Raw genomic sequence first — 72,089 nt, forward strand, 5'->3', positions numbered from 1 at the left:
CTTTGAGTTTATTAGCAACTATCACTACATTACTGTTAGCATCATTTTGAATTCATGAGCAATTCTTCCTACATCACTGTCGCATCATTTTGAGATCATGAGCAATTCTTCTGACATCACTGTAGCATTAAATTGAGTTCATTAGCAACTCTTACTACATGACTGTCAGCATCACTTTTAAGTTGTTCGAAACACTTACTACATTACTGTAAGCATCACTGAGATTATTAGCAACTATCACTACATAACTGTTAGCATCATTTTGAGTTCATTAGCAATTCTTCTGACATCACTGTCGCAGTTCTTGGAGTTTCGTAGCAACTCTTACTACATTAATGTTGCATTATTTTTAGGTTAGTATCAACTCTTACTTGACTGTCAGCATCATTTTGAGGTTGTTCGAAACACTGACTACATGACTGTCAGCATCACTTTGAGTTTATTCGCAACTATCACTACATTACTGTTCGCATCATTTTGAGTTCATTAGCAATTCTTCTGACATCACTGTCGAATTATTTTGAGGTTCGTTGCAACTCTTCCTACTTTACTGTTGCATTATTTTAAGGTTCGTAGCAACTCTTACGACATGACTGTCAGCATTACTTTGAGTTTATTAGCAACTATCACTACATGACTGTTAGCATCATTTTGAATTCATGAGCAATTCTTCCTACATCACTGTCGCATCATTTTGAGATCATGAGCAATCCTTCTGACATCACTGTTGCATTATTTTGAGATCATGAGCAATCCTTCTGACATCACTGTCGCATTATTTTGAGGTTCGTAGCAATTCTTACTACATGACTGTCAGCATCACTTTGAGGTTGTTCGAAACACTTCCTACATTACTGTTGCATTATTTAAAGGTTGGTAGCAACTCGAACTACATTACTGTTAGCATCACTTTGAGTTTATTTGCAAATATCACTACATTACTTTTAGCCTCATTTTGAGTCCATTAGCAATTCTTACGACATCACTGTCCCATCAGTTTGAGATCATGAACAATTCTTTTGACATAACTGTTGCATTATTTTAAGGTTCGTAGCAACTCTTACTACATGACTGTCAGCATCACTTTGAGTTTATTAGCAACTATCACTACATTACTGTTAGCATCATTTTGAGTTTATTAGCAACACTTACGACATCACTGTAGCATTAAATTGAGGTTAGTAGCAACTCTTGCTACATGATTGTCAGCATTACTTTGAGGTTATCCGAAACTTTCACTCTATTACTGTTAGCATCATTTTGAGTTCATTAACAATTCTTACTACATCACTGTCGGATCATTTTGAGATCATAAGCTATTCTTCCGACATCACTGTCGCATTTTATTTGAGGTTCGTAGCAACTCTTACGACATGACTTTCAGCATCACTTTGAGGTTATTGGAAACATTCACTCCATTACTTTAAGCATCATTTTGAGTTCATTAGCAATTCTTACTTAATCACTGTCGCATTATTTTGAGATCTTTAGCAATTCTTCTGACATCACTGTCGCATCATTTAGAGGTTCGTAGCAACTCTTACTACATTACTGTAAGCATCACTGAGATTATTAGCAACTAGCACTACATGACTGTTAGCATCATTTTGAATTCATGAGCAATTCTTCTGACATCACTGTCGCAGTTCTTGGAGTTTCGTAGCAAATCTTACTCCATTAATGTTGCATTATTTTTAGGTTTGTATCAACTCTTACTTGTCTGTCAGCATCATTTTGAGGTTGTTCGAAACACTTACTACATGACTGTAAGCATCACTTTGAGGTTATTAGCAACTATCACTACATTACTGTAAGCATCACTGAGTTGATTAGCAACTATCACTACATTACTGTTAGCATCATTTTGAGTTCATCAGCAATTCTTCCGACATCACTGTCGCAATATTTTGAGGGTTTTAGCAACTTTTACTACATGACTGTCGCATTATTTTGAGGTTCGTAGCAACTCTTACTACATGACTGTCAGCATCACTTTGAGTTTATTAGCAACTAGCACTACATGACTGTTAGCATAATTTTGAGTTTATTAGCAATACTTACGACATCACTGTAGCATTAAAATGAGGTTAGTAGCAACTCTTACTACATGATTGTCAGCATCACTTTGAGGTTATTCGAAACGTTCTCTCCATTACTGTTAGCATCATTTTGAGTTCATTAGCAATTTTTACTACATCATTGTCGCATCATTTTGAGATCATGAGCAATTCTTCTGACATCACTGTAGCATTAAATTGAGTTCATTAGCAACTCTTACTACATGACTGTCAGCATCACTTTTAAGTTGTTCGAAACACTTACTACATTACTGTAAGCATCACTGAGATTATTAGCAACTAGCACTACATAACTGTTAGCATCATTTTGAGTTCATTAGCAATTCTTCTGACATCACTGTCGCAGTCCTTGGAGTTTCGTAGCAAATCTTACTACATTAATGTTGCATTATTTTTAGGTTAGTATCAACTCTTACTTGTCTGTCAGCATCATTTTGAGGTTGTTCGAAACACTTACTACATGACTGTCAGCATCACTTTGAGTTTATTCGCAACTATCACTACGTTACTGTTAGCATCGTTTTGTTTTCAATAGCAGTTCTTACGACATCACTGTCAGCATCATTTTTAATTTACTCGCAACTCAAACCACATGACTGTCAGCATCACTTTGAGGTTATTCGAGACTTTCACTCCATTACTGTTAGCATCATTTTGAATTCATGAGCAATTCTTCCTACATCACTGCCGCATCATTTTGAGATCATTAGCAATTCTTCTGACATCACTGTAGCATTAAATTGAGTTCATTAGCAACTCTTACTACATGACTGTCAGCATCACTTTTAAGTTGTTCGAAACACTTACTACATTACTGTAAGCATCACTGAGATTATTAGCAACTAGCACTACATAACTGTTCGCATCATTTTGAGTTCATTAGCAATTCTTCTGACATCACTGTCGCAGTTCTCGGAGTTTCGTAGCAACTCTTACTACATTAATGTTGCATTATTTTTAGGTTAGTATCAACTCTTACTTGACTGTCAGCATCATTTTGAGGTTGTTCGAAACACTTACTACATGACTGTCAGCATCACTTTGAGTTTATTCGCAACTATCACTACAATACTGTTAGCATCATTTTGAGTTCATTAGCAATTCTTCTGACATCACTTTTGAATTATTTTGAGGTTCGTTGCAACTCTTCCTACTTTACTGTTGCATTATTTTAAGGTTCGTAGCAACCCTTACTACATGACTGTCATAATCACTTTGAGGTTGTTCGAAACACTTACTACATTACTGTCAGCATCACTAAGTTTATTAGCAACTATCACTACGTTACTGTTAGCATCGTTTTGTTTTCAATAGCAGTTCTTACGACATCACTGTCAGCATCATTTTTAATTTACTCGCAACTCAAACCACATGACTGTCAGCATCACTTTGAGGTTATTCGAAACTTTCACTCCATTACTGTTAGCATCATTTTGAATTCATGAGCAATTCTTCCTACATCACTGTCGCATCATTTTGAGATCATTAGCAATTCTTCTGACATCACTGTCGCATTATTTTGAGGTTCGAAGCAACTCTTACTACATTACTGTTGCATTATTTAAAGGTTCGTAGCAACTCTTACTACATGACTGTCAGCATTACTTTGAGTTTATTACCAACTATCACTACATTACTGTTAGCATCATTTTGAATTCATGAGCAATTCTTCCTACATCACTGTCGCATCATTTTGAGATCATGAGCAATTCTTCTGACATCACTGTAGCATTAAATTGAGTTCATTAGCAACTCTTACTACATGACTGTCAGCATCACTTTTAAGTTGTTCGAAACACTTACTACATTACTGTAAGCATCACTGAGATTATTAGCAACTAGCACTACATGACTGTTAGCATCATTTTGAATTCATGAGCAATTCTTCTGACATCACTGTCGCAGTTCTTGGAGTTTCGTAGCAACTCTTACTCCATTAATGTTGCATTATTTTTAGGTTAGTATCAACTCTTACTTGTCTGTCAGCATCATTTTGAGGTTGTTCGAAACACTTACTACATGACTGTAAGCATCACTTTGAGGTTATTAGCAACTATCACTACATTACTGTAAGCATCACTGAGTTGATTAGCAACTATCACTACATTTCTGTTAGCATCATTTTGAGTTCATCAGCAATTCTTCCGACATCACTGTCGCAATATTTTGAGGGTTTTAGCAACTTTTACTACATGACTGTCGCATTATTTTGAGGTTCGTAGCAACTCTTACTACATGACTGTCAGCATCACTTTGAGTTTATTAGCAACTAGCACTACATGACTGTTAGCATAATTTTGAGTTTATTAGCAATACTTACGACATCACTGTAGCATTAAAATGAGGTTAGTAGCAACTCTTACGACATGATTGTCAGCATCACTTTGAGGTTATTCGAAACGTTCTCTCCATTACTGTTAGCATCATTTTGAGTTCATTAGCAATTTTTACTACATCATTGTCGCATCATTTTGAGATCATGAGCAATTCTTCTGACATCACTGTAGCATTAAATTGAGTTCATTAGCAACTCTTACTACATGACTGTCAGCATCACTTTTAAGTTGTTCGAAACACTTACTACATTACTGTAAGCATCACTGAGATTATTAGCAACTATCACTACATAACTGTTCGCATCATTTTGAGTTCATTAGCAATTCTTCTGACATCACTGTCGCAGTTCTCGGAGTTTCGTAGGAACTCTTACTACATTAATGTTTCATTATTTAGAGGTTCGTAGCAACTCTTACTACATGACTGTCAGCATCATTTTGAGGTTGTTCGAAACACTTACTACATGACTGTCAGCATCACTTTGAGTTTATTCGCAACTATCACTACATTACTGTTAGCATCATTTTGTTTTCAATAGCAGTTCTTACGACATCACTGTCAGCATCATTTTTAATTTACTCGCAACTCAAACCACATGACTGTCAGCATCACTTTGAGGTTATTCGAAACTTTCACTCCATTACTGTTAGCATCATTTTAAATTCATGAGCAATTCTTCCTACATCACTGTCGCATCATTTTGAGATCATGAGCAATTCTTCTGACATCACTGTCGCATTATTTTGAGGTTCGTAGCAACTCTTACTACATTACTGTTGCATTATTTTAAGGTTCGTAGCAACCCTTACTACATGACTGTCATAATCACTTTGAGGTTGTTCGAAACACTTACTACATTACTGTCAGCATCACTAAGTTTATTAGCAACTATCACTACGTTACTGTTAGCATCGTTTTGTTTTCAATAGCAGTTCTTACGACATCACTGTCAGCATCATTTTTAATTTACTCGCAACTCAAACCACATGACTGTCAGCATCACTTTGAGGTTATTCGAAACTTTCACTCCATTACTGTTAGCATCATTTTGAATTCATGAGCAATTCTTCCTACATCACTGTCGCATCATTTTGAGATCATGAGCAATTCTTCTGACATCACTGTAGCATTAAATTGAGTTCATTAGCAACCCTTACTACATGACTCTCAGCATCACTTTTAAGTTGTTCGAAACACTTACTACATTACTGTAAGCATCACTGAGATTATTAGCAACTAGCACTACATAACTGTTAGCATCATTTTGAGTTCATTAGCAATTCTTCTGACATCACTGTCGCAGTTCTCGGAGTTTCGTAGCAACTCTTACTACATTAATGTTGCATTATTTTTAGGTTAGTATCAACTCTTACTTGACTGTCAGCATCATTTTGAGGTTGTTCGAAACACTTACTACATGACTGTCAGCATCACTTTGAGTTTATTCGCAACTATCACTACAATACTGTTCGCATCATTTTGAGTTCATTAGCAATTCTTCTGACATCACTGTCGAATTATTTTGAGGTTCGTTGCAACTCTTCCTACTTTACTGTTGCATTATTTTAAGGTTCGTAGCAACTCTTACGACATGACTGTCAGCATTACTTTGAGTTTATTAGCAACTAGCACTACATGACTGTTAGCATCATTTTGAATTCATGAGCAATTCTTCCTACATCACTGTCGCATCATTTTGAGATCATGAGCAATCCTTCTGACATCACTGTTGCATTATTTTGAGATCATGAGCAATCCTTCTGACATCACTGTCGCATTATTTTGAGGTTCGTAGCAATTCTTACTACATGACTGTCAGCATCACTTTGAGGTTGTTCGAAACACTTCCTACATTACTGTTGCATTATTTAAAGGTTGGTAGCAACTCGAACTACATTACTGTTAGCATCACTTTGAGTTTATTGGCAAATATCACTACATTACTTTTAGCATCATTTTGAGTCCATTAGCAATTCTTACGACATCACTGTCCCATCAGTTTGAGATCATTAACAATTCTTTTGACATAATTGTTGCATTATTTTAAGGTTCGTAGCAACTCTTACTACATGACTGTCAGCATCACTTTGAGTTTATTAGCAACTATCACTACATTACTGTTAGCATCATTTTGAGTTTATTAGCAACACATACGACATCACTGTAGCATTAAATTGAGGTTAGTAGCCACTCTTGCTACATGATTGTCAGCATTACTTTGAGGTTATCCGAAACTTTCACTCTATTACTGTTAGCATCATTTTGAGTTAATTAGCAATTCTTCCGACATCACTGTCGCATTATTTTGAGGTTCGTATCAACTATTACTACATTATTCTTGCATTATTTTGAGGTTCGTAGCAACTCTTACTACATGACTGTCAGCATCACTTTGAGTTTATTAGCAACGATCACTACATTACTGTTAGCATCATTTTGAGTTCATTAGCAATTCTTCCGACATCACTGTCGCAATATTTTGAGGTTCGTAGCAACTTTTACTACATTACTGTCGCATTATTTTTAGGTTCGTTGCAACCCTTACTACATGACTGTCAGAATCACTTTGAGGTTGTTCGAAACACTTACTACATTACTGTCAGCATCACTAAGTTTATTAGCAACTATCACTACGTTACTGTTAGCATCGTTTTGTTTTCAATAGCAGTTCTTACGACATCACTGTCAGCATCATTTTTCATTTACTCGCAACTCAAACCACATGACTGTCAGCATCACTTTGAGGTTATTCGAAACTTTCACTCCATTACTGTTAGCATCATTTTGAATTCATGAGCAATTCTTCCTACATCACAGTCGCATCATTTTGAGATCATGAGCAATTCTTCTGACATCACTGTAGCATTAAATTGAGTTCATTAGCAACTCTTACTACATGACTGTCAGCATCACTTTTAAGTTGTTCGAAACACTTACTACATTACTGTAAGCATCACTGAGATTATTAGCAACTAGCACTACATAACTGTTCGCATCATTTTGAGTTCATTAGCAATTCTTCTGACATCACTGTCGCAGTTCTCGGATTTTCGTAGCAACTCTTACTACATTAATGTTGCATTATTTTTAGGTTAGTATCAACTCTTACTTGACTGTCAGCTTCATTTTGAGGTTGTTCGAAACACTTACTACATGACTGTCAGCATCACTTTGAGTTTATTCGCAACTATCACTACAATACTGTTAGCATCATTTTGAGTTCATTAGCAATTCTTCTGACATCACTGTTGAATTATTTTGAGGTTCATTGCAACTCTTCCTACTTTACTGTTGCATTATTTTAAGGTTCGTAGCAACCCTTACTACATGACTGTCATAATCACTTTGAGGTTGTTCGAAACACTTACTACATTACTGTCAGCATCACTAAGTTTATTAGCAACTATCACTACGTTACTGTTAGCATCGTTTTGTTTTCAATAGCAGTTCTTACGACATCACTGTCAGCATCATTTTTAATTTACTCGCAACTCAAACCACATGACTGTCAACATCACTTTGAGGTTATTCGAGACTTTCACTCCATTACTGTTAGCATCATTTTGAATTCATGAGCAATTCTTCCTACATCACTGTCGCATCATTTTGAGATCATTAGCAATTCTTCTGACATCACTGTAGCATTAAATTGAGTTCATTAGCAACTCTTACTACATGACTGTCAGCATCACTTTTAAGTTGTTCGAAACACTTACTACATTACTGTAAGCATCACTGAGATTATTAGCAACTAGCACTACATAACTGTTAGCATCATTTTGAGTTCATTAGCAATTCTTCTGACATCACTGTCGCAGTTCTCGGAGTTTCGTAGCAACTCTTACTACATTAATGTTGCATTATTTTTAGGTTAGTATCAACTCTTACTTGACTGTCAGCATCATTTTGAGGTTGTTCGAAACACTTACTACATGACTGTCAGCATCACTTTGAGTTTATTCGCAACTATCACTACAATACTGTTCGCATCATTTTGAGTTCATTAGCAATTCTTCTGACATCACTGTTGAATTATTTTGAGGTTCGTTGCAACTCTTCCTACTTTACTGTTGCATTATTTTAAGGTTCGTAGCAACCCTTACTACATGACTGTCATAATCACTTTGAGGTTGTTCGAAACACTTACTACATTACTGTCAGCATCACTAAGTTTATTAGCAACTATCACTACGTTACTGTTAGCATCGTTTTGTTTTCAATAGCAGTTCTTACGACATCACTGTCAGCATCATTTTTAATTTACTCGCAACTCAAACCACATGACTGTCAGCATCACTTTGAGGTTATTCGAAACTTTCACTCCATTACTGTTAGCATCATTTTGAATTCATGAGCAATTCTTCCTACATCACTGTCGCATCATTTTGAGATCATGAGCAATTCTTCTGACATCACTGTAGCATTAAATTGAGTTCATTAGCAACCCTTACTACATGACTCTCAGCATCACTTTTAAGTTGTTCGAAACACTTACTACATTACTGTAAGCATCACTGAGATTATTAGCAACTAGCACTACATAACTGTTAGCATCATTTTGAGTTCATTAGCAATTCTTCTGACATCACTGTCACAGTTCTCGGAGTTTCGTAGCAACTCTTACTACATTAATGTTGCATTATTTTTAGGTTAGTATCAACTCTTACTTGACTGTCAGCATCAGTTTGAGGTTGTTCGAAACACTTACTACATGACTGTCAGCATCACTTTGAGTTTATTCGCAACTATCACTACAATACTGTTCGCATCATTTTGAGTTCATTAGCAATTCTTCTGACATCACTGTCGAATTATTTTGAGGTTCGTTGCAACTCTTCCTACTTTACTGTTGCATTATTTTAAGGTTCGTAGCAACTCTTACGACATGACTGTCAGCATTACTTTGAGTTTATTAGCAACTAGCACTACATGACTGTTAGCATCATTTTGAATTCATGAGCAATTCTTCCTACATCACTGTCGCATCATTTTGAGATCATGAGCAATCCTTCTGACATCACTGTTGCATTATTTTGAGATCATGAGCAATCCTTCTGACATCACTGTCGCATTATTTTGAGGTTCGTAGCAATTCTTACTACATGACTGTCAGCATCACTTTGAGGTTGTTCGAAACACTTCCTACATTACTGTTGCATTATTTAAAGGTTGGTAGCAACTCGAACTACATTACTGTTAGCATCACTTTGAGTTTATTGGCAAATATCACTACATTACTTTTAGCATCATTTTGAGTCCATTAGCAATTCTTACGACATCACTGTCCCATCAGTTTGAGATCATTAACAATTCTTTTGACATAACTGTTGCATTATTTTAAGGTTCGTAGCAACTCTTACTACATGACTGTCAGCATCACTTTGAGTTTATTAGCAACTATCACTACATTACTGTTAGCATCATTTTGAGTTTATTAGCAACACATACGACATCACTGTAGCATTAAATTGAGGTTAGTAGCCACTCTTGCTACATGATTGTCAGCATTACTTTGAGGTTATCCGAAACTTTCACTCTATTACTGTTAGCATCATTTTGAGTTAATTAGCAATTCTTCCGACATCACTGTCGCATTATTTTGAGGTTCGTATCAACTATTACTACATTATTCTTGCATTATTTTGAGGTTCGTAGCAACTCTTACTACATGACTGTCAGCATCACTTTGAGTTTATTAGCAACGATCACTACATTACTGTTAGCATCATTTTGAGTTCATTAGCAATTCTTCCGACATCACTGTCGCAATATTTTGAGGTTCGTAGCAACTTTTACTACATTACTGTCGCATTATTTTTAGGTTCGTTGCAACCCTTACTACATGACTGTCAGAATCACTTTGAGGTTGTTCGAAACACTTACTACATTACTGTCAGCATCACTAAGTTTATTAGCAACTATCACTACGTTACTGTTAGCATCGTTTTGTTTTCAATAGCAGTTCTTACGACATCACTGTCAGCATCATTTTTAATTTACTCGCAACTCAAACCACATGACTGTCAGCATCACTTTGAGGTTATTCGAAACTTTCACTCCATTACTGTTAGCATCATTTTGAATTCATGAGCAATTCTTCCTACATCACTGTCGCATCATTTTGAGATCATTAGCAATTCTTCTGACATCACTGTCGCATTATTTTGAGGTTCGAAGCAACTCTTACTACATTACTGTTGCATTATTTAAAGGTTCGTAGCAACTCTTACTACATGACTGTCAGCATTACTTTGAGTTTATTAGCAACTATCACTACATTACTGTTAGCATCATTTTGAGTTCATTCGAAGTTCTTCTGACATCACTGTTGAGTTATTTTGAGGTTCGTTGCAACTCTTACTACTTTACTGTTGCATTATTTTAAGGTTCGTAGCAACCCTTACTACATGACTGTCATAATCACTTTGAGGTTGTTCGAAACACTTACTACATTACTGTCAGCATCACTAAGTTTATTAGCAACTATCACTACGTTACTGTTAGCATCGTTTTGTTTTCAATAGCAGTTCTTACGACATCACTGTCAGCATCATTTTTAATTTACTCGCAACTCAAACCACATGACTGTCAGCATCACTTTGAGGTTATTCGAAACTTTCACTCCATTACTGTTAGCATCATTTTGAATTCATGAGCAATTCTTCCTACATCACCGTCGCATCATTTTGAGATCATGAGCAATCCTTCTGACATCACTGTTGCATTATTTTGAGATCATGAGCAATCCTTCTGACATCACTGTCGCATTATTTTGAGGTTCGTAGCAATTCTTACTACATGACTGTCAGCATCACTTTGAGGTTGTTCGAAACACTTCCTACATTACTGTTGCATTATTTAAAGGTTGGTAGCAACTCGAAATACATTACTGTTAGCATCACTTTGAGTTTATTGGCAAATATCACTACATTACTTTTAGCATCATTTTGAGTCCATTAGCAATTCTTACGACATCACTGTCCCATCAGTTTGAGATCATTAACAATTCTTTTGACATAACTGTTGCATTATTTTAAGGTTCGTAGCAACCCTTACTACATGACTGTCAGAATCACTTTGAGGTTGTTCGAAACACTTACTACATTACTGTCAGCATCACTAAGTTTATTAGATACTATCACTACGTTACTGTTAGCATCGTTTTGTTTTCAATAGCAGTTCTTACGACATCACTGTCAGCATCATTTTTCATTTACTCGCAACTCAAACCACATGACTGTCAGCATCACTTTGAGGTTATTCGAAACTTTCACTCCATTACTGTTAGCATCATTTTGAATTCATGAGCAATTCTTCCTACATCACTGTCGCATCATTTTGAGGTTCGGAGCAACTCTTACTACATTACTGTTGCATTATTTAAAGGTTCGTAGCAACTCTTACGACATGACTGTCAGCATTACTTTGAGTTTATTAGCAACTATCACTACATTACTGTTAGCATCATTTTGAATTCATGAGCAATTCTTCCTACATCACTGTCGCATCATTTTGAGATCATGAGCAATTCTTCTGACATCACTGTAGCATTAAATTGAGTTCATTAGCAACTCTTACTACATGACTGTCAGCATCACTTTTAAGTTGTTCGAAACACTTACTACATTACTGTAAGCATCACTGAGATTATTAGCAACTAGCACTACATGACTGTTAGCATCATTTTGAATTCATGAGCAATTCTTCTGACATCACTGTCGCAGTTCTTGGAGTTTCGTAGCAACTCTTACTACATTAATGTTGCATTATTTTTAGGTTAGTATCAACTCTTACTTGACTGTCAGCATCATTTTGAGGTTGTTCGAAACACTTACTACATGACTGTAAGCATCACTTTGAGGTTATTAGCAACTATCACTACATTACTGTAAGCATCACTGAGTTGATTAGCAACTATCACTACATTACTGTTAGCATCATTTTGAGTTCATCAGGAATTCTTCCGACATCACTGTCGCAATATTTTGAGGTTTTTAGCAACTTTTACTACATGACTGTCGCATTATTTTGAGGTTCGTAGCAACTCTTACTACATGACTGTCAGCATCACTTTGAGTTTATTAGCAACTAGCACTACATGACTGTTAGCATAATTTTGAGTTTATTAGCAATACTTACGACATCACTGTAGCATTAAAATGAGGTTAGTAGCAACTCTTACGACATGATTGTCAGCATCACTTTGAGGTTATTCGAAACGTTCTCTCCATTACTGTTAGCATCATTTTGAGTTCATTAGCAATTTTTACTACATCATTGTCGCATCATTTTGAGATCATGAGCAATTCTTCTGACATCACTGTAGCATTAAATTGAGTTCATTAGCAACTCTTACTACATGACTGTCAGCATCACTTTTAAGTTGTTCGAAACACTTACTACATTACTGTAAGCATCACTGAGATTATTAGCAACTAGCACTACATAACTGTTAGCATCATTTTGAGTTCATTAGCAATTCTTCTGACATCACTGTCGCAGTCCTTGGAGTTTCGTAGCAAATCTTACTACATTAATGTTGCATTATTTTTAGGTTAGTATCAACTCTTACTTGACTGTCAGCATCATTTTGAGGTTGTTCGAAACACTTACTACATGACTGTCAGCATCACTTTGAGTTTATTCGCAACTATCACTACAATACTGTTAGCATCATTTTGAGTTCATTAGCAATTCTTCTGACATCACTGTTGAATTATTTTGAGGTTCGTTGCAACTCTTCCTACTTTACTGTTGCATTATTTTAAGGTTCGTAGCAACCCTTACTACATGACTGTCATAATCACTTTGAGGTTGTTCGAAACACTTACTACATTACTGTCAGCATCACTAAGTTTATTAGCATATATCACTACGTTACTGTTAGCATCGTTTTGTTTTCAATAGCAGTTCTTACGACATCACTGTCAGCATCATTTTTAATTTACTCGCAACTCAAACCACATGACTGTCAGCATCACTTTGAGGTTATTCGAAACTTTCACTCTATTACTGTTAGCATCATTTTGAGTTCATGAGCAATTCTTCCTACATCACTGTCGCATCATTTTGAGATCATGAGCAATTCTTCTGACATCACTGTAGCATTAAATTGAGTTCATTAGCAACTCTTACTACATGACTGTCAGCATCACTTTTAAGTTGTTCGAAACACTTACTACATTACTGTAAGCATCACTGAGATTATTAGCAACTAGCACTACATAACTGTTCGCATCATTTTGAGTTCATTAGCAATTCTTCTGACATCACTGTCGCAGTTCTCGGATTTTCGTAGCAACTCTTACTACATTAATGTTGCATTATTTTTAGGTTAGTATCAACTCTTACTTGACTGTCAGCTTCATTTTGAGGTTGTTCGAAACACTTACTACATGACTGTCAGCATCACTTTGAGTTTATTCGCAACTATCACTACAATACTGTTAGCATCATTTTGAGTTCATTAGCAATTCTTCTGACATCACTGTTGAATTATTTTGAGGTTCGTTGCAACTCTTCCTACTTTACTGTTGCATTATTTTAAGGTTCGTAGCAACCCTTACTACATGACTGTCATAATCACTTTGAGGTTGTTCGAAACACTTACTACATTACTGTCAGCATCACTAAGTTTATTAGCAACTATCACTACGTTACTGTTAGCATCGTTTTGTTTTCAATAGCAATTCTTCTGACATCACTGTCGCAGTTCTCGGAGTTTCGTAGCAACTCTTACTACATTAATGTTGCATTATTTTTAGGTTAGTATCAACTCTTACTTGACTGTCAGCATCATTTTGAGGTTGTTCGAAACACTTACTACATGACTGTCAGCATCACTTTGAGTTTATTCGCAACTATCACTACAATACTGTTCGCATCATTTTGAGTTCATTAGCAATTCTTCTGACATCACTGTCGAATTATTTTGAGGTTCGTTGCAACTCTTCCTACTTTACTGTTGCATTATTTTAAGGTTCGTAGCAACTCTTACGACATGACTGTCAGCATTACTTTGAGTTTATTAGCAACTAGCACTACATGACTGTTAGCATCATTTTGAATTCATGAGCAATTCTTCCTACATCACTGTCGCATCATTTTGAGATCATGAGCAATCCTTCTGACATCACTGTTGCATTATTTTGAGATCATGAGCAATCCTTCTGACATCACTGTCGCATTATTTTGAGGTTCGTAGCAATTCTTACTACATGACTGTCAGCATCACTTTGAGGTTGTTCGAAACACTTCCTACATTACTGTTGCATTATTTAAAGGTTGGTAGCAACTCGAACTACATTACTGTTAGCATCACTTTGAGTTTATTGGCAAATATCACTACATTACTTTTAGCATCATTTTGAGTCCATTAGCAATTCTTACGACATCACTGTCCCATCAGTTTGAGATCATTAACAATTCTTTTGACATAACTGTTGCATTATTTTAAGGTTCGTAGCAACTCTTACTACATGACTGTCAGCATCACTTTGAGTTTATTAGCAACTATCACTACATTACTGTTAGCATCATTTTGAGTTTATTAGCAACACATACGACATCACTGTAGCATTAAATTGAGGTTAGTAGCCATTCTTGCTACATGATTGTCAGCATTACTTTGAGGTTATCCGAAACTTTCACTCTATTACTGTTAGCATCATTTTGAGTTAATTAGCAATTCTTCCGACATCACTGTCGCATTATTTTGAGGTTCGTATCAACTATTACTACATTATTCTTGCATTATTTTGAGGTTCGTAGCAACTCTTACTACATGACTGTCAGCATCACTTTGAGTTTATTAGCAACGATCACTACATTACTGTTAACATCATTTTGAGTTCATTAGCAATTCTTCCAACATCACTGTCGCAATATTTTGAGGTTCGTAGCAACTTTTACTACATTACTGTCGCATTATTTTTAGGTTCGTTGCAACCCTTACTACATGACTGTCAGAATCACTTTGAGGTTGTTCGAAACACTTACTACATTACTGTCAGCATCACTAAGTTTATTAGCAACTATCACTACGTTACTGTTAGCATCGTTTTGTTTTCAATAGCAGTTCTTACGACATCACTGTCAGCATCATTTTTCATTTACTCGCAACTCAAACCACATGACTGTCAGCATCACTTTGAGGTTATTCGAAACTTTCACTCCATTACTGTTAGCATCATTTTGAGTTCATTAGCAATTCTTCTGACATCACTGTCGAATTATTTTGAGGTTCGTTGCAACTCTTCCTACTTTACTGTTGCATTATTTTAAGGTTCGTAGCAACTCTTACGACATGACTGTCAGCATTACTTTGAGTTTATTAGCAACTAGCACTACATGACTGTTAGCATCATTTTGAATTCATGAGCAATTCTTCCTACATCACTGTCGCATCATTTTGAGATCATGAGCAATCCTTCTGACATCACTGTTGCATTATTTTGAGATCATGAGCAATCCTTCTGACATCACTGTCGCATTATTTTGAGGTTCGTAGCAATTCTTACTACATGACTGTCAGCATCACTTTGAGGTTGTTCGAAACACTTCCTACATTACTGTTGCATTATTTAAAGGTTGGTAGCAACTCGAACTACATTACTGTTAGCATCACTTTGAGTTTATTGGCAAATATCACTACATTACTTTTAGCATCATTTTGAGTCCATTAGCAATTCTTACGACATCACTGTCCCATCAGTTTGAGATCATTAACAATTCTTTTGACATAACTGTTGCATTATTTTAAGGTTCGTAGCAACTCTTACTACATGACTGTCAGCATCACTTTGAGTTTATTAGCAACTATCACTACATTACTGTTAGCATCATTTTGAGTTTATTAGCAACACATACGACATCACTGTAGCATTAAATTGAGGTTAGTAGCCATTCTTGCTACATGATTGTCAGCATTACTTTGAGGTTATCCGAAACTTTCACTCTATTACTGTTAGCATCATTTTGAGTTAATTAGCAATTCTTCCGACATCACTGTCGCATTATTTTGAGGTTCGTATCAACTATTACTACATTATTCTTGCATTATTTTGAGGTTCGTAGCAACTCTTACTACATGACTGTCAGCATCACTTTGAGTTTATTAGCAACGATCACTACATTACTGTTAACATCATTTTGAGTTCATTAGCAATTCTTCCAACATCACTGTCGCAATATTTTGAGGTTCGTAGCAACTTTTACTACATTACTGTCGCATTATTTTTAGGTTCGTTGCAACCCTTACTACATGACTGTCAGAATCACTTTGAGGTTGTTCGAAACACTTACTACATTACTGTCAGCATCACTAAGTTTATTAGCAACTATCACTACGTTACTGTTAGCATCGTTTTGTTTTCAATAGCAGTTCTTACGACATCACTGTCAGCATCATTTTTCATTTACTCGCAACTCAAACCACATGACTGTCAGCATCACTTTGAGGTTATTCGAAACTTTCACTCCATTACTGTTAGCATCATTTTGAATTCATGAGCAATTCTTCCTACATCACTGTCGCATCATTTTGAGGTTCGGAGCAACTCTTACTACATTACTGTTGCATTATTTAAAGGTTCGTAGCAACTCTTACGACATGACTGTCAGCATTACTTTGAGTTTATTAGCAACTATCACTACATTACTGTTAGCATCATTTTGAATTCATGAGCAATTCTTCCTACATCACTGTCGCATCATTTTGAGATCATGAGCAATTCTTCTGACATCACTGTAGCATTAAATTGAGTTCATTAGCAACTCTTACTACATGACTGTCAGCATCACTTTTAAGTTGTTCGAAACACTTACTACATTACTGTAAGCATCACTGAGATTATTAGCAACTAGCACTACATGACTGTTAGCATCATTTTGAATTCATGAGCAATTCTTCTGACATCACTGTCGCAGTTCTCGGAGTTTCGTAGCAACTCTTACTACATTAATGTTGCATTATTTTTAGGTTAGTATCAACTCTTACTTGACTGTCAGCATCATTTTGAGGTTGTTCGAAACACTTACTACATGACTGTAAGCATCACTTTGAGGTTATTAGCAACTATCACTACATTACTGTAAGCATCACTGAGTTGATTAGCAACTATCACTACATTACTGTTAGCATCATTTTGAGTTCATCAGCAATTCTTCCGACATCACTGTCGCAATATTTTGAGGTTTTTAGCAACTTTTACTACATGACTGTCGCATTATTTTGAGGTTCGTAGCAACTCTTACTACATGACTGTCAGCATCACTTTGAGGTTCGTAGCAACTCTTACTACATGACTGTCAGCATCACTTTGAGTTTATTAGCAACTAGCACTACATGACTGTTAGCATAATTTTGAGTTTATTAGCAATACTTACGACATCACTGTAGCATTAAAATGAGGTTAGTAGCAACTCTTACGACATGATTGTCAGCATCACTTTGAGGTTATTCGAAACGTTCTCTCCATTACTGTTAGCATCATTTTGAGTTCATTAGCAATTTTTACTACATCATTGTCGCATCATTTTGAGATCATGAGCAATTCTTCTGACATCACTGTAGCATTAAATTGAGTTCATTAGCAACTCTTACTACATGACTGTCAGCATCACTTTTAAGTTGTTCGAAACACTTACTACATTACTGTAAGCATCACTGAGATTATTAGCAACTAGCACTACATAACTGTTAGCATCATTTTGAGTTCATTAGCAATTCTTCTGACATCACTGTCGCAGTCCTTGGAGTTTCGTAGCAAATCTTACTACATTAATGTTGCATTATTTTTAGGTTAGTATCAACTCTTACTTGACTGTCAGCATCATTTTGAGGTTGTTCGAAACACTTACTACATGACTGTCAGCATCACTTTGAGTTTATTCGCAACTATCACTACAATACTGTTAGCATCATTTTGAGTTCATTAGCAATTCTTCTGACATCACTGTTGAATTATTTTGAGGTTCGTTGCAACTCTTCCTACTTTACTGTTGCATTATTTTAAGGTTCGTAGCAACCCTTACTACATGACTGTCATAATCACTTTGAGGTTGTTCGAAACACTTACTACATTACTGTCAGCATCACTAAGTTTATTAGCAACTATCACTACGTTACTGTTAGCATCGTTTTGTTTTCAATAGCAGTTCTTACGACATCACTGTCAGCATCATTTTTAATTTACTCGCAACTCAAACCACATGACTGTCAGCATCACTTTGAGGTTATTCGAAACTTTCACTCTATTACTGTTAGCATCATTTTGAGTTCATGAGCAATTCTTCCTACATCACTGTCGCATCATTTTGAGATCATGAGCAATTCTTCTGACATCACTGTAGCATTAAATTGAGTTCATTAGCAACTCTTACTACATGACTGTCAGCATCACTTTTAAGTTGTTCGAAACACTTACTACATTACTGTAAGCATCACTGAGATTATTAGCAACTAGCACTACATAACTGTTCGCATCATTTTGAGTTCATTAGCAATTCTTCTGACATCACTGTCGCAGTTCTCGGATTTTCGTAGCAACTCTTACTACATTAATGTTGCATTATTTTTAGGTTAGTATCAACTCTTACTTGACTGTCAGCTTCATTTTGAGGTTGTTCGAAACACTTACTACATGACTGTCAGCATCACTTTGAGTTTATTCGCAACTATCACTACAATACTGTTAGCATCATTTTGAGTTCATTAGCAATTCTTCTGACATCACTGTTGAATTATTTTGAGGTTCGTTGCAACTCTTCCTACTTTACTGTTGCATTATTTTAAGGTTCGTAGCAACCCTTACTACATGACTGTCATAATCACTTTGAGGTTGTTCGAAACACTTACTACATTACTGTCAGCATCACTAAGTTTATTAGCAACTATCACTACGTTACTGTTAGCATCGTTTTGTTTTCAATAGCAGTTCTTACGACATCACTGTCAGCATCATTTTTAATTTACTCGCAACTCAAACCACATGACTGTCAACATCACTTTGAGGTTATTCGAGACTTTCACTCCATTACTGTTAGCATCATTTTGAATTCATGAGCAATTCTTCCTACATCACTGTCGCATCATTTTGAGATCATTAGCAATTCTTCTGACATCACTGTAGCATTAAATTGAGTTCATTAGCAACTCTTACTACATGACTGTCAGCATCACTTTTAAGTTGTTCGAAACACTTACTACATTACTGTAAGCATCACTGAGATTATTAGCAACTAGCACTACATAACTGTTAGCATCATTTTGAGTTCATTAGCAATTCTTCTGACATCACTGTCGCAGTTCTCGGAGTTTCGTAGCAACTCTTACTACATTAATGTTGCATTATTTTTAGGTTAGTATCAACTCTTACTTGACTGTCAGCATCATTTTGAGGTTGTTCGAAACACTTACTACATGACTGTCAGCATCACTTTGAGTTTATTCGCAACTATCACTACAATACTGTTCGCATCATTTTGAGTTCATTAGCAATTCTTCTGACATCACTGTTGAATTATTTTGAGGTTCGTTGCAACTCTTCCTACTTTACTGTTGCATTATTTTAAGGTTCGTAGCAACCCTTACTACATGACTGTCATAATCACTTTGAGGTTGTTCGAAACACTTACTACATTACTGTCAGCATCACTAAGTTTATTAGCAACTATCACTACGTTACTGTTAGCATCGTTTTGTTTTCAATAGCAGTTCTTACGACATCACTGTCAGCATCATTTTTAATTTACTCGCAACTCAAACCACATGACTGTCAGCATCACTTTGAGGTTATTCGAAACTTTCACTCCATTATTGTTAGCATCATTTTGAATTCATGAGCAATTCTTCCTACATCACTGTCGCATCATTTTGAGGTTCGGAGCAACTCTTACTACATTACTGTTGCATTATTTAAAGGTTCGTAGCAACTCTTACGACATGACTGTCAGCATTACTTTGAGTTTATTAGCAACTATCACTACATTACTGTTAGCATCATTTTGAATTCATGAGCAATTCTTCCTACATCACTGTCGCATCATTTTGAGATCATGAGCAATTCTTCTGACATCACTGTAGCATTAAATTGAGTTCATTAGCAACTCTTACTACATGACTGTCAGCATCACTTTTAAGTTGTTCGAAACACTTACTACATTACTGTAAGCATCACTGAGATTATTAGCAACTAGCACTACATGACTGTTAGCATCATTTTGAATTCATGAGCAATTCTTCTGACATCACTGTCGCAGTTCTTGGAGTTTCGTAGCAACTCTTACTACATTAATGTTGCATTATTTTTAGGTTAGTATCAACTCTTACTTGACTGTCAGCATCATTTTGAGGTTGTTCGAAACACTTACTACATGACTGTAAGCATCACTTTGAGGTTATTAGCAACTATCACTACATTACTGTAAGCATCACTGAGTTGATTAGCAACTATCACTACATTACTGTTAGCATCATTTTGAGTTCATCAGCAATTCTTCCGACATCACTGTCGCAATATTTTGAGGTTTTTAGCAACTTTTACTACATGACTGTCGCATTATTTTGAGGTTCGTAGCAACTCTTACTACATGACTGTCAGCATCACTTTGAGGTTCGTAGCAACTCTTACTACATGACTGTCAGCATCACTTTGAGTTTATTAGCAACTAGCACTACATGACTGTTAGCATAATTTTGAGTTTATTAGCAATACTTACGACATCACTGTAGCATTAAAATGAGGTTAGTAGCAACTCTTACGACATGATTGTCAGCATCACTTTGAGGTTATTCGAAACGTTCTCTCCATTACTGTTAGCATCATTTTGAGTTCATTAGCAATTTTTACTACATCATTGTCGCATCATTTTGAGATCATGAGCAATTCTTCTGACATCACTGTAGCATTAAATTGAGTTCATTAGCAACTCTTACTACATGACTGTCAGCATCACTTTTAAGTTGTTCGAAACACTTACTACATTACTGTAAGCATCACTGAGATTATTAGCAACTAGCACTACATAACTGTTAGCATCATTTTGAGTTCATTAGCAATTCTTCTGACATCACTGTCGCAGTCCTTGGAGTTTCGTAGCAAATCTTACTACATTAATGTTGCATTATTTTTAGGTTAGTATCAACTCTTACTTGACTGTCAGCATCATTTTGAGGTTGTTCGAAACACTTACTACATGACTGTCAGCATCACTTTGAGTTTATTCGCAACTATCACTACAATACTGTTAGCATCATTTTGAGTTCATTAGCAATTCTTCTGACATCACTGTTGAATTATTTTGAGGTTCGTTGCAACTCTTACTACTTTACTGTTGCATTATTTTAAGGTTCGTAGCAACCCTTACTACATGACTGTCATAATCACTTTGAGGTTGTTCGAAACACTTACTACATTACTGTCAGCATCACTAAGTTTATTAGCATATATCACTACGTTACTGTTAGCATCGTTTTGTTTTCAATAGCAGTTCTTACGACATCACTGTCAGCATCATTTTTAATTTACTCGCAACTCAAACCACATGACTGTCAGCATCACTTTGAGGTTATTCAAAACTTTCACTCTATTACTGTTAGCATCATTTTGAGTTCATGAGCAATTCTTCCTACATCACTGTCGCATCATTTTGAGATCATGAGCAATTCTTCTGACATCACTGTAGCATTAAATTGAGTTCATTAGCAACTCTTACTACATGACTGTCAGCATCACTTTTAAGTTGTTCGAAACACTTACTACATTACTGTAAGCATCACTGAGATTATTAGCAACTAGCACTACATAACTGTTCGCATCATTTTGAGTTCATTAGCAATTCTTCTGACATCACTGTCGCAGTTCTCGGATTTTCGTAGCAACTCTTACTACATTAATGTTGCATTATTTTTAGGTTAGTATCAACTCTTACTTGACTGTCAGCTTCATTTTGAGGTTGTTCGAAACACTTACTACATGACTGTCAGCATCACTTTGAGTTTATTCGCAACTATCACTACAATACTGTTAGCATCATTTTGAGTTCATTAGCAATTCTTCTGACATCACTGTTGAATTATTTTGAGGTTCGTTGCAACTCTTCCTACTTTACTGTTGCATTATTTTAAGGTTCGTAGCAACCCTTACTACATGACTGTCATAATCACTTTGAGGTTGTTCGAAACACTTACTACATTACTGTCAGCATCACTAAGTTTATTAGCAACTATCACTACGTTACTGTTAGCATCGTTTTGTTTTCAATAGCAGTTCTTACGACATCACTGTCAGCATCATTTTTAATTTACTCGCAACTCAAACCACATGACTGTCAACATCACTTTGAGGTTATTCGAGACTTTCACTCCATTACTGTTAGCATCATTTTGAATTCATGAGCAATTCTTCCTACATCACTGTCGCATCATTTTGAGATCATTAGCAATTCTTCTGACATCACTGTAGCATTAAATTGAGTTCATTAGCAACTCTTACTACATGACTGTCAGCATCACTTTTAAGTTGTTCGAAACACTTACTACATTACTGTAAGCATCACTGAGATTATTAGCAACTAGCACTACATAACTGTTAGCATCATTTTGAGTTCATTAGCAATTCTTCTGACATCACTGTCGCAGTTCTCGGAGTTTCGTAGCAACTCTTACTACATTAATGTTGCATTATTTTTAGGTTAGTATCAACTCTTACTTGACTGTCAGCATCATTTTGAGGTTGTTCGAAACACTTACTACATGACTGTCAGCATCACTTTGAGTTTATTCGCAACTATCACTACAATACTGTTCGCATCATTTTGAGTTCATTAGCAATTCTTCTGACATCACTGTCGAATTATTTTGAGGTTCGTTGCAACTCTTCCTACTTTACTGTTGCATTATTTTAAGGTTCGTAGCAACTCTTACGACATGACTGTCAGCATTACTTTGAGTTTATTAGCAACTAGCACTACATGACTGTTAGCATCATTTTGAATTCATGAGCAATTCTTCCTACATCACTGTCGCATCATTTTGAGATCATGAGCAATCCTTCTGACATCACTGTTGCATTATTTTGAGATCATGAGCAATCCTTCTGACATCACTGTCGCATTATTTTGAGGTTCGTAGCAATTCTTACTACATGACTGTCAGCATCACTTTGAGGTTGTTCGAAACACTTCCTACATTACTGTTGCATTATTTAAAGGTTGGTAGCAACTCGAACTACATTACTGTTAGCATCACTTTGAGTTTATTGGCAAATATCACTACATTACTTTTAGCATCATTTTGAGTCCATTAGCAATTCTTACGACATCACTGTCCCATCAGTTTGAGATCATTAACAATTCTTTTGACATAACTGTTGCATTATTTTAAGGTTCGTAGCAACTCTTACTACATGACTGTCAGCATCACTTTGAGTTTATTAGCAACTATCACTACATTACTGTTAGCATCATTTTGAGTTTATTAGCAACACATACGACATCACTGTAGCATTAAATTGAGGTTAGTAGCCACTCTTGCTACATGATTGTCAGCATTACTTTGAGGTTATCCGAAACTTTCACTCTATTACTGTTAGCATCATTTTGAGTTAATTAGCAATTCTTCCGACATCACTGTCGCATTATTTTGAGGTTCGTATCAACTATTACTACATTATTCTTGCATTATTTTGAGGTTCGTAGCAACTCTTACTACATGACTGTCAGCATCACTTTGAGTTTATTAGCAACGATCACTACATTACTGTTAGCATCATTTTGAGTTCATTAGCAATTCTTCCGACATCACTGTCGCAATATTTTGAGGTTCGTAGCAACTTTTACTACATTACTGTCGCATTATTTTTAGGTTCGTTGCAACCCTTACTACATGACTGTCAGAATCACTTTGAGGTTGTTCGAAACACTTACTACATTACTGTCAGCATCACTAAGTTTATTAGCAACTATCACTACGTTACTGTTAGCATCGTTTTGTTTTCAATAGCAGTTCTTACGACATCACTGTCAGCATCATTTTTCATTTACTCGCAACTCAAACCACATGACTGTCAGCATCACTTTGAGGTTATTCGAAACTTTCACTCCATTACTGTTAGCATCATTTTGAATTCATGAGCAATTCTTCCTACATCACTGTCGCATCATTTTGAGATCATGAGCAATTCTTCTGACATCACTGTAGCATTAAATTGAGTTCATTAGCAACTCTTACTACATGACTGTCAGCATCACTTTTAAGTTGTTCGAAACACTTACTACATTACTGTAAGCATCACTGAGATTATTAGCAACTAGCACTACATAACTGTTCGCATCATTTTGAGTTCATTAGCAATTCTTCTGACATCACTGTCGCAGTTCTCGGATTTTCGTAGCAACTCTTACTACATTAATGTTGCATTATTTTTAGGTTAGTATCAACTCTTACTTGACTGTCAGCTTCATTTTGAGGTTGTTCGAAACACTTACTACATGACTGTCAGCATCACTTTGAGTTTATTCGCAACTATCACTACAATACTGTTAGCATCATTTTGAGTTCATTAGCAATTCTTCTGACATCACTGTTGAATTATTTTGAGGTTCATTGCAACTCTTCCTACTTTACTGTTGCATTATTTTAAGGTTCGTAGCAACCCTTACTACATGACTGTCATAATCACTTTGAGGTTGTTCGAAACACTTACTACATTACTGTCAGCATCACTAAGTTTATTAGCAACTATCACTACGTTACTGTTAGCATCGTTTTGTTTTCAATAGCAGTTCTTACGACATCACTGTCAGCATCATTTTTAATTTACTCGCAACTCAAACCACATGACTGTCAACATCACTTTGAGGTTATTCGAGACTTTCACTCCATTACTGTTAGCATCATTTTGAATTCATGAGCAATTCTTCCTACATCACTGTCGCATCATTTTGAGATCATTAGCAATTCTTCTGACATCACTGTAGCATTAAATTGAGTTCATTAGCAACTCTTACTACATGACTGTCAGCATCACTTTTAAGTTGTTCGAAACACTTACTACATTACTGTAAGCATCACTGAGATTATTAGCAACTAGCACTACATAACTGTTAGCATCATTTTGAGTTCATTAGCAATTCTTCTGACATCACTGTCGCAGTTCTCGGAGTTTCGTAGCAACTCTTACTACATTAATGTTGCATTATTTTTAGGTTAGTATCAACTCTTACTTGACTGTCAGCATCATTTTGAGGTTGTTCGAAACACTTACTACATGACTGTCAGCATCACTTTGAGTTTATTCGCAACTATCACTACAATACTGTTCGCATCATTTTGAGTTCATTAGCAATTCTTCTGACATCACTTTTGAATTATTTTGAGGTTCGTTGCAACTCTTCCTACTTTACTGTTGCATTATTTTAAGGTTCGTAGCAACCCTTACTACATGACTGTCATAATCACTTTGAGGTTGTTCGAAACACTTACTACATTACTGTCAGCATCACTAAGTTTATTAGCAACTATCACTACGTTACTGTTAGCATCGTTTTGTTTTCAATAGCAGTTCTTACGACATCACTGTCAGCATCATTTTTAATTTACTCGCAACTCAAACCACATGACTGTCAGCATCACTTTGAGGTTATTCGAAACTTTCACTCCATTACTGTTAGCATCATTTTGAATTCATGAGCAATTCTTCCTACATCACTGTCGCATCATTTTGAGATCATGAGCAATTCTTCTGACATCACTGTAGCATTAAATTGAGTTCATTAGCAACCCTTACTACATGACTCTCAGCATCACTTTTAAGTTGTTCGAAACACTTACTACATTACTGTAAGCATCACTGAGATTATTAGCAACTAGCACTACATAACTGTTAGCATCATTTTGAGTTCATTAGCAATTCTTCTGACATCACTGTCGCAGTTCTCGGAGTTTCGTAGCAACTCTTACTACATTAATGTTGCATTATTTTTAGGTTAGTATCAACTCTTACTTGACTGTCAGCATCATTTTGAGGTTGTTCGAAACACTTACTACATGACTGTCAGCATCACTTTGAGTTTATTCGCAACTATCACTACAATACTGTTCGCATCATTTTGAGTTCATTAGCAATTCTTCTGACATCACTGTCGAATTATTTTGAGGTTCGTTGCAACTCTTCCTACTTTACTGTTGCATTATTTTAAGGTTCGTAGCAACTCTTACGACATGACTGTCAGCATTACTTTGAGTTTATTAGCAACTAGCACTACATGACTGTTAGCATCATTTTGAATTCATGAGCAATTCTTCCTACATCACTGTCGCATCATTTTGAGATCATGAGCAATCCTTCTGACATCACTGTTGCATTATTTTGAGATCATGAGCAATCCTTCTGACATCACTGTCGCATTATTTTGAGGTTCGTAGCAATTCTTACTACATGACTGTCAGCATCACTTTGAGGTTGTTCGAAACACTTCCTACATTACTGTTGCATTATTTAAAGGTTGGTAGCAACTCGAACTACATTACTGTTAGCATCACTTTGAGTTTATTGGCAAATATCACTACATTACTTTTAGCATCATTTTGAGTCCATTAGCAATTCTTACGACATCACTGTCCCATCAGTTTGAGATCATTAACAATTCTTTTGACATAACTGTTGCATTATTTTAAGGTTCGTAGCAACTCTTACTACATGACTGTCAGCATCACTTTGAGTTTATTAGCAACTATCACTACATTACTGTTAGCATCATTTTGAGTTTATTAGCAACACATACGACATCACTGTAGCATTAAATTGAGGTTAGTAGCCACTCTTGCTACATGATTGTCAGCATTACTTTGAGGTTATCCGAAACTTTCACTCTATTACTGTTAGCATCATTTTGAGTTAATTAGCAATTCTTCCGACATCACTGTCGCATTATTTTGAGGTTCGTATCAACTATTACTACATTATTCTTGCATTATTTTGAGGTTCGTAGCAACTCTTACTACATGACTGTCAGCATCACTTTGAGTTTATTAGCAACGATCACTACATTACTGTTAGCATCATTTTGAGTTCATTAGCAATTCTTCCGACATCACTGTCGCAATATTTTGAGGTTCGTAGCAACTTTTACTACATTACTGTCGCATTATTTTTAGGTTCGTTGCAACCCTTACTACATGACTGTCAGAATCACTTTGAGGTTGTTCGAAACACTTACTACATTACTGTCAGCATCACTAAGTTTATTAGCAACTATCACTACGTTACTGTTAGCATCGTTTTGTTTTCAATAGCAGTTCTTACGACATCACTGTCAGCATCATTTTTAATTTACTCGCAACTCAAACCACATGACTGTCAGCATCACTTTGAGGTTATTCGAAACTTTCACTCCATTACTGTTAGCATCATTTTGAATTCATGAGCAATTCTTCCTACATCACTGTCGCATCATTTTGAGATCATTAGCAATTCTTCTGACATCACTGTCGCATTATTTTGAGGTTCGAAGCAACTCTTACTACATTACTGTTGCATTATTTAAAGGTTCGTAGCAACTCTTACTACATGACTGTCAGCATTACTTTGAGTTTATTAGCAACTATCACTACATTACTGTTAGCATCATTTTGAGTTCATTCGAAGTTCTTCTGACATCACTGTTGAGTTATTTTGAGGTTCGTTGCAACTCTTACTACTTTACTGTTGCATTATTTTAAGGTTCGTAGCAACCCTTACTACATGACTGTCATAATCACTTTGAGGTTGTTCGAAACACTTACTACATTACTGTCAGCATCACTAAGTTTATTAGCAACTATCACTACGTTACTGTTAGCATCGTTTTGTTTTCAATAGCAGTTCTTACGACATCACTGTCAGCATCATTTTTAATTTACTCGCAACTCAAACCACATGACTGTCAGCATCACTTTGAGGTTATTCGAAACTTTCACTCCATTACTGTTAGCATCATTTTGAATTCATGAGCAATTCTTCCTACATCACCGTCGCATCATTTTGAGATCATGAGCAATCCTTCTGACATCACTGTTGCATTATTTTGAGATCATGAGCAATCCTTCTGACATCACTGTCGCATTATTTTGAGGTTCGTAGCAATTCTTACTACATGACTGTCAGCATCACTTTGAGGTTGTTCGAAACACTTCCTACATTACTGTTGCATTATTTAAAGGTTGGTAGCAACTCGAAATACATTACTGTTAGCATCACTTTGAGTTTATTGGCAAATATCACTACATTACTTTTAGCATCATTTTGAGTCCATTAGCAATTCTTACGACATCACTGTCCCATCAGTTTGAGATCATTAACAATTCTTTTGACATAACTGTTGCATTATTTTAAGGTTCGTAGCAACCCTTACTACATGACTGTCAGAATCACTTTGAGGTTGTTCGAAACACTTACTACATTACTGTCAGCATCACTAAGTTTATTAGATACTATCACTACGTTACTGTTAGCATCGTTTTGTTTTCAATAGCAGTTCTTACGACATCACTGTCAGCATCATTTTTCATTTACTCGCAACTCAAACCACATGACTGTCAGCATCACTTTTAAGTTGTTCGAAACACTTACTACATTACTGTAAGCATCACTGAGATTATTAGCAACTAGCACTACATAACTGTTAGCATCATTTTGAGTTCATTAGCAATTCTTCTGACATCACTGTCGCAGTTCTCGGAGTTTCGTAGCAACTCTTACTACATTAATGTTGCATTATTTTTAGGTTAGTATCAACTCTTACTTGACTGTCAGCATCATTTTGAGGTTGTTCGAAACACTTACTACATGACTGTCAGCATCACTTTGAGTTTATTCGCAACTATCACTACAATACTGTTCGCATCATTTTGAGTTCATTAGCAATTCTTCTGACATCACTTTTGAATTATTTTGAGGTTCGTTGCAACTCTTCCTACTTTACTGTTGCATTATTTTAAGGTTCGTAGCAACCCTTACTACATGACTGTCATAATCACTTTGAGGTTGTTCGAAACACTTACTACATTACTGTCAGCATCACTAAGTTTATTAGCAACTATCACTACGTTACTGTTAGCATCGTTTTGTTTTCAATAGCAGTTCTTACGACATCACTGTCAGCATCATTTTTAATTTACTCGCAACTCAAACCACATGACTGTCAGCATCACTTTGAGGTTATTCGAAACTTTCACTCCATTACTGTTAGCATCATTTTGAATTCATGAGCAATTCTTCCTACATCACTGTCGCATCATTTTGAGATCATGAGCAATTCTTCTGACATCACTGTAGCATTAAATTGAGTTCATTAGCAACCCTTACTACATGACTCTCAGCATCACTTTTAAGTTGTTCGAAACACTTACTACATTACTGTAAGCATCACTGAGATTATTAGCAACTAGCACTACATAACTGTTAGCATCATTTTGAGTTCATTAGCAATTCTTCTGACATCACTGTCGCAGTTCTCGGAGTTTCGTAGCAACTCTTACTACATTAATGTTGCATTATTTTTAGGTTAGTATCAACTCTTACTTGACTGTCAGCATCATTTTGAGGTTGTTCGAAACACTTACTACATGACTGTCAGCATCACTTTGAGTTTATTCGCAACTATCACTACAATACTGTTCGCATCATTTTGAGTTCATTAGCAATTCTTCTGACATCACTGTCGAATTATTTTGAGGTTCGTTGCAACTCTTCCTACTTTACTGTTGCATTATTTTAAGGTTCGTAGCAACTCTTACGACATGACTGTCAGCATTACTTTGAGTTTATTAGCAACTAGCACTACATGACTGTTAGCATCATTTTGAATTCATGAGCAATTCTTCCTACATCACTGTCGCATCATTTTGAGATCATGAGCAATCCTTCTGACATCACTGTTGCATTATTTTGAGATCATGAGCAATCCTTCTGACATCACTGTCGCATTATTTTGAGGTTCGTAGCAATTCTTACTACATGACTGTCAGCATCACTTTGAGGTTGTTCGAAACACTTCCTACATTACTGTTGCATTATTTAAAGGTTGGTAGCAACTCGAACTACATTACTGTTAGCATCACTTTGAGTTTATTGGCAAATATCACTACATTACTTTTAGCATCATTTTGAGTCCATTAGCAATTCTTACGACATCACTGTCCCATCAGTTTGAGATCATTAACAATTCTTTTGACATAACTGTTGCATTATTTTAAGGTTCGTAGCAACTCTTACTACATGACTGTCAGCATCACTTTGAGTTTATTAGCAACTATCACTACATTACTGTTAGCATCATTTTGAGTTTATTAGCAACACATACGACATCACTGTAGCATTAAATTGAGGTTAGTAGCCACTCTTGCTACATGATTGTCAGCATTACTTTGAGGTTATCCGAAACTTTCACTCTATTACTGTTAGCATCATTTTGAGTTAATTAGCAATTCTTCCGACATCACTGTCGCATTATTTTGAGGTTCGTATCAACTATTACTACATTATTCTTGCATTATTTTGAGGTTCGTAGCAACTCTTACTACATGACTGTCAGCATCACTTTGAGTTTATTAGCAACGATCACTACATTACTGTTAGCATCATTTTGAGTTCATTAGCAATTCTTCCGACATCACTGTCGCAATATTTTGAGGTTCGTAGCAACTTTTACTACATTACTGTCGCATTATTTTTAGGTTCGTTGCAACCCTTACTACATGACTGTCAGAATCACTTTGAGGTTGTTCGAAACACTTACTACATTACTGTCAGCATCACTAAGTTTATTAGCAACTATCACTACGTTACTGTTAGCATCGTTTTGTTTTCAATAGCAGTTCTTACGACATCACTGTCAGCATCATTTTTAATTTACTCGCAACTCAAACCACATGACTGTCAGCATCACTTTGAGGTTATTCGAAACTTTCACTCCATTACTGTTAGCATCATTTTGAATTCATGAGCAATTCTTCCTACATCACTGTCGCATCATTTTGAGATCATTAGCAATTCTTCTGACATCACTGTCGCATTATTTTGAGGTTCGAAGCAACTCTTACTACATTACTGTTGCATTATTTAAAGGTTCGTAGCAACTCTTACTACATGACTGTCAGCATTACTTTGAGTTTATTAGCAACTATCACTACATTACTGTTAGCATCATTTTGAGTTCATTCGAAGTTCTTCTGACATCACTGTTGAGTTATTTTGAGGTTCGTTGCAACTCTTACTACTTTACTGTTGCATTATTTTAAGGTTCGTAGCAACCCTTACTACATGACTGTCATAATCACTTTGAGGTTGTTCGAAACACTTACTACATTACTGTCAGCATCACTAAGTTTATTAGCAACTATCACTACGTTACTGTTAGCATCGTTTTGTTTTCAATAGCAGTTCTTACGACATCACTGTCAGCATCATTTTTAATTTACTCGCAACTCAAACCACATGACTGTCAGCATCACTTTGAGGTTATTCGAAACTTTCACTCCATTACTGTTAGCATCATTTTGAATTCATGAGCAATTCTTCCTACATCACCGTCGCATCATTTTGAGATCATGAGCAATCCTTCTGACATCACTGTTGCATTATTTTGAGATCATGAGCAATCCTTCTGACATCACTGTCGCATTATTTTGAGGTTCGTAGCAATTCTTACTACATGACTGTCAGCATCACTTTGAGGTTGTTCGAAACACTTCCTACATTACTGTTGCATTATTTAAAGGTTGGTAGCAACTCGAAATACATTACTGTTAGCATCACTTTGAGTTTATTGGCAAATATCACTACATTACTTTTAGCATCATTTTGAGTCCATTAGCAATTCTTACGACATCACTGTCCCATCAGTTTGAGATCATTAACAATTCTTTTGACATAACTGTTGCATTATTTTAAGGTTCGTAGCAACCCTTACTACATGACTGTCAGAATCACTTTGAGGTTGTTCGAAACACTTACTACATTACTGTCAGCATCACTAAGTTTATTAGATACTATCACTACGTTACTGTTAGCATCGTTTTGTTTTCAATAGCAGTTCTTACGACATCACTGTCAGCATCATTTTTCATTTACTCGCAACTCAAACCACATGACTGTCAGCATCACTTTGAGGTTATTCGAAACTTTCACTCCATTACTGTTAGCATCATTTTGAATTCATGAGCAATTCTTCCTACATCACTGTCGCATCATTTTGAGGTTCGGAGCAACTCTTATTACATTACTGTTGCATTATTTAAAGGTTCGTAGCAACTCTTACGACATGACTGTCAGCATTACTTTGAGTTTATTAGCAACTATCACTACATTACTGTTAGCATCATTTTGAATTCATGAGCAATTCTTCCTACATCACTGTCGCATCATTTTGAGATCATGAGCAATTCTTCTGACATCACTGTAGCATTAAATTGAGTTCATTAGCAACTCTTACTACATGACTGTCAGCATCACTTTTAAGTTGTTCGAAACACTTACTACATTACTGTAAGCATCACTGAGATTATTAGCAACTAGCACTACATGACTGTTAGCATCATTTTGAATTCATGAGCAATTCTTCTGACATCACTGTCGCAGTTCTTGGAGTTTCGTAGCAACTCTTACTACATTAATGTTGCATTATTTTTAGGTTAGTATCAACTCTTACTTGACTGTCAGCATCATTTTGAGGTTGTTCGAAACACTTACTACATGACTGTAAGCATCACTTTGAGGTTATTAGCAACTATCACTACATTACTGTAAGCATCACTGAGTTGATTAGCAACTATCACTACATTACTGTTAGCATCATTTTGAGTTCATCAGGAATACTTACGACATCACTGTAGCATTAAAATGAGGTTAGTAGCAACTCTTACGACATGATTGTCAGCATCACTTTGAGGTTATTCGAAACGTTCTCTCCATTACTGTTAGCATCATTTTGAGTTCATTAGCAATTTTTACTACATCATTGTCGCATCATTTTGAGATCATGAGCAATTCTTCTGACATCACTGTAGCATTAAATTGAGTTCATTAGCAACTCTTACTACATGACTGTCAGCATCACTTTTAAGTTGTTCGAAACACTTACTACATTACTGTAAGCATCACTGAGATTATTAGCAACTAGCACTACATAACTGTTCGCATCATTTTGAGTTCATTAGCAATTCTTCTGACATCACTGTCGCAGTCCTTGGAGTTTCGTAGCAAATCTTACTACATTAATGTTGCATTATTTTTAGGTTAGTATCAACTCTTACTTGACTGTCAGCATCATTTTGAGGTTGTTCGAAACACTTACTACATGACTGTCAGCATCACTTTGAGTTTATTCGCAACTATCACTACAATACTGTTAGCATCATTTTGAGTTCATTAGCAATTCTTCTGACATCACTGTTGAATTATTTTGAGGTTCGTTGCAACTCTTCCTACTTTACTGTTGCATTATTTTAAGGTTCGTAGCAACCCTTACTACATGACTGTCATAATCACTTTGAGGTTGTTCGAAACACTTACTACATTACTGTCAGCATCACTAAGTTTATTAGCATATATCACTACGTTACTGTTAGCATCGTTTTGTTTTCAATAGCAGTTCTTACGACATCACTGTCAGCATCATTTTTAATTTACTCGCAACTCAAACCACATGACTGTCAGCATCACTTTGAGGTTATTCGAAACTTTCACTCTATTACTGTTAGCATCATTTTGAGTTCATGAGCAATTCTTCCTACATCACTGTCGCATCATTTTGAGATCATGAGCAATTCTTCTGACATCACTGTAGCATTAAATTGAGTTCATTAGCAACTCTTACTACATGACTGTCAGCATCACTTTTAAGTTGTTCGAAACACTTACTACATTACTGTAAGCATCACTGAGATTATTAGCAACTAGCACTACATAACTGTTCGCATCATTTTGAGTTCATTAGCAATTCTTCTGACATCACTGTCGCAGTTCTCGGAGTTTCGTAGCAACTCTTACTACATTAATGTTGCATTATTTTTAGGTTAGTATCAACTCTTACTTGACTGTCAGCATCATTTTGAGGTTGTTCGAAACACTTACTACATGACTGTCAGCATCACTTTGAGTTTATTCGCAACTATCACTACAATACTGTTCGCATCATTTTGAGTTCATTAGCAATTCTTCTGACATCACTGTTGAATTATTTTGAGGTTCGTTGCAACTCTTCCTACTTTACTGTTGCATTATTTTAAGGTTCGTAGCAACCCTTACTACATGACTGTCATAATCACTTTGAGGTTGTTCGAAACACTTACTACATTACTGTCAGCATCACTAAGTTTATTAGCAACTATCACTACGTTACTGTTAGCATCGTTTTGTTTTCAATAGCAGTTCTTACGACATCACTGTCAGCATCATTTTTAATTTACTCGCAACTCAAACCACATGACTGTCAGCATCACTTTGAGGTTATTCGAGACTTTCACTCCATTACTGTTAGCATCATTTTGAATTCATGAGCAATTCTTCCTACATCACTGTCGCATCATTTTGAGATCATTAGCAATTCTTCTGACATCACTGTAGCATTAAATTGAGTTCATTAGCAACTCTTACTACATGACTCTCAGCATCACTTTTAAGTTGTTCGAAACACTTACTACATTACTGTAAGCATCACTGAGATTATTAGCAACTAGCACTACATAACTGTTAGCATCATTTTGAGTTCATTAGCAATTCTTCTGACATCACTGTCGCAGTTCTCGGAGTTTCGTAGCAACTCTTACTACATTAATGTTGCATTATTTTTAGGTTAGTATCAACTCTTACTTGACTGTCAGCATCATTTTGAGGTTGTTCGAAACACTTACTACATTACTGTCAGCATCACTTTGAGTTTATTCGCAACTATCACTACAATACTGTTCGCATCATTTTGAGTTCATTAGCAATTCTTCTGACATCACTGTCGAATTATTTTGAGGTTCGTTGCAACTCTTCCTACTTTACTGTTGCATTATTTTAAGGTTCGTAGCAACTCTTACGACATGACTGTCAGCATTACTTTGAGTTTATTAGCAACTAGCACTACATGACTGTTAGCATCATTTTGAATTCATGAGCAATTCTTCCTACATCACTGTCGCATCATTTTGAGATCATGAGCAATCCTTCTGACATCACTGTTGCATTATTTTGAGATCATGAGCAATCCTTCTGACATCACTGTCGCATTATTTTGAGGTTCGTAGCAATTCTTACTACATGACTGTCAGCATCACTTTGAGGTTGTTCGAAACACTTCCTACATTAATGTTGCATTATTTAAAGGTTGGTAGCAACTCGAACTACATTACTGTTAGCATCACTTTGAGTTTATTGGCAAATATCACTACATTACTTTTAGCATCATTTTGAGTCCATTAGCAATTCTTACGACATCACTGTCCCATCAGTTTGAGATCATTAACAATTCTTTTGACATAACTGTTGCATTATTTTAAGGTTCGTAGCAACTCTTACTACATGACTGTCAGCATCACTTTGAGTTTATTAGCAACTATCACTACATAACTGTTAGCATCATATTGAGTTTATTAGCAACACTTCCGACATCACTTTAGCATTAAATTGAGGTTAGTAGCAACTCTTACTACATGATTGTCAGCATTACTTTGAGGTTATCCGAAACTTTCACTCTATTACTGTTAGCATCATTTTGAGTTCATTAACAATTCTTACTACATTACTGTCGGATCATTTTGAGATCATAAGCTATTCTTCCGACATCACTGTCGCATTTTATTTGAGGTTCGTAGCAACTCTTACGACATGACTTTCAGCATCACTTTGAGGTTATTCGAAACATTCACTCCATTACTTTTAGCATCATTTTGAGTTCATTAGCAATTCTTACTTAATCACTGTCGCATCATTTTGAGATCTTTAGCAATTCTTCTGACATCACTGTCGCATCATTTAGAGGTTCGTTGCAACTCTTACTACATTACTGTCAGCATCACTTTGAGTTTATTAGCAACTAGCACTACATGACTGTTAGCATCATTTTGAATTCATGAGCAATTCTTCCTACTTCACTGTCACATCATTTTGAGATCATGAGCAATCCTTCTGACATCACTGTTGCATTATTTTGAGATCATGAGCAATCCTTCTGACATCACTGTCGCATTATTTTGAGGTTAGTAGCAACTCTTACTACACGATTGTCAACATCACTTTGAGGTTATTCGAAACGTTCATTCCATTACTGTTAGCATCATTTTGAGTTCATTAGCAATTCGTACTACATCACCGTCGCATCATTTTGAAATCATTAGCAATTCTTACTTAATCACTGTCGCATTATTTTGAGATCTTTAGCAATTCTTCTGACATCACTGTCGCATCATTTAGAGGTTCGTAGCAACTCTTACTACATTACTGTAAGCATCACTGAGATTATAAGCAACTAGCACTACATGACTGTTAGCATCATTTTGAATTCATGAGCAATTCTTCTGACATCACTGTCGCAGTTCTTGGAGTTTCGTAGCAACTCTTACTCCATTAATGTTGCATTATTTTTAGGTTAGTATCAACTCTTACTTGTCTGTCAGCATCATTTTGAGGTTGTTCGAAACACTTACTACATGACTGTAAGCATCACTTTGAGGTTATTAGCAACTATCACTACATTACTGTAAGCATCACTGAGTTGATTAGCAACTATCACTACATTACTGTTAGCATCATTTTGAGTTCATCAGCAATTCTTCCGACATCACTGTCGCAATATTTTGAGGTTTTTAGCAACTTTTACTACATGACTGTCGCATTATTTTGAGGTTCGTAGCAACTCTTACTACATGACTGTCAGCATCACTTTGAGTTTATTAGCAACTAGCACTACATGACTGTTAGCATAATTTTGAGTTTATTAGCAATACTTACGACATCACTGTAGCATTAAAATGAGGTTAGTAGCAACTCTTACTACATGATTGTCAGCATCACTTTGAGGTTATTCGAAACGTTCTCTCCATTACTGTTAGCATCATTTTGAGTTCATTAGCAATTTTTACTACATCATTGTCGCATCATTTTGAGATCATGAGCAATTCTTCTGACATCACTGTAGCATTAAATTGAGTTCATTAGCAACTCTTACTACATGACTGTCAGCATCACTTTTAAGTTGTTCGAAACACTTACTACATTACTGTAAGCATCACTGAGATTATTAGCAACTAGCACTACATAACTGTTAGCATCATTTTGAGTTCATTAGCAATTCTTCTGACATCACTGTCGCAGTCCTTGGAGTTTCGTAGCAAATCTTACTACATTAATGTTGCATTATTTTTAGGTTAGTATCAACTCTTACTTGACTGTCAGCATCATTTTGAGGTTGTTCGAAACACTTACCTCATGACTGTCAGCATCACTTTGAGTTTATTAGCAACTATCACTACGTTACTGTTAGCATCGTTTTGTTTTCAATAGCAGTTCTTACGACATCACTGTCAGCATCATTTTTAATTTACTCGCAACTCAAACCACATGACTGTCAGCATCACTTTGAGGTTATTCGAGACTTTCACTCCATTACTGTTAGCATCATTTTGAATTCATGAGCAATTCTTCCTACATCACTGTCGCATCATTTTGAGATCATTAGCAATTCTTCTGACATCACTGTAGCATTAAATTGAGTTCATTAGCAACTCTTACTACATGACTGTCAGCATCACTTTTAAGTTGTTCGAAACACTTACTACATTACTGTAAGCATCACTGAGATTATTAGCAACTAGCACTACATAACTGTTCGCATCATTTTGAGTTCATTAGCAATTCTTCTGACATCACTGTCGCAGTTCTCGGAGTTTCGTAGCAACTCTTACTACATTAATGTTGCATTATTTTTAGGTTAGTATCAACTCTTACTTGACTGTCAGCATCATTTTGAGGTTGTTCGAAACACTTACTACATGACTGTCAGCATCACTTTGAGTTTATTCGCAACTATCACTACAATACTGTTAGCATCATTTTGAGTTCATTAGCAATTCTTCTGACATCACTTTTGAATTATTTTGAGGTTCGTTGCAACTCTTCCTACTTTACTGTTGCATTATTTTAAGGTTCGTAGCAACCCTTACTACATGACTGTCATAATCACTTTGAGGTTGTTCGAAACACTTACTACATTACTGTCAGCATCACTAAGTTTATTAGCAACTATCACTACGTTACTGTTAGCATCGTTTTGTTTTCAATAGCAGTTCTTACGACATCACTGTCAGCATCATTTTTAATTTACTCGCAACTCAAACCACATGACTGTCAGCATCACTTTGAGGTTATTCGAAACTTTCACTCCATTACTGTTAGCATCATTTTGAATTCATGAGCAATTCTTCCTACATCACTGTCGCATCATTTTGAGGTTCGGAGCAACTCTTACTACATTACTGTTGCATTATTTAAAGGTTCGTAGCAACTCTTACGACATGACTGTCAGCATTACTTTGAGTTTATTAGCAACTATCACTACATTACTGTTAGCATCATTTTGAATTCATGAGCAATTCTTCCTACATCACTGTCGCATCATTTTGAGATCATGAGCAATTCTTCTGACATCACTGTAGCATTAAATTGAGTTCATTAGCAACTCTTACTACATGACTGTCAGCATCACTTTTAAGTTGTTCGAAACACTTACTACATTACTGTAAGCATCACTGAGATTATGAGCAACTAGCACTACATGACTGTTAGCATCATTTTGAATTCATGAGCAATTCTTCTGACATCACTGTCGCAGTTCTTGGAGTTTCGTAGCAACTCTTACTACATTAATGTTGCATTATTTTTAGGTTAGTATCAACTCTTACTTGACTGTCAGCATCATTTTGAGGTTGTTCGAAACACTTACTACATGACTGTAAGCATCACTTTGAGGTTATTAGCAACTATCACTACATTACTGTAAGCATCACTGAGTTGATTAGCAACTATCACTACATTACTGTTAGCATCATTTTGAGTTCATCAGGAATTCTTCCGACATCACTGTCGCAATATTTTGAGGTTTTTAGCAACTTTTACTACATGACTGTCGCATTATTTTGAGGTTCGTAGCAACTCTTACTACATGACTGTCAGCATCACTTTGAGTTTATTAGCAACTAGCACTACATGACTGTTAGCATAATTTTGAGTTTATTAGCAATACTTACGACATCACTGTAGCATTAAAATGAGGTTAGTAGCAACTCTTACGACATGATTGTCAGCATCACTTTGAGGTTATTCGAAACGTTCTCTCCATTACTGTTAGCATCATTTTGAGTTCATTAGCAATTTTTACTACATCATTGTCGCATCATTTTGAGATCATGAGCAATTCTTCTGACATCACTGTAGCATTAAATTGAGTTCATTAGCAACTCTTACTACATGACTGTCAGCATCACTTTTAAGTTGTTCGAAACACTTACTACATTACTGTAAGCATCACTGAGATTATTAGCAACTAGCACTACATAACTGTTAGCATCATTTTGAGTTCATTAGCAATTCTTCTGACATCACTGTCGCAGTCCTTGGAGTTTCGTAGCAAATCTTACTACATTAATGTTGCATTATTTTTAGGTTAGTATCAACTCTTACTTGACTGTCAGCATCATTTTGAGGTTGTTCGAAACACTTACTACATGACTGTCAGCATCACTTTGAGTTTATTCGCAACTATCACTACAATACTGTTAGCATCATTTTGAGTTCATTAGCAATTCTTCTGACATCACTGTTGAATTATTTTGAGGTTCGTTGCAACTCTTCCTACTTTACTGTTGCATTATTTTAAGGTTCGTCGCAACCCTTACTACATGACTGTCATAATCACTTTGAGGTTGTTCGAAACACTTACTACATTACTGTCAGCATCACTAAGTTTATTAGCATATATCACTACGTTACTGTTAGCATCGTTTTGTTTTCAATAGCAGTTCGTACGACATCACTGTCAGCATCATTTTTAATTTACTCGCAACTCAAACCACATGACTGTCAGCATCACTTTGAGGTTATTCGAAACTTTCACTCTATTACTGTTAGCATCATTTTGAGTTCATGAGCAATTCTTCCTACATCACTGTCGCATCATTTTGAGATCATGAGCAATTCTTCTGACATCACTGTAGCATTAAATTGAGTTCATTAGCAACTCTTACTACATGACTGTCAGCATCACTTTTAAGTTGTTCGAAACACTTACTACATTACTGTAAGCATCACTGAGATTATTAGCAACTAGCACTACATAACTGTTCGCATCATTTTGAGTTCATTAGCAATTCTTCTGACATCACTGTCGCAGTTCTCGGATTTTCGTAGCAACTCTTACTACATTAATGTTGCATTATTTTTAGGTTAGTATCAACTCTTACTTGACTGTCAGCTTCATTTTGAGGTTGTTCGAAACACTTACTACATGACTGTCAGCATCACTTTGAGTTTATTCGCAACTATCACTACAATACTGTTAGCATCATTTTGAGTTCATTAGCAATTCTTCTGACATCACTGTTGAATTATTTTGAGGTTCATTGCAACTCTTCCTACTTTACTGTTGCATTATTTTAAGGTTCGTAGCAACCCTTACTACATGACTGTCATAATCACTTTGAGGTTGTTCGAAACACTTACTACATTACTGTCAGCATCACTAAGTTTATTAGCAACTATCACTACGTTACTGTTAGCATCGTTTTGTTTTCAATAGCAGTTCTTACGACATCACTGTCAGCATCATTTTTAATTTACTCGCAACTCAAACCACATGACTGTCAACATCACTTTGAGGTTATTCGAGACTTTCACTCCATTACTGTTAGCATCATTTTGAATTCATGAGCAATTCTTCCTACATCACTGTCGCATTATTTTGAGATCATTAGCAATTCTTCTGACATCACTGTAGCATTAAATTGAGTTCATTAGCAACTCTTACTACATGACTGTCAGCATCACTTTTAAGTTGTTCGAAACACTTACTACATTACTGAAAGCATCACTGAGATTATTAGCAACTAGCACTACATAACTGTTAGCATCATTTTGAGTTCATTAGCAATTCTTCTGACATCACTGTCGCAGTTCTCGGAGTTTCGTAGCAACTCTTACTACATTAATGTTGCATTATTTTTAGGTTAGTATCAACTCTTACTTGACTGTCAGCATCATTTTGAGGTTGTTCGAAACACTTACTACATGACTGTCAGCATCACTTTGAGTTTATTCGCAACTATCACTACAATACTGTTCGCATCATTTTGAGTTCATTAGCAATTCTTCTGACATCACTGTTGAATTATTTTGAGGTTCGTTGCAACTCTTCCTACTTTACTGTTGCATTATTTTAAGGTTCGTAGCAACCCTTACTACATGACTGTCATAATCACTTTGAGGTTGTTCGAAACACTTACTACATTACTGTCAGCATCACTAAGTTTATTAGCAACTATCACTACGTTACTGTTAGCATCGTTTTGTTTTCAATAGCAGTTCTTACGACATCACTGTCAGCATCATTTTTAATTTACTCGCAACTCAAACCACATGACTGTCAGCATCACTTTGAGGTTATTCGAAACTTTCACTCCATTACTGTTAGCATCATTTTGAATTCATGAGCAATTCTTCCTACATCACTGTCGCATCATTTTGAGATCATGAGCAATTCTTCTGACATCACTGTAGCATTAAATTGAGTTCATTAGCAACCCTTACTACATGACTCTCAGCATCACTTTTAAGTTGTTCGAAACACTTACTACATTACTGTAAGCATCACTGAGATTATTAGCAACTAGCACTACATAACTGTTAGCATCATTTTGAGTTCATTAGCAATTCTTCTGACATCACTGTCGCAGTTCTCGGAGTTTCGTAGCAACTCTTACTACATTAATGTTGCATTATTTTTAGGTTAGTATCAACTCTTACTTGACTGTCAGCATCATTTTGAGGTTGTTCGAAACACTTACTACATGACTGTCAGCATCACTTTGAGTTTATTCGCAACTATCACTACAATACTGTTCGCATCATTTTGAGTTCATTAGCAATTCTTCTGACATCACTGTCGAATTATTTTGAGGTTCGTTGCAACTCTTCCTACTTTACTGTTGCATTATTTTAAGGTTCGTAGCAACTCTTACGACATGACTGTCAGCATTACTTTGAGTTTATTAGCAACTAGCACTACATGACTGTTAGCATCATTTTGAATTCATGAGCAATTCTTCCTACATCACTGTCGCATCATTTTGAGATCATGAGCAATCCTTCTGACATCACTGTTGCATTATTTTGAGATCATGAGCAATCCTTCTGACATCACTGTCGCATTATTTTGAGGTTCGTAGCAATTCTTACTACATGACTGTCAGCATCACTTTGAGGTTGTTCGAAACACTTCCTACATTACTGTTGCATTATTTAAAGGTTGGTAGCAACTCGAACTACATTACTGTTAGCATCACTTTGAGTTTATTGGCAAATATCACTACATTACTTTTAGCATCATTTTGAGTCCATTAGCAATTCTTACGACATCACTGTCCCATCAGTTTGAGATCATTAACAATTCTTTTGACATAACTGTTGCATTATTTTAAGGTTCGTAGCAACTCTTACTACATGACTGTCAGCATCACTTTGAGTTTATTAGCAACTATCACTACATTACTGTTAGCATCATTTTGAGTTTATTAGCAACACATACGACATCACTGTAGCATTAAATTGAGGTTAGTAGCCACTCTTGCTACATGATTGTCAGCATTACTTTGAGGTTATCCGAAACTTTCACTCTATTACTGTTAGCATCATTTTGAGTTAATTAGCAATTCTTCCGACATCACTGTCGCATTATTTTGAGGTTCGTATCAACTATTACTACATTATTCTTGCATTATTTTGAGGTTCGTAGCAACTCTTACTACATGACTGTCAGCATCACTTTGAGTTTATTAGCAACGATCACTACATTACTGTTAACATCATTTTGAGTTCATTAGCAATTCTTCCGACATCACTGTCGCAATATTTTGAGGTTCGTAGCAACTTTTACTACATTACTGTCGCATTATTTTTAGGTTCGTTGCAACCCTTACTACATGACTGTCAGAATCACTTTGAGGTTGTTCGAAACACTTACTACATTACTGTCAGCATCACTAAGTTTATTAGCAACTATCACTACGTTACTGTTAGCATCGTTTTGTTTTCAATAGCAGTTCTTACGACATCACTGTCAGCATCATTTTTCATTTACTCGCAACTCAAACCACATGACTGTCAGCATCACTTTGAGGTTATTCGAAACTTTCACTCCATTACTGTTAGCATCATTTTGAATTCATGAGCAATTCTTCCTACATCACTGTCGCATCATTTTGAGGTTCGGAGCAACTCTTACTACATTACTGTTGCATTATTTAAAGGTTCGTAGCAACTCTTACGACATGACTGTCAGCATTACTTTGAGTTTATTAGCAACTATCACTACATTACTGTTAGCATCATTTTGAATTCATGAGCAATTCTTCCTACATCACTGTCGCATCATTTTGAGATCATGAGCAATTCTTCTGACATCACTGTAGCATTAAATTGAGTTCATTAGCAACTCTTACTACATGACTGTCAGCATCACTTTTAAGTTGTTCGAAACACTTACTACATTACTGTAAGCATCACTGAGATTATTAGCAACTAGCACTACATGACTGTTAGCATCATTTTGAATTCATGAGCAATTCTTCTGACATCACTGTCGCAGTTCTCGGAGTTTCGTAGCAACTCTTACTACATTAATGTTGCATTATTTTTAGGTTAGTATCAACTCTTACTTGACTGTCAGCATCATTTTGAGGTTGTTCGAAACACTTACTACATGACTGTAAGCATCACTTTGAGGTTATTAGCAACTATCACTACATTACTGTAAGCATCACTGAGTTGATTAGCAACTATCACTACATTACTGTTAGCATCATTTTGAGTTCATCAGCAATTCTTCCGACATCACTGTCGCAATATTTTGAGGTTTTTAGCAACTTTTACTACATGACTGTCGCATTATTTTGAGGTTCGTAGCAACTCTTACTACATGACTGTCAGCATCACTTTGAGTTTATTAGCAACTAGCACTACATGACTGTTAGCATAATTTTGAGTTTATTAGCAATACTTACGACATCACTGTAGCATTAAAATGAGGTTAGTAGCAACTCTTACGACATGATTGTCAGCATCACTTTGAGGTTATTCGAAACGTTCTCTCCATTACTGTTAGCATCATTTTGAGTTCATTAGCAATTTTTACTACATCATTGTCGCATCATTTTGAGATCATGAGCAATTCTTCTGACATCACTGTAGCATTAAATTGAGTTCATTAGCAACTCTTACTACATGACTGTCAGCATCACTTTTAAGTTGTTCGAAACACTTACTACATTACTGTAAGCATCACTGAGATTATTAGCAACTAGCACTACATAACTGTTAGCATCATTTTGAGTTCATTAGCAATTCTTCTGACATCACTGTCGCAGTCCTTGGAGTTTCGTAGCAAATCTTACTACATTAATGTTGCATTATTTTTAGGTTAGTATCAACTCTTACTTGACTGTCAGCATCATTTTGAGGTTGTTCGAAACACTTACTACATGACTGTCAGCATCACTTTGAGTTTATTCGCAACTATCACTACAATACTGTTAGCATCATTTTGAGTTCATTAGCAATTCTTCTGACATCACTGTTGAATTATTTTGAGGTTCGTTGCAACTCTTCCTACTTTACTGTTGCATTATTTTAAGGTTCGTAGCAACCCTTACTACATGACTGTCATAATCACTTTGAGGTTGTTCGAAACACTTACTACATTACTGTCAGCATCACTAAGTTTATTAGCATATATCACTACGTTACTGTTAGCATCGTTTTGTTTTCAATAGCAGTTCTTACGACATCACTGTCAGCATCATTTTTAATTTACTCGCAACTCAAACCACATGACTGTCAGCATCACTTTGAGGTTATTCGAAACTTTCACTCTATTACTGTTAGCATCATTTTGAGTTCATGAGCAATTCTTCCTACATCACTGTCGCATCATTTTGAGATCATGAGCAATTCTTCTGACATCACTGTAGCATTAAATTGAGTTCATTAGCAACTCTTACTACATGACTGTCAGCATCACTTTTAAGTTGTTCGAAACACTTACTACATTACTGTAAGCATCACTGAGATTATTAGCAACTAGCACTACATAACTGTTCGCATCATTTTGAGTTCATTAGCAATTCTTCTGACATCACTGTCGCAGTTCTCGGATTTTCGTAGCAACTCTTACTACATTAATGTTGCATTATTTTTAGGTTAGTATCAACTCTTACTTGACTGTCAGCTTCATTTTGAGGTTGTTCGAAACACTTACTACATGACTGTCAGCATCACTTTGAGTTTATTCGCAACTATCACTACAATACTGTTAGCATCATTTTGAGTTCATTAGCAATTCTTCTGACATCACTGTTGAATTATTTTGAGGTTCGTTGCAACTCTTCCTACTTTACTGTTGCATTATTTTAAGGTTCGTAGCAACCCTTACTACATGACTGTCATAATCACTTTGAGGTTGTTCGAAACACTTACTACATTACTGTCAGCATCACTAAGTTTATTAGCAACTATCACTACGTTACTGTTAGCATCGTTTTGTTTTCAATAGCAGTTCTTACGACATCACTGTCAGCATCATTTTTAATTTACTCGCAACTCAAACCACATGACTGTCAACATCACTTTGAGGTTATTCGAGACTTTCACTCCATTACTGTTAGCATCATTTTGAATTCATGAGCAATTCTTCCTACATCACTGTCGCATCATTTTGAGATCATTAGCAATTCTTCTGACATCACTGTAGCATTAAATTGAGTTCATTAGCAACTCTTACTACATGACTGTCAGCATCACTTTTAAGTTGTTCGAAACACTTACTACATTACTGTAAGCATCACTGAGATTATTAGCAACTAGCACTACATAACTGTTCGCATCATTTTGAGTTCATTAGCAATTCTTCTGACATCACTGTCGCAGTTCTCGGAGTTTCGTAGCAACTCTTACTACATTAATGTTGCATTATTTTTAGGTTAGTATCAACTCTTACTTGACTGTCAGCATCATTTTGAGGTTGTTCGAAACACTTACTACATGACTGTCAGCATCACTTTGAGTTTATTCGCAACTATCACTACAATACTGTTAGCATCATTTTGAGTTCATTAGCAATTCTTCTGACATCACTGTTGAATTATTTTGAGGTTCGTTGCAACTCTTCCTACTTTACTGTTGCATTATTTTAAGGTTCGTAGCAACCCTTACTACATGACTGTCATAATCACTTTGAGGTTGTTCGAAACACTTACTACATTACTGTCAGCATCACTAAGTTTATTAGCAACTATCACTACGTTACTGTTAGCATCGTTTTGTTTTCAATAGCAGTTCTTACGACATCACTGTCAGCATCATTTTTAATTTACTCGCAACTCAAACCACATGACTGTCAGCATCACTTTGAGGTTATTCGAAACTTTCACTCCATTACTGTTAGCATCATTTTGAATTCATGAGCAATTCTTCCTACATCACTGTCGCATCATTTTGAGGTTCGGAGCAACTCTTACTACATTACTGTTGCATTATTTAAAGGTTCGTAGCAACTCTTACGACATGACTGTCAGCATTACTTTGAGTTTATTAGCAACTATCACTACATTACTGTTAGCATCATTTTGAATTCATGAGCAATTCTTCCTACATCACTGTCGCATCATTTTGAGATCATGAGCAATTCTTCTGACATCACTGTAGCATTAAATTGAGTTCATTAGCAACTCTTACTACATGACTGTCAGCATCACTTTTAAGTTGTTCGAAACACTTACTACATTACTGTAAGCATCACTGAGATTATTAGCAACTAGCACTACATGACTGTTAGCATCATTTTGAATTCATGAGCAATTCTTCTGACATCACTGTCGCAGTTCTTGGAGTTTCGTAGCAACTCTTACTACATTAATGTTGCATTATTTTTAGGTTAGTATCAACTCTTACTTGACTGTCAGCATCATTTTGAGGTTGTTCGAAACACTTACTACATGACTGTAAGCATCACTTTGAGGTTATTAGCAACTATCACTACATTACTGTTAGCATCATTTTGAGTTCATCAGCAATTCTTCCGACATCACTGTCGCAATATTTTGAGGTTTTTAGCAACTTTTACTACATGACTGTCGCATTATTTTGAGGTTCGTAGCAACTCTTACTACATGACTGTCAGCATCACTTTGAGGTTCGTAGCAACTCTTACTACATGACTGTCAGCATCACTTTGAGTTTATTAGCAACTAGCACTACATGACTGTTAGCATAATTTTGAGTTTATTAGCAATACTTACGACATCACTGTAGCATTAAAATGAGGTTAGTAGCAACTCTTACGACATGATTGTCAGCATCACTTTGAGGTTATTCGAAACGTTCTCTCCATTACTGTTAGCATCATTTTGAGTTCATTAGCAATTTTTACTACATCATTGTCGCATCATTTTGAGATCATGAGCAATTCTTCTGACATCACTGTAGCATTAAATTGAGTTCATTAGCAACTCTTACTACATGACTGTCAGCATCACTTTTAAGTTGTTCGAAACACTTACTACATTACTGTAAGCATCACTGAGATTATTAGCAACTAGCACTACATAACTGTTAGCATCATTTTGAGTTCATTAGCAATTCTTCTGACATCACTGTCGCAGTCCTTGGAGTTTCGTAGCAAATCTTACTACATTAATGTTGCATTATTTTTAGGTTAGTATCAACTCTTACTTGACTGTCAGCATCATTTTGAGGTTGTTCGAAACACTTACTACATGACTGTCAGCATCACTTTGAGTTTATTCGCAACTATCACTACAATACTGTTAGCATCATTTTGAGTTCATTAGCAATTCTTCTGACATCACTGTTGAATTATTTTGAGGTTCGTTGCAACTCTTCCTACTTTACTGTTGCATTATTTTAAGGTTCGTAGCAACCCTTACTACATGACTGTCATAATCACTTTGAGGTTGTTCGAAACACTTACTACATTACTGTCAGCATCACTAAGTTTATTAGCAACTATCACTACGTTACTGTTAGCATCGTTTTGTTTTCAATAGCAGTTCTTACGACATCACTGTCAGCATCATTTTTAATTTACTCGCAACTCAAACCACATGACTGTCAGCATCACTTTGAGGTTATTCGAAACTTTCACTCTATTACTGTTAGCATCATTTTGAGTTCATGAGCAATTCTTCCTACATCACTGTCGCATCATTTTGAGATCATGAGCAATTCTTCTGACATCACTGTAGCATTAAATTGAGTTCATTAGCAACTCTTACTACATGACTGTCAGCATCACTTTTAAGTTGTTCGAAACACTTACTACATTACTGTAAGCATCACTGAGATTATTAGCAACTAGCACTACATAACTGTTCGCATCATTTTGAGTTCATTAGCAATTCTTCTGACATCACTGTCGCAGTTCTCGGATTTTCGTAGCAACTCTTACTACATTAATGTTGCATTATTTTTAGGTTAGTATCAACTCTTACTTGACTGTCAGCTTCATTTTGAGGTTGTTCGAAACACTTACTACATGACTGTCAGCATCACTTTGAGTTTATTCGCAACTATCACTACAATACTGTTAGCATCATTTTGAGTTCATTAGCAATTCTTCTGACATCACTGTTGAATTATTTTGAGGTTCGTTGCAACTCTTCCTACTTTACTGTTGCATTATTTTAAGGTTCGTAGCAACCCTTACTACATGACTGTCATAATCACTTTGAGGTTGTTCGAAACACTTACTACATTACTGTCAGCATCACTAAGTTTATTAGCAACTATCACTACGTTACTGTTAGCATCGTTTTGTTTTCAATAGCAGTTCTTACGACATCACTGTCAGCATCATTTTTAATTTACTCGCAACTCAAACCACATGACTGTCAACATCACTTTGAGGTTATTCGAGACTTTCACTCCATTACTGTTAGCATCATTTTGAATTCATGAGCAATTCTTCCTACATCACTGTCGCATCATTTTGAGATCATTAGCAATTCTTCTGACATCACTGTAGCATTAAATTGAGTTCATTAGCAACTCTTACTACATGACTGTCAGCATCACTTTTAAGTTGTTCGAAACACTTACTACATTACTGTAAGCATCACTGAGATTATTAGCAACTAGCACTACATAACTGTTAGCATCATTTTGAGTTCATTAGCAATTCTTCTGACATCACTGTCGCAGTTCTCGGAGTTTCGTAGCAACTCTTACTACATTAATGTTGCATTATTTTTAGGTTAGTATCAACTCTTACTTGACTGTCAGCATCATTTTGAGGTTGTTCGAAACACTTACTACATGACTGTCAGCATCACTTTGAGTTTATTCGCAACTATCACTACAATACTGTTCGCATCATTTTGAGTTCATTAGCAATTCTTCTGACATCACTGTTGAATTATTTTGAGGTTCGTTGCAACTCTTCCTACTTTACTGTTGCATTATTTTAAGGTTCGTAGCAACCCTTACTACATGACTGTCATAATCACTTTGAGGTTGTTCGAAACACTTACTACATTACTGTCAGCATCACTAAGTTTATTAGCAACTATCACTACGTTACTGTTAGCATCGTTTTGTTTTCAATAGCAGTTCTTACGACATCACTGTCAGCATCATTTTTAATTTACTCGCAACTCAAACCACATGACTGTCAGCATCACTTTGAGGTTATTCGAAACTTTCACTCCATTACTGTTAGCATCATTTTGAATTCATGAGCAATTCTTCCTACATCACTGTCGCATCATTTTGAGATCATGAGCAATTCTTCTGACATCACTGTAGCATTAAATTGAGTTCATTAGCAACCCTTACTACATGACTCTCAGCATCACTTTTAAGTTGTTCGAAACACTTACTACATTACTGTAAGCATCACTGAGATTATTAGCAACTAGCACTACATAACTGTTAGCATCATTTTGAGTTCATTAGCAATTCTTCTGACATCACTGTTGCAGTTCTCGGAGTTTCGTAGCAACTCTTACTACATTAATGTTGCATTATTTTTAGGTTAGTATCAACTCTTACTTGACTGTCAGCATCATTTTGAGGTTGTTCGAAACACTTACTACATGACTGTCAGCATCACTTTGAGTTTATTCGCAACTATCACTACAATACTGTTCGCATCATTTTGAGTTCATTAGCAATTCTTCTGACATCACTGTCGAATTATTTTGAGGTTCGTTGCAACTCTTCCTACTTTACTGTTGCATTATTTTAAGGTTCGTAGCAACTCTTACGACATGACTGTCAGCATTACTTTGAGTTTATTTGCAACTAGCACTACATGACTGTTAGCATCATTTTGAATTCATGAGCAATTCTTCCTACATCACTGTCGCATCATTTTGAGATCATGAGCAATCCTTCTGACATCACTGTTGCATTATTTTGAGATCATGAGCAATCCTTCTGACATCACTGTCGCATTATTTTGAGGTTCGTAGCAATTCTTACTACATGACTGTCAGCATCACTTTGAGGTTGTTCGAAACACTTCCTACATTACTGTTGCATTATTTAAAGGTTGGTAGCAACTCGAACTACATTACTGTTAGCATCACTTTGAGTTTATTGGCAAATATCACTACATTACTTTTAGCATCATTTTGAGTCCATTAGCAATTCTTACGACATCACTGTCCCATCAGTTTGAGATCATTAACAATTCTTTTGACATAACTGTTGCATTATTTTAAGGTTCGTAGCAACTCTTACTACATGACTGTCAGCATCACTTTGAGTTTATTAGCAACTATCACTACATTACTGTTAGCATCATTTTGAGTTTATTAGCAACACATACGACATCACTGTAGCATTAAATTGAGGTTAGTAGCCACTCTTGCTACATGATTGTCAGCATTACTTTGAGGTTATCCGAAACTTTCACTCTATTACTGTTAGCATCATTTTGAGTTAATTAGCAATTCTTCCGACATCACTGTCGCATTATTTTGAGGTTCGTATCAACTATTACTACATTATTCTTGCATTATTTTGAGGTTCGTAGCAACTCTTACTACATGACTGTCAGCATCACTTTGAGTTTATTAGCAACGATCACTACATTACTGTTAGCATCATTTTGAGTTCATTAGCAATTCTTCCGACATCACTGTCGCAATATTTTGAGGTTCGTAGCAACTTTTACTACATTACTGTCGCATTATTTTTAGGTTCGTTGCAACCCTTACTACATGACTGTCAGAATCACTTTGAGGTTGTTCGAAACACTTACTACATTACTGTCAGCATCACTAAGTTTATTAGCAACTATCACTACGTTACTGTTAGCATCGTTTTGTTTTCAATAGCAGTTCTTACGACATCACTGTCAGCATCATTTTTCATTTACTCGCAACTCAAACCACATGACTGTCAGCATCACTTTGAGGTTATTCGAAACTTTCACTCCATTACTGTTAGCATCATTTTGAATTCATGAGCAATTCTTCCTACATCACTGTCGCATCATTTTGAGATCATGAGCAATTCTTCTGACATCACTGTAGCATTAAATTGAGTTCATTAGCAACTCTTACTACATGACTGTCAGCATCACTTTTAAGTTGTTCGAAACACTTACTACATTACTGTAAGCATCACTGAGATTATTAGCAACTAGCACTACATAACTGTTCGCATCATTTTGAGTTCATTAGCAATTCTTCTGACATCACTGTCGCAGTTCTCGGATTTTCGTAGCAACTCTTACTACATTAATGTTGCATTATTTTTAGGTTAGTATCAACTCTTACTTGACTGTCAGCTTCATTTTGAGGTTGTTCGAAACACTTACTACATGACTGTCAGCATCACTTTGAGTTTATTCGCAACTATCACTACAATACTGTTAGCATCATTTTGAGTTCATTAGCAATTCTTCTGACATCACTGTTGAATTATTTTGAGGTTCATTGCAACTCTTCCTACTTTACTGTTGCATTATTTTAAGGTTCGTAGCAACCCTTACTACATGACTGTCATAATCACTTTGAGGTTGTTCGAAACACTTACTACATTACTGTCAGCATCACTAAGTTTATTAGCAACTATCACTACGTTACTGTTAGCATCGTTTTGTTTTCAATAGCAGTTCTTACGACATCACTGTCAGCATCATTTTTAATTTACTCGCAACTCAAACCACATGACTGTCAACATCACTTTGAGGTTATTCGAGACTTTCACTCCATTACTGTTAGCATCATTTTGAATTCATGAGCAATTCTTCCTACATCACTGTCGCATCATTTTGAGATCATTAGCAATTCTTCTGACATCACTGTAGCATTAAATTGAGTTCATTAGCAACTCTTACTACATGACTGTCAGCATCACTTTTAAGTTGTTCGAAACACTTACTACATTACTGTAAGCATCACTGAGATTATTAGCAACTAGCACTACATAACTGTTAGCATCATTTTGAGTTCATTAGCAATTCTTCTGACATCACTGTCGCAGTTCTCGGAGTTTCGTAGCAACTCTTACTACATTAATGTTGCATTATTTTTAGGTTAGTATCAACTCTTACTTGACTGTCAGCATCATTTTGAGGTTGTTCGAAACACTTACTACATGACTGTCAGCATCACTTTGAGTTTATTCGCAACTATCACTACAATACTGTTCGCATCATTTTGAGTTCATTAGCAATTCTTCTGACATCACTGTTGAATTATTTTGAGGTTCGTTGCAACTCTTCCTACTTTACTGTTGCATTATTTTAAGGTTCGTAGCAACCCTTACTACATGACTGTCATAATCACTTTGAGGTTGTTCGAAACACTTACTACATTACTGTCAGCATCACTAAGTTTATTAGCAACTATCACTACGTTACTGTTAGCATCGTTTTGTTTTCAATAGCAGTTCTTACGACATCACTGTCAGCATCATTTTTAATTTACTCGCAACTCAAACCACATGACTGTCAGCATCACTTTGAGGTTATTCGAAACTTTCACTCCATTACTGTTAGCATCATTTTGAATTCATGAGCAATTCTTCCTACATCACTGTCGCATCATTTTGAGATCATGAGCAATTCTTCTGACATCACTGTAGCATTAAATTGAGTTCATTAGCAACCCTTACTACATGACTCTCAGCATCACTTTTAAGTTGTTCGAAACACTTACTACATTACTGTAAGCATCACTGAGATTATTAGCAACTAGCACTACATAACTGTTCGCATCATTTTGAGTTCATTAGCAATTCTTCTGACATCACTGTCGCAGTTCTCGGATTTTCGTAGCAACTCTTACTACATTAATGTTGCATTATTTTTAGGTTAGTATCAACTCTTACTTGACTGTCAGCTTCATTTTGAGGTTGTTCGAAACACTTACTACATGACTGTCAGCATCACTTTGAGTTTATTCGCAACTATCACTACAATACTGTTCGCATCATTTTGAGTTCATTAGCAATTCTTCTGACATCACTGTTGAATTATTTTGAGGTTCGTTGCAACTCTTCCTACTTTACTGTTGCATTATTTTAAGGTTCGTAGCAACCCTTACTACATGACTGTCATAATCACTTTGAGGTTGTTCGAAACACTTACTACATTACTGTCAGCATCACTAAGTTTATTAGCAACTATCACTACGTTACTGTTAGCATCGTTTTGTTTTCAATAGCAGTTCTTACGACATCACTGTCAGCATCATTTTTAATTTACTCGCAACTCAAACCACATGACTGTCAGCATCACTTTGAGGTTATTCGAAACTTTCACTCCATTACTGTTAGCATCATTTTGAATTCATGAGCAATTCTTCCTACATCACTGTCGCATCATTTTGAGATCATGAGCAATTCTTCTGACATCACTGTAGCATTAAATTGAGTTCATTAGCAACCCTTACTACATGACTCTCAGCATCACTTTTAAATTGTTCGAAACACTTACTACATTACTGTAAGCATCACTGAGATTATTAGCAACTAGCACTACATAACTGTTAGCATCATTTTGAGTTCATTAGCAATTCTTCTGACATCACTGTCGCAGTTCTCGGAGTTTCGTAGCAACTCTTACTACATTAATGTTGCATTATTTTTAGGTTAGTATCAACTCTTACTTGACTGTCAGCATCATTTTGAGGTTGTTCGAAACACTTACTACATGACTGTCAGCATCACTTTGAGTTTATTCGCAACTATCACTACAATACTGTTCGCATCATTTTGAGTTCATTAGCAATTCTTCTGACATCACTGTCGAATTATTTTGAGGTTCGTTGCAACTCTTCCTACTTTACTGTTGCATTATTTTAAGGTTCGTAGCAACTCTTACGACATGACTGTCAGCATTACTTTGAGTTTATTAGCAACTAGCACTACATGACTGTTAGCATCATTTTGAATTCATGAGCAATTCTTCCTACATCACTGTCGCATCATTTTGAGATCATGAGCAATCCTTCTGACATCACTGTTGCATTATTTTGAGATCATGAGCAATCCTTCTGACATCACTGTCGCATTATTTTGAGGTTCGTAGCAATTCTTACTACATGACTGTCAGCATCACTTTGAGGTTGTTCGAAACACTTCCTACATTACTGTTGCATTATTTAAAGGTTGGTAGCAACTCGAACTACATTACTGTTAGCATCACTTTGAGTTTATTGGCAAATATCACTACATTACTTTTAGCATCATTTTGAGTCCATTAGCAATTCTTACGACATCACTGTCCCATCAGTTTGAGATCATTAACAATTCTTTTGACATAACTGTTGCATTATTTTAAGGTTCGTAGCAACTCTTACTACATGACTGTCAGCATCACTTTGAGTTTATTAGCAACTATCACTACATTACTGTTAGCATCATTTTGACTTTATTAGCAACACATACGACATCACTGTAGCATTAAATTGAGGTTAGTAGCCACTCTTGCTACATGATTGTCAGCATTACTTTGAGGTTATCCGAAACTTTCACTCTATTACTGTTAGCATCATTTTGAGTTAATTAGCAATTCTTCCGACATCACTGTCGCATTATTTTGAGGTTCGTATCAACTATTACTACATTATTCTTGCATTATTTTGAGGTTCGTAGCAACTCTTACTACATGACTGTCAGCATCACTTTGAGTTTATTAGCAACGATCACTACATTACTGTTAGCATCATTTTGAGTTCATTAGCAATTCTTCCGACATCACTGTCGCAATATTTTGAGGTTCGTAGCAACTTTTACTACATTACTGTCGCATTATTTTTAGGTTCGTTGCAACCCTTACTACATGACTGTCAGAATCACTTTGAGGTTGTTCGAAACACTTACTACATTACTGTCAGCATCACTAAGTTTATTAGCAACTATCACTACGTTACTGTTAGCATCGTTTTGTTTTCAATAGCAGTTCTTACGACATCACTGTCAGCATCATTTTTAATTTACTCGCAACTCAAACCACATGACTGTCAGCATCACTTTGAGGTTATTCGAAACTTTCACTCCATTACTGTTAGCATCATTTTGAATTCATGAGCAATTCTTCCTACATCACTGTCGCATCATTTTGAGATCATTAGCAATTCTTCTGACATCACTGTCGCATTATTTTGAGGTTCGAAGCAACTCTTACTACATTACTGTTGCATTATTTAAAGGTTCGTAGCAACTCTTACTACATGACTGTCAGCATTACTTTGAGTTTATTAGCAACTATCACTACATTACTGTTAGCATCATTTTGAGTTCATTCGAAGTTCTTCTGACATCACTGTTGAGTTATTTTGAGGTTCGTTGCAACTCTTACTACTTTACTGTTGCATTATTTTAAGGTTCGTAGCAACCCTTACTACATGACTGTCATAATCACTTTGAGGTTGTTCGAAACACTTACTACATTACTGTCAGCATCACTAAGTTTATTAGCAACTATCACTACGTTACTGTTAGCATCGTTTTGTTTTCAATAGCAGTTCTTACGACATCACTGTCAGCATCATTTTTAATTTACTCGCAACTCAAACCACATGACTGTCAGCATCACTTTGAGGTTATTCGAAACTTTCACTCCATTACTGTTAGCATCATTTTGAATTCATGAGCAATTCTTCCTACATCACCGTCGCATCATTTTGAGATCATGAGCAATCCTTCTGACATCACTGTTGCATTATTTTGAGATCATGAGCAATCCTTCTGACATCACTGTCGCATTATTTTGAGGTTCGTAGCAATTCTTACTACATGACTGTCAGCATCACTTTGAGGTTGTTCGAAACACTTCCTACATTACTGTTGCATTATTTAAAGGTTGGTAGCAACTCGAAATACATTACTGTTAGCATCACTTTGAGTTTATTGGCAAATATCACTACATTACTTTTAGCATCATTTTGAGTCCATTAGCAATTCTTACGACATCACTGTCCCATCAGTTTGAGATCATTAACAATTCTTTTGACATAACTGTTGCATTATTTTAAGGTTCGTAGCAACCCTTACTACATGACTGTCAGAATCACTTTGAGGTTGTTCGAAACACTTACTACATTACTGTCAGCATCACTAAGTTTATTAGATACTATCACTACGTTACTGTTAGCATCGTTTTGTTTTCAATAGCAGTTCTTACGACATCACTGTCAGCATCATTTTTCATTTACTCGCAACTCAAACCACATGACTGTCAGCATCACTTTGAGGTTATTCGAAACTTTCACTCCATTACTGTTAGCATCATTTTGAATTCATGAGCAATTCTTCCTACATCACTGTCGCATCATTTTGAGGTTCGGAGCAACTCTTACTACATTACTGTTGCATTATTTAAAGGTTCGTAGCAACTCTTACGACATGACTGTCAGCATTACTTTGAGTTTATTAGCAACTATCACTACATTACTGTTAGCATCATTTTGAATTCATGAGCAATTCTTCCTACATCACTGTCGCATCATTTTGAGATCATGAGCAATTCTTCTGACATCACTGTGGCATTAAATTGAGTTCATTAGCAACTCTTACTACATGACTGTCAGCATCACTTTTAAGTTGTTCGAAACACTTACTACATTACTGTAAGCATCACTGAGATTATTAGCAACTAGCACTACATGACTGTTAGCATCATTTTGAATTCATGAGCAATTCTTCTGACATCACTGTCGCAGTTCTTGGAGTTTCGTAGCAACTCTTACTACATTAATGTTGCATTATTTTTAGGTTAGTATCAACTCTTACTTGACTGTCAGCATCATTTTGAGGTTGTTCGAAACACTTACTACATGACTGTAAGCATCACTTTGAGGTTATTAGCAACTATCACTACATTACTGTAAGCATCACTGAGTTGATTAGCAACTATCACTACATTACTGTTAGCATCATTTTGAGTTCATCAGGAATTCTTCCGACATCACTGTCGCAATATTTTGAGGTTTTTAGCAACTTTTACTACATGACTGTCGCATTATTTTGAGGTTCGTAGCAACTCTTACTACATGACTGTCAGCATCACTTTGAGTTTATTAGCAACTAGCACTACATGACTGTTAGCATAATTTTGAGTTTATTAGCAATACTTACGACATCACTGTAGCATTAAAATGAGGTTAGTAGCAACTCTTACGACATGATTGTCAGCATCACTTTGAGGTTATTCGAAACGTTCTCTCCATTACTGTTAGCATCATTTTGAGTTCATTAGCAATTTTTACTACATCATTGTCGCATCATTTTGAGATCATGAGCAATTCTTCTGACATCACTGTAGCATTAAATTGAGTTCATTAGCAACTCTTACTACATGACTGTCAGCATCACTTTTAAGTTGTTCGAAACACTTACTACATTACTGTAAGCATCACTGAGATTATTAGCAACTAGCACTACATAACTGTTAGCATCATTTTGAGTTCATTAGCAATTCTTCTGACATCACTGTCGCAGTCCTTGGAGTTTCGTAGCAAATCTTACTACATTAATGTTGCATTATTTTTAGGTTAGTATCAACTCTTACTTGACTGTCAGCATCATTTTGAGGTTGTTCGAAACACTTACTACATGACTGTCAGCATCACTTTGAGTTTATTCGCAACTATCACTACAATACTGTTAGCATCATTTTGAGTTCATTAGCAATTCTTCTGACATCACTGTTGAATTATTTTGAGGTTCGTTGCAACTCTTCCTACTTTACTGTTGCATTATTTTAAGGTTCGTAGCAACCCTTACTACATGACTGTCATAATCACTTTGAGGTTGTTCGAAACACTTACTACATTACTGTCAGCATCACTAAGTTTATTAGCATATATCACTACGTTACTGTTAGCATCGTTTTGTTTTCAATAGCAGTTCTTACGACATCACTGTCAGCATCATTTTTAATTTACTCGCAACTCAAACCACATGACTGTCAGCATCACTTTGAGGTTATTCGAAACTTTCACTCTATTACTGTTAGCATCATTTTGAGTTCATGAGCAATTCTTCCTACATCACTGTCGCATCATTTTGAGATCATGAGCAATTCTTCTGACATCACTGTAGCATTAAATTGAGTTCATTAGCAACTCTTACTACATGACTGTCAGCATCACTTTTAAGTTGTTCGAAACACTTACTACATTACTGTAAGCATCACTGAGATTATTAGCAACTAGCACTACATAACTGTTCGCATCATTTTGAGTTCATTAGCAATTCTTCTGACATCACTGTCGCAGTTCTCGGATTTTCGTAGCAACTCTTACTACATTAATGTTGCATTATTTTTAGGTTAGTATCAACTCTTACTTGACTGTCAGCTTCATTTTGAGGTTGTTCGAAACACTTACTACATGACTGTCAGCATCACTTTGAGTTTATTCGCAACTATCACTACAATACTGTTAGCATCATTTTGAGTTCATTAGCAATTCTTCTGACATCACTGTTGAATTATTTTGAGGTTCGTTGCAACTCTTCCTACTTTACTGTTGCATTATTTTAAGGTTCGTAGCAACCCTTACTACATGACTGTCATAATCACTTTGAGGTTGTTCGAAACACTTACTACATTACTGTCAGCATCACTAAGTTTATTAGCAACTATCACTACGTTACTGTTAGCATCGTTTTGTTTTCAATAGCAGTTCTTACGACATCACTGTCAGCATCATTTTTAATTTACTCGCAACTCAAACCACATGACTGTCAGCATCACTTTGAGGTTATTCGAAACTTTCACTCTATTACTGTTAGCATCATTTTGAGTTCATGAGCAATTCTTCCTACATCACTGTCGCATCATTTTGAGATCATGAGCAATTCTTCTGACATCACTGTAGCATTAAATTGAGTTCATTAGCAACTCTTACTACATGACTGTCAGCATCACTTTTAAGTTGTTCGAAACACTTACTACATTACTGTAAGCATCACTGAGATTATTAGCAACTAGCACTACATAACTGTTCGCATCATTTTGAGTTCATTAGCAATTCTTCTGACATCACTGTCGCAGTTCTCGGATTTTCGTAGCAACTCTTACTACATTAATGTTGCATTATTTTTAGGTTAGTATCAACTCTTACTTGACTGTCAGCTTCATTTTGAGGTTGTTCGAAACACTTACTACATGACTGTCAGCATCACTTTGAGTTTATTCGCAACTATCACTACAATACTGTTAGCATCATTTTGAGTTCATTAGCAATTCTTCTGACATCACTGTTGAATTATTTTGAGGTTCATTGCAACTCTTCCTACTTTACTGTTGCATTATTTTAAGGTTCGTAGCAACCCTTACTACATGACTGTCATAATCACTTTGAGGTTGTTCGAAACACTTACTACATTACTGTCAGCATCACTAAGTTTATTAGCAACTATCACTACGTTACTGTTAGCATCGTTTTGTTTTCAATAGCAGTTCTTACGACATCACTGTCAGCATCATTTTTAATTTACTCGCAACTCAAACCACATGACTGTCAACATCACTTTGAGGTTATTCGAGACTTTCACTCCATTACTGTTAGCATCATTTTGAATTCATGAGCAATTCTTCCTACATCACTGTCGCATCATTTTGAGATCATTAGCAATTCTTCTGACATCACTGTAGCATTAAATTGAGTTCATTAGCAACTCTTACTACATGACTGTCAGCATCACTTTTAAGTTGTTCGAAACACTTACTACATTACTGTAAGCATCACTGAGATTATTAGCAACTAGCACTACATAACTGTTAGCATCATTTTGAGTTCATTAGCAATTCTTCTGACATCACTGTCGCAGTTCTCGGAGTTTCGTAGCAACTCTTACTACATTAATGTTGCATTATTTTTAGGTTAGTATCAACTCTTACTTGACTGTCAGCATCATTTTGAGGTTGTTCGAAACACTTACTACATGACTGTCAGCATCACTTTGAGTTTATTCGCAACTATCACTACAATACTGTTCGCATCATTTTGAGTTCATTAGCAATTCTTCTGACATCACTGTTGAATTATTTTGAGGTTCGTTGCAACTCTTCCTACTTTACTGTTGCATTATTTTAAGGTTCGTAGCAACCCTTACTACATGACTGTCATAATCACTTTGAGGTTGTTCGAAACACTTACTACATTACTGTCAGCATCACTAAGTTTATTAGCAACTATCACTACGTTACTGTTAGCATCGTTTTGTTTTCAATAGCAGTTCTTACGACATCACTGTCAGCATCATTTTTAATTTACTCGCAACTCAAACCACATGACTGTCAGCATCACTTTGAGGTTATTCGAAACTTTCACTCCATTACTGTTAGCATCATTTTGAATTCATGAGCAATTCTTCCTACATCACTGTCGCATCATTTTGAGATCATGAGCAATTCTTCTGACATCACTGTAGCATTAAATTGAGTTCATTAGCAACCCTTACTACATGACTCTCAGCATCACTTTTAAGTTGTTCGAAACACTTACTACATTACTGTAAGCATCACTGAGATTATTAGCAACTAGCACTACATAACTGTTAGCATCATTTTGAGTTCATTAGCAATTCTTCTGACATCACTGTCGCAGTTCTCGGAGTTTCGTAGCAACTCTTACTACATTAATGTTGCATTATTTTTAGGTTAGTATCAACTCTTACTTGACTGTCAGCATCATTTTGAGGTTGTTCGAAACACTTACTACATGACTGTCAGCATCACTTTGAGTTTATTCGCAACTATCACTACAATACTGTTCGCATCATTTTGAGTTCATTAGCAATTCTTCTGACATCACTGTCGAATTATTTTGAGGTTCGTTGCAACTCTTCCTACTTTACTGTTGCATTATTTTAAGGTTCGTAGCAACTCTTACGACATGACTGTCAGCATTACTTTGAGTTTATTAGCAACTAGCACTACATGACTGTTAGCATCATTTTGAATTCATGAGCAATTCTTCCTACATCACTGTCGCATCATTTTGAGATCATGAGCAATCCTTCTGACATCACTGTTGCATTATTTTGAGATCATGAGCAATCCTTCCGACATCACTGTCGCATTATTTTGAGGTTCGTAGCAATTCTTACTACATGACTGTCAGCATCACTTTGAGGTTGTTCGAAACACTTCCTACATTACTGTTGCATTATTTAAAGGTTGGTAGCAACTCGAACTACATTACTGTTAGCATCACTTTGAGTTTATTGGCAAATATCACTACATTACTTTTAGCATCATTTTGAGTCCATTAGCAATTCTTACGACATCACTGTCCCATCAGTTTGAGATCATTAACAATTCTTTTGACATAACTGTTGCATTATTTTAAGGTTCGTAGCAACTCTTACTACATGACTGTCAGCATCACTTTGAGTTTATTAGCAACTATCACTACATTACTGTTAGCATCATTTTGAGTTTATTAGCAACACATACGACATCACTGTAGCATTAAATTGAGGTTAGTAGCCACTCTTGCTACATGACTGTCAGCATCACTTTGAGGTTATTCGAAACTTTCACTCTATTACTGTTAGCATCATTTTGAGTTAATTAGCAATTCTTCCGACATCACTGTCGCATTATTTTGAGGTTCGTATCAACTATTACTACATTATTCTTGCATTATTTTGAGGTTCGTAGCAACTCTTACTACATGACTGTCAGCATCACTTTGAGTTTATTAGCAACGATCACTACATTACTGTTAACATCATTTTGAGTTCATTAGCAATTCTTCCAACATCACTGTCGCAATATTTTGAGGTTCGTAGCAACTTTTACTACATTACTGTCGCATTATTTTTAGGTTCGTTGCAACCCTTACTACATGACTGTCAGAATCACTTTGAGGTTGTTCGAAACACTTACTACATTACTGTCAGCATCACTAAGTTTATTAGCAACTATCACTACGTTACTGTTAGCATCGTTTTGTTTTCAATAGCAGTTCTTACGACATCACTGTCAGCATCATTTTTCATTTACTCGCAACTCAAACCACATGACTGTCAGCATCACTTTGAGGTTATTCGAAACTTTCACTCCATTACTGTTAGCATCATTTTGAATTCATGAGCAATTCTTCCTACATCACTGTCGCATCATTTTGAGGTTCGGAGCAACTCTTACTACATTACTGTTGCATTATTTAAAGGTTCGTAGCAACTCTTACGACATGACTGTCAGCATTACTTTGAGTTTATTAGCAACTATCACTACATTACTGTTAGCATCATTTTGAATTCATGAGCAATTCTTCCTACATCACTGTCGCATCATTTTGAGATCATGAGCAATTCTTCTGACATCACTGTAGCATTAAATTGAGTTCATTAGCAACTCTTACTACATGACTGTCAGCATCACTTTTAAGTTGTTCGAAACACTTACTACATTACTGTAAGCATCACTGAGATTATTAGCAACTAGCACTACATGACTGTTAGCATCATTTTGAATTCATGAGCAATTCTTCTGACATCACTGTCGCAGTTCTCGGAGTTTCGTAGCAACTCTTACTACATTAATGTTGCATTATTTTTAGGTTAGTATCAACTCTTACTTGACTGTCAGCATCATTTTGAGGTTGTTCGAAACACTTACTACATGACTGTAAGCATCACTTTGAGGTTATTAGCAACTATCACTACATTACTGTAAGCATCACTGAGTTGATTAGCAACTATCACTACATTACTGTTAGCATCATTTTGAGTTCATCAGCAATTCTTCCGACATCACTGTCGCAATATTTTGAGGTTTTTAGCAACTTTTACTACATGACTGTCGCATTATTTTGAGGTTCGTAGCAACTCTTACTACATGACTGTCAGCATCACTTTGAGGTTCGTAGCAACTCTTACTACATGACTGTCAGCATCACTTTGAGTTTATTAGCAACTAGCACTACATGACTGTTAGCATAATTTTGAGTTTATTAGCAATACTTACGACATCACTGTAGCATTAAAATGAGGTTAGTAGCAACTCTTACGACATGATTGTCAGCATCACTTTGAGGTTATTCGAAACGTTCTCTCCATTACTGTTAGCATCATTTTGAGTTCATTAGCAATTTTTACTACATCATTGTCGCATCATTTTGAGATCATGAGCAATTCTTCTGACATCACTGTAGCATTAAATTGAGTTCATTAGCAACTCTTACTACATGACTGTCAGCATCACTTTTAAGTTGTTCGAAACACTTACTACATTACTGTAAGCATCACTGAGATTATTAGCAACTAGCACTACATAACTGTTAGCATCATTTTGAGTTCATTAGCAATTCTTCTGACATCACTGTCGCAGTCCTTGGAGTTTCGTAGCAAATCTTACTACATTAATGTTGCATTATTTTTAGGTTAGTATCAACTCTTACTTGACTGTCAGCATCATTTTGAGGTTGTTCGAAACACTTACTACATGACTGTCAGCATCACTTTGAGTTTATTCGCAACTATCACTACAATACTGTTAGCATCATTTTGAGTTCATTAGCAATTCTTCTGACATCACTGTTGAATTATTTTGAGGTTCGTTGCAACTCTTCCTACTTTACTGTTGCATTATTTTAAGGTTCGTAGCAACCCTTACTACATGACTGTCATAATCACTTTGAGGTTGTTCGAAACACTTACTACATTACTGTCAGCATCACTAAGTTTATTAGCAACTATCACTACGTTACTGTTAGCATCGTTTTGTTTTCAATAGCAGTTCTTACGACATCACTGTCAGCATCATTTTTAATTTACTCGCAACTCAAACCACATGACTGTCAGCATCACTTTGAGGTTATTCGAAACTTTCACTCTATTACTGTTAGCATCATTTTGAGTTCATGAGCAATTCTTCCTACATCACTGTCGCATCATTTTGAGATCATGAGCAATTCTTCTGACATCACTGTAGCATTAAATTGAGTTCATTAGCAACTCTTACTACATGACTGTCAGCATCACTTTTAAGTTGTTCGAAACACTTACTACATTACTGTAAGCATCACTGAGATTATTAGCAACTAGCACTACATAACTGTTCGCATCATTTTGAGTTCATTAGCAATTCTTCTGACATCACTGTCGCAGTTCTCGGATTTTCGTAGCAACTCTTACTACATTAATGTTGCATTATTTTTAGGTTAGTATCAACTCTTACTTGACTGTCAGCTTCATTTTGAGGTTGTTCGAAACACTTACTACATGACTGTCAGCATCACTTTGAGTTTATTCGCAACTATCACTACAATACTGTTAGCATCATTTTGAGTTCATTAGCAATTCTTCTGACATCACTGTTGAATTATTTTGAGGTTCGTTGCAACTCTTCCTACTTTACTGTTGCATTATTTTAAGGTTCGTAGCAACCCTTACTACATGACTGTCATAATCACTTTGAGGTTGTTCGAAACACTTACTACATTACTGTCAGCATCACTAAGTTTATTAGCAACTATCACTACGTTACTGTTAGCATCGTTTTGTTTTCAATAGCAGTTCTTACGACATCACTGTCAGCATCATTTTTAATTTACTCGCAACTCAAACCACATGACTGTCAACATCACTTTGAGGTTATTCGAGACTTTCACTCCATTACTGTTAGCATCATTTTGAATTCATGAGCAATTCTTCCTACATCACTGTCGCATCATTTTGAGATCATTAGCAATTCTTCTGACATCACTGTAGCATTAAATTGAGTTCATTAGCAACTCTTACTACATGACTGTCAGCATCACTTTTAAGTTGTTCGAAACACTTACTACATTACTGTAAGCATCACTGAGATTATTAGCAACTAGCACTACATAACTGTTAGCATCATTTTGAGTTCATTAGCAATTCTTCTGACATCACTGTCGCAGTTCTCGGAGTTTCGTAGCAACTCTTACTACATTAATGTTGCATTATTTTTAGGTTAGTATCAACTCTTACTTGACTGTCAGCATCATTTTGAGGTTGTTCGAAACACTTACTACATGACTGTCAGCATCACTTTGAGTTTATTCGCAACTATCACTACAATACTGTTCGCATCATTTTGAGTTCATTAGCAATTCTTCTGACATCACTGTTGAATTATTTTGAGGTTCGTTGCAACTCTTCCTACTTTACTGTTGCATTATTTTAAGGTTCGTAGCAACCCTTACTACATGACTGTCATAATCACTTTGAGGTTGTTCGAAACACTTACTACATTACTGTCAGCATCACTAAGTTTATTAGCAACTATCACTACGTTACTGTTAGCATCGTTTTGTTTTCAATAGCAGTTCTTACGACATCACTGTCAGCATCATTTTTAATTTACTCGCAACTCAAACCACATGACTGTCAGCATCACTTTGAGGTTATTCGAAACTTTCACTCCATTACTGTTAGCATCATTTTGAATTCATGAGCAATTCTTCCTACATCACTGTCGCATCATTTTGAGGTTCGGAGCAACTCTTACTACATTACTGTTGCATTATTTAAAGGTTCGTAGCAACTCTTACGACATGACTGTCAGCATTACTTTGAGTTTATTAGCAACTATCACTACATTACTGTTAGCATCATTTTGAATTCATGAGCAATTCTTCCTACATCACTGTCGCATCATTTTGAGATCATGAGCAATTCTTCTGACATCACTGTAGCATTAAATTGAGTTCATTAGCAACTCTTACTACATGACTGTCAGCATCACTTTTAAGTTGTTCGAAACACTTACTACATTACTGTAAGCATCACTGAGATTATTAGCAACTAGCACTACATGACTGTTAGCATCATTTTGAATTCATGAGCAATTCTTCTGACATCACTGTCGCAGTTCTTGGAGTTTCGTAGCAACTCTTACTACATTAATGTTGCATTATTTTTAGGTTAGTATCAACTCTTACTTGACTGTCAGCATCATTTTGAGGTTGTTCGAAACACTTACTACATGACTGTAAGCATCACTTTGAGGTTATTAGCAACTATCACTACATTACTGTAAGCATCACTGAGTTGATTAGCAACTATCACTACATTACTGTTAGCATCATTTTGAGTTCATCAGCAATTCTTCCGACATCACTGTCGCAATATTTTGAGGTTTTTAGCAACTTTTACTACATGACTGTCGCATTATTTTGAGGTTCGTAGCAACTCTTACTACATGACTGTCAGCATCACTTTGAGGTTCGTAGCAACTCTTACTACATGACTGTCAGCATCACTTTGAGTTTATTAGCAACTAGCACTACATGACTGTTAGCATAATTTTGAGTTTATTAGCAATACTTACGACATCACTGTAGCATTAAAATGAGGTTAGTAGCAACTCTTACGACATGATTGTCAGCATCACTTTGAGGTTATTCGAAACGTTCTCTCCATTACTGTTAGCATCATTTTGAGTTCATTAGCAATTTTTACTACATCATTGTCGCATCATTTTGAGATCATGAGCAATTCTTCTGACATCACTGTAGCATTAAATTGAGTTCATTAGCAACTCTTACTACATGACTGTCAGCATCACTTTTAAGTTGTTCGAAACACTTACTACATTACTGTAAGCATCACTGAGATTATTAGCAACTAGCACTACATAACTGTTAGCATCATTTTGAGTTCATTAGCAATTCTTCTGACATCACTGTCGCAGTCCTTGGAGTTTCGTAGCAAATCTTACTACATTAATGTTGCATTATTTTTAGGTTAGTATCAACTCTTACTTGACTGTCAGCATCATTTTGAGGTTGTTCGAAACACTTACTACATGACTGTCAGCATCACTTTGAGTTTATTCGCAACTATCACTACAATACTGTTAGCATCATTTTGAGTTCATTAGCAATTCTTCTGACATCACTGTTGAATTATTTTGAGGTTCGTTGCAACTCTTCCTACTTTACTGTTGCATTATTTTAAGGTTCGTAGCAACCCTTACTACATGACTGTCATAATCACTTTGAGGTTGTTCGAAACACTTACTACATTACTGTCAGCATCACTAAGTTTATTAGCATATATCACTACGTTACTGTTAGCATCGTTTTGTTTTCAATAGCAGTTCTTACGACATCACTGTCAGCATCATTTTTAATTTACTCGCAACTCAAACCACATGACTGTCAGCATCACTTTGAGGTTATTCAAAACTTTCACTCTATTACTGTTAGCATCATTTTGAGTTCATGAGCAATTCTTCCTACATCACTGTCGCATCATTTTGAGATCATGAGCAATTCTTCTGACATCACTGTAGCATTAAATTGAGTTCATTAGCAACTCTTACTACATGACTGTCAGCATCACTTTTAAGTTGTTCGAAACACTTACTACATTACTGTAAGCATCACTGAGATTATTAGCAACTAGCACTACATAACTGTTCGCATCATTTTGAGTTCATTAGCAATTCTTCTGACATCACTGTCGCAGTTCTCGGATTTTCGTAGCAACTCTTACTACATTAATGTTGCATTATTTTTAGGTTAGTATCAACTCTTACTTGACTGTCAGCTTCATTTTGAGGTTGTTCGAAACACTTACTACATGACTGTCAGCATCACTTTGAGTTTATTCGCAACTATCACTACAATACTGTTAGCATCATTTTGAGTTCATTAGCAATTCTTCTGACATCACTGTTGAATTATTTTGAGGTTCGTTGCAACTCTTCCTACTTTACTGTTGCATTATTTTAAGGTTCGTAGCAACCCTTACTACATGACTGTCATAATCACTTTGAGGTTGTTCGAAACACTTACTACATTACTGTCAGCATCACTAAGTTTATTAGCAACTATCACTACGTTACTGTTAGCATCGTTTTGTTTTCAATAGCAGTTCTTACGACATCACTGTCAGCATCATTTTTAATTTACTCGCAACTCAAACCACATGACTGTCAACATCACTTTGAGGTTATTCGAGACTTTCACTCCATTACTGTTAGCATCATTTTGAATTCATGAGCAATTCTTCCTACATCACTGTCGCATCATTTTGAGATCATTAGCAATTCTTCTGACATCACTGTAGCATTAAATTGAGTTCATTAGCAACTCTTACTACATGACTGTCAGCATCACTTTTAAGTTGTTCGAAACACTTACTACATTACTGTAAGCATCACTGAGATTATTAGCAACTAGCACTACATAACTGTTAGCATCATTTTGAGTTCATTAGCAATTCTTCTGACATCACTGTCGCAGTTCTCGGAGTTTCGTAGCAACTCTTACTACATTAATGTTGCATTATTTTTAGGTTAGTATCAACTCTTACTTGACTGTCAGCATCATTTTGAGGTTGTTCGAAACACTTACTACATGACTGTCAGCATCACTTTGAGTTTATTCGCAACTATCACTACAATACTGTTCGCATCATTTTGAGTTCATTAGCAATTCTTCTGACATCACTGTCGAATTATTTTGAGGTTCGTTGCAACTCTTCCTACTTTACTGTTGCATTATTTTAAGGTTCGTAGCAACTCTTACGACATGACTGTCAGCATTACTTTGAGTTTATTAGCAACTAGCACTACATGACTGTTAGCATCATTTTGAATTCATGAGCAATTCTTCCTACATCACTGTCGCATCATTTTGAGATCATGAGCAATCCTTCTGACATCACTGTTGCATTATTTTGAGATCATGAGCAATCCTTCTGACATCACTGTCGCATTATTTTGAGGTTCGTAGCAATTCTTACTACATGACTGTCAGCATCACTTTGAGGTTGTTCGAAACACTTCCTACATTACTGTTGCATTATTTAAAGGTTGGTAGCAACTCGAACTACATTACTGTTAGCATCACTTTGAGTTTATTGGCAAATATCACTACATTACTTTTAGCATCATTTTGAGTCCATTAGCAATTCTTACGACATCACTGTCCCATCAGTTTGAGATCATTAACAATTCTTTTGACATAACTGTTGCATTATTTTAAGGTTCGTAGCAACTCTTACTACATGACTGTCAGCATCACTTTGAGTTTATTAGCAACTATCACTACATTACTGTTAGCATCATTTTGAGTTTATTAGCAACACATACGACATCACTGTAGCATTAAATTGAGGTTAGTAGCCACTCTTGCTACATGATTGTCAGCATTACTTTGAGGTTATCCGAAACTTTCACTCTATTACTGTTAGCATCATTTTGAGTTAATTAGCAATTCTTCCGACATCACTGTCGCATTATTTTGAGGTTCGTATCAACTATTACTACATTATTCTTGCATTATTTTGAGGTTCGTAGCAACTCTTACTACATGACTGTCAGCATCACTTTGAGTTTATTAGCAACGATCACTACATTACTGTTAGCATCATTTTGAGTTCATTAGCAATTCTTCCGACATCACTGTCGCAATATTTTGAGGTTCGTAGCAACTTTTACTACATTACTGTCGCATTATTTTTAGGTTCGTTGCAACCCTTACTACATGACTGTCAGAATCACTTTGAGGTTGTTCGAAACACTTACTACATTACTGTCAGCATCACTAAGTTTATTAGCAACTATCACTACGTTACTGTTAGCATCGTTTTGTTTTCAATAGCAGTTCTTACGACATCACTGTCAGCATCATTTTTCATTTTCTCGCAACTCAAACCACATGACTGTCAGCATCACTTTGAGGTTATTCGAAACTTTCACTCCATTACTGTTAGCATCATTTTGAATTCATGAGCAATTCTTCCTACATCACTGTCGCATCATTTTGAGATCATGAGCAATTCTTCTGACATCACTGTAGCATTAAATTGAGTTCATTAGCAACTCTTACTACATGACTGTCAGCATCACTTTTAAGTTGTTCGAAACACTTACTACATTACTGTAAGCATCACTGAGATTATTAGCAACTAGCACTACATAACTGTTCGCATCATTTTGAGTTCATTAGCAATTCTTCTGACATCACTGTCGCAGTTCTCGGATTTTCGTAGCAACTCTTACTACATTAATGTTGCATTATTTTTAGGTTAGTATCAACTCTTACTTGACTGTCAGCTTCATTTTGAGGTTGTTCGAAACACTTACTACATGACTGTCAGCATCACTTTGAGTTTATTCGCAACTATCACTACAATACTGTTAGCATCATTTTGAGTTCATTAGCAATTCTTCTGACATCACTGTTGAATTATTTTGAGGTTCATTGCAACTCTTCCTACTTTACTGTTGCATTATTTTAAGGTTCGTAGCAACCCTTACTACATGACTGTCATAATCACTTTGAGGTTGTTCGAAACACTTACTACATTACTGTCAGCATCACTAAGTTTATTAGCAACTATCACTACGTTACTGTTAGCATCGTTTTGTTTTCAATAGCAGTTCTTACGACATCACTGTCAGCATCATTTTTAATTTACTCGCAACTCAAACCACATGACTGTCAACATCACTTTGAGGTTATTCGAGACTTTCACTCCATTACTGTTAGCATCATTTTGAATTCATGAGCAATTCTTCCTACATCACTGTCGCATCATTTTGAGATCATTAGCAATTCTTCTGACATCACTGTAGCATTAAATTGAGTTCATTAGCAACTCTTACTACATGACTGTCAGCATCACTTTTAAGTTGTTCGAAACACTTACTACATTACTGTAAGCATCACTGAGATTATTAGCAACTAGCACTACATAACTGTTAGCATCATTTTGAGTTCATTAGCAATTCTTCTGACATCACTGTCGCAGTTCTCGGAGTTTCGTAGCAACTCTTACTACATTAATGTTGCATTATTTTTAGGTTAGTATCAACTCTTACTTGACTGTCAGCATCATTTTGAGGTTGTTCGAAACACTTACTACATGACTGTAAGCATCACTTTGAGGTTATTAGCAACTATCACTA

Source organism: Aulostomus chinensis, chromosome 5, assembly GCF_037954235.1.
Source record: "Aulostomus chinensis isolate RoL2024-O1b breed Wild chromosome 5, RoL_Achi_v1.0, whole genome shotgun sequence".
Classification (NCBI taxonomy): Eukaryota; Metazoa; Chordata; class Actinopteri; order Syngnathiformes; family Aulostomidae; genus Aulostomus; species Aulostomus chinensis.